We start from the raw sequence: 72,089 nt of genomic DNA on the forward strand, positions 1-72,089 counted from the left end.
CTGTAAGTACTTTTTCTTCTCCAGACAGCTATTTCTGTATAATAAAGCTTGCCAGAAGACAGACAAGTATGAATTATAATGAATTGCAGTGGTTTATTTTTAATTTTCATTGTATTACATTTCCTTCCAAGGAAACAGTCAAAGATTTCTGCCTCTTTTACTTTACAAAGAAAGTTTGTATGAGAAAATTAATTCACCAAAAAAACTATTTATATGAATATGGATTAACTTTTGATATTAAAAAGGATGAAATATGCTAATTTTCATTAGCTTTTTGTTTTTTTTTCTCTGAACAACATGCTCCTCAGACAAAAACTGCTGTCTCCAAATCTTATAAAAGATCTTAGCTGTTTTAGCATGCAGTTTGTAAGTAAAAATATTACCTAAATGATAAATTTCTAGTGCTGTCTCTCATGAAACTGATGGATAAATGCAGAGACAAGAAATTATTATTTCCTAGATTTAAATAATTCAAGGTGCCACACAGTATAATTGACTCAAAACTGTGTTCTTCATAGGTCTGCTGATAACTGCTAACCTTGATATTTTGCCTGCACATCTCTTCCACAAGTTTTACTGTCCTTTCAAATGTCTTCCTTACAACTGCAAAATCCATTCCAGGCCAATATTTTTCCCTTGACCCAGATTTTATTCCCTTTTAACCATCTGGAACCACTGACTTGTCAGAAACCAGGTTACCTATATTTGTTCTATTTTGGGGAGTCAGGAGACAGGGTAGCATAACTAACAAGGCTTTTGAATTTATTTGGTATTTACTGACTGTAATATCCTTGAACATGTGCTATGTTTTCCTCTGTATCTGGGTAACATTCAATAAGCTTTGCTTCTTGGCAAGGTATAGTTGGTAAAATATACAAATAAAATGCAATCTAATGTAATAAAGTGAAAGATAAAAAATATATAAAGCTGGCATACTCATTTGTTTTCTGTGAAAAGAACTGAAGAGATTGCTAGAGGAAGTAACAAGTACATGGTGATTCTGTATTTTTCCCAACACACAAATGCATTTTCAAAAAGTAGCAGAGAGATACTATTTCTTCCACTTTCAAGCAAAAGAGTTAATACTGTGTTGTTTAAAAATCCACTGTAGAAAACATATGACAGCTTGGTGACCTTGGAAGTGATAGTGATGTTTTTAAGCAGTGGGAAATAGGGAACTGTAGATAGGGAATACAAGGCACAGAGCTCTCCCTGTTTGCATCAAAACAGGGTTTTAAAAAATATAACCTCATTCTTTTGTGCATTTTTCTAGAGCCAAATCACCTTAAGAAATCGCTATTTGATCAGGAAGTCCACAGCTAAGTATAAGCTCACCTCATTCAAGAGATCTGGATCCTCTTAGCTACAAAGAATAGCAAATAATAAGTTTATGGAATTCTGGTTTCTAATTTAAATAGCATATAGTGACAACACTACTATTTAGCAGAGAAGTGTTTGGAGGTATGCTAATGACCACAAGAAAATTTCAAACCTCCATAATGTGCTTTAATCACCAGCTGGAGATCAAAAGCCACCATGTGATTTTATACAGCATGGGCAGCTTCCAGAACTGCCTTACATGGAAAGAGATCAATGGTAAAATTGGTAGATACAGCAGAGCTTTGCAATAAAAGCGTTTTATGTATCTTGTTCAAAGTATTTAAGTGCCTTTTAGATCACTGATTGAACCATAGACATTATAAAGTGGAACCTTTTAATACCAAAATAAATTTGCAGAGTAAAATTCCATTACAGGAAAAAGCATTGCACTGCAGCAGGACAGATAATAATTCTTTCACATGTAATGGAATATATGAAATGTTTGATGATAAACAGAAGTTCTTTGCATCGTTACAGTTGGATCCTATGCACTGCTGTTTGTGTGCATGTATCTACAGTGTAGGATATACACTGCCCCCAGATAAATTGCATTTGTACCTATAAATATCACTCTAACTGGGATGGGGGGAGACACTTCACAGTCAAGACAATTCAGTCATTTAAGTAGAGGAAAACTGCCTATGCATATGAGTTTGGACCTTGACCAAAGGAAACATAGAAATGCTTTAGAAACTCATAAAAGTCCTTTAATTTGGATTAATTTAATGCACTTCAAACAGCTCTCATCTTAGAAGCTTCAACTTATTTAAAATTATTTCCCTTAAAATCATGTGTCTGTTAGCATCACAAAACTGCCAGGAAAAAAGTGAAACTTCCAATGGATCTCACTGAGTAGCTTTTCTTTCACAGTGTTTTCATTAAGTCTTCTAATACTTCATCTCCTTTCCATTGAATTATTGGGTACTGTTTAGACTGGATCTCTTCTACCCCATATTCCATTCCTCTTTTACAAATTAACTACTTGGGGAATGAATACAGATGATATTTTAAGAGCTGCAAGATTTAAAAGTATTTTTCCTGCCTCAGCACCTTCATTTTGAATTTAAAATGTTTTGAAAAGTATAATTAATAATGTCTTTTTAATTCATAATAGAGAATTAAGAGTAAAGTAAACCAGGTCCTACTTTGAGATTTGTTAAAAATTTCCTTTATCACTTCAAGCTAAGCAAACTTTACCTAGCATCTCTATGTCTGATTCTTCATTTGTAATAAGGGGTAAGTATTTATTTTGCTGCAGTGATTCTTTGTTAAGTTCTTTAGGAAGTTGACCCTAACAAAAGTCAATATTGTACCTTTATTTGGTGAGGAACACTTAGATGATGGTCTTATCTCATGGGGAACATTTTAGACAGATGTGTAGTAATTTCACTGAGTAAACAGATAGTCTCATCAAATTGATAAAGTATTCAAACAGTTTCTTATTCACTGCATTCTGAAGGAATTAATAAACAAAAATTTATATTCCTTTCCAAAAATACAAAAGTTAGTAGAATTTTTAAAGACACCTGGAGAGATTGGCAAAACCAGTTTTGTTCCTATCTACCCTTTAACAGCACTCAGACACAATCAGATGTTGTACTGGTCTCCTAAAATACACACAAGCTCTGAGGTTACTGGGTAGATCACTTTAAATTCTCTTGAAATGCATATTAATGGATAAACAAGACAACTCTGGAGTGCCACACTGATATTCTTAGAGAATAGTGATTACTCTTTTAAAGGTTAATAAAAGCACATTAGATGAAAAAAGGCACAGCCTTAATTTAATTTATATAACCTCTTTCCTCTGAGGAAAATAGTGTGAAATGTGCATGGGAGGACAAAAAGTGAGTTTGCAGTGAACACATTTTTCCCTTAGTGTCAGTATATTCCCACTCAGGGTAACAAGGGGGTGTGATGGGAAGTATAATTCCTTCTACATCAGAGTAGGTGCACAGTGGGTGCATGGCAACAAAAGGTTCTGAATCAAAAACTTGCTCCTTGGAAAGTGATCATACTACAGCTCTTTTTCAGACTGTTTATGGACTCTGGCCACAAGGTTTTTAAGAAAATCTTCTGTGGTCTAGCCATTCATGAGATCTGCAATTTGAAGAAAATACTGTGATTATTTTTGATACAGTAATGTCTACTCCCATCTGCGGTCCTCAATCCCCAGTTAGGACAGCTGAGTGCAGTGCATGTGTACTCTTTTATCAAGTATCTGGGGTGGCACAGTCTCCCCATTCATTTGGGAATCGTCTACTAATTTTTTTAAATTATTTTTTATGGTTTTAATGCGCTGTGTGTAGTATGACATGGTGCTTGAGCAATGTATATGCATTTTTCTTCTCATGTTGCAAAGCAGAAAAATAAGATTGCAGAAAGAGAACACATACTGGAATTATAAGACATTAAATTCTATAAATTTTGGAAGAATGGAAATGTGAAGAACATTTACTTTAGAACTCGAGTACTACATTCTATTAAATAAAAATATGATTCACATGTGATCCACAGAAGTGGAATATTTATTAAATTTCTCATTCAATTTTCTCTATCAGCATCTTAAAATGGTTTCATGATCCCAATAATTCAATACTAAAGAGGATGGTACTGCAAGTGAAATGCTATCGTGTCTGGTAGTGTGTCACCATGATATTTTCTGAAAAATCCCTTTGCCAGGACTTCTCTCCTGAGAAGCCTCAGAGGAAAAGAAAAACAATAATTATCTGCTGCTGTGGAATGCAACAGGTGCATCTTTGATTGGTCTCATGTGGTTGTTTTTAATTAATGGCCAATCAAAGTCCAGCTGTCTCAGACTCTCTGGTCAGTCACAGGATTTTATTTTCATTCCATTCCTTTCAATTCCTTGCTAGTCTTCTGATGAAATCTTTTCTTCTATTCTTTTAGTGTAGTTTTAATGTATAATTTTCTTTTAATATAATATATATAAAATAATAAATCAGCCTTCTGAAACATGGAGTCAAGATTCTCGTCCCTTCCCTCGTCCTGGGACCCCTGCAAACACCACCATATTCGTGTTCTTCACTCAGTCCAAACAAACTTTTGGTCTTTCCTGTGAATAGTAATACCCTAGAACGTACAGAACAGTTCAGATTCTTGAACATCTCTAGTAGCACCTAATATTTAAAAAATAAATTTCTAGTATTCTTAATGTGGACCAGGTGGTCAAGGAAATCTATGTATTCTCATGATGAACATACCACAGAATGATACTTCTTTGTTTGAACAAAGATAATACTTTGGTACTATTTAGTACCTCTAAAACTGCAGTATGTCAGGACAGTGGCCATGAAATCATAATGCATTTTAAGAGTTTGAAACACCCAGTAAAATAACAAAACGATTGTCCTGTTATTTTCCTGCCTCATCCCCTAAATTCCCTGGCTTGCTCCTCTCTCCCTTCCCAGCTGGGCAGAATCAGGGGTGGATGTGCGGACATTTGTACCCGACAGAGGAAGGAGGAGGAATCACCGTCCCTGGAAGTGTTTAAGGAAGGGCTGGGCTCAGTGCCCTGCTCTCGTTCCCCTGGTGGTGTTCGCTCTGGACTCGATGATCTTTTCTAACCTTATTGATCCTGTGGTACCAGCTTGAAAATGGCCTTCCCAAACTCGTTGCACCATAAGAAACCAACCCTTCTCATAACTCTCAAAATTGTTTCACTGAAAGGAGCTGTGAAGCACTAGAACAGGCTGCCAAGGGCAGTAGTGGAGTCACCACCCCTGGAAATGTTCCACAAACTTGAAGATGTGGCACTTAGGCACGGTTTTGCGGTGAACAGGGGTTTTAAGGGTCTTCTCCAACCCAAACGACCCCATGACCGCAAAAGACTTCAGCTCTTGGCCCATCTCGGGCCGCGGTGCCTGTTGGGAACTGTAGTCCATGTCGGGCCCTCCTGCGGCCACTTGCTGCGGCTGTGGACTACATTTCCCAGTAGGCATCGCGACCAGGGCTGGACGGAGGCGGAGGGCCGCGCTCGGCGGCCCAATGGGCGCGGGCGATGCTGGGAGGTGGCGCCGGGGCGGGCGGGCCGCCGGGGCCGCGGGCAGTGCGGGAATTTCGGACCGGGAGGAAGGAGCGGCGCCGGGCCCGCTCACCCAGAGGTACTTGGAGCCAGCGGCTGCCTCTGGGCCGCAGACGTTTGGGGTTTTTTTTGGAGGCGAGTTCTGGGGCACTATTTCTCATCCGTTTCGCCGTGCCGAGCATCCCCGGCCTTTCTGGCGGCTTGCGGGCGGTTTTCCCCGCTTCCCTCGCGGAGGAGGCCGGTGGGACCGCGGGGCCCGCCCAAGCCTTGCTCCTCCGCAAGGGCAGGGAAGGTCCCTTCCCTTCCCTTCCCTTCCCTTCCCTTCCCTTCCCTTCCCTTCCCTTCCCTTCCCTTCCCTTCCCTTCCCTTCCCTTCCCTTCCTTTCCCTTCCCTTCCCTTCCCTTCCCTTCCCTCTCCCGGCCCAACCCGCAGCGCTCGCTCAGTTCCACCCGTGGGCTTTGGGCCCCGCCTTTGCCGGCTGTGGGCTCTAAAGCTCCTTCGGTGGCCGCGGCCTGAGTTGTTTTGCTTCCTGTGTTTTGTTTTTTTAGCACTAAAGGTAGGCGGAGGAGGCTGAGTAAAAGCTCTGCTCTGTGCCACTTCAGAGGTTCGTCACCTTCGGGATTGTCTCGCTGTGGCATCACCTTGGCTGGGAGGCATTCCTGAGTTTTGCTTTAAAGTAAACTTTTTTTTTTTAAACACAGGCCTACAAATCACAAAAATCTGCGATTTTAGGATCAGGGAAGGCCTGGTGTGTAAGAATTGGGTTAAGCTGGTTTCTATCATTGGTTGTGGTTTTTCTTCAGTTCCTATTTCTTTTTGACTTCCTTGTTCGAGACTTCAGCAGTTGCACACAGGGCGAACTCTATTGTTCTCTTTAGTTTTCAATTTATGCTTAAGCACTCTAAGAACTGTAGGCTTTTATTAATTTGTAGGGAATCCATGGACCCTTTTTATGGCTAAGAAAAATACAAGAGCTGTTGTGAAGCTTCCTGTAACTTACTGTGTCAAAGGTCTTGTGCCCTCATCTGTAGGAACAAGCTGCCCACTAAATTCTTGGGGAAAATCCCTAAGTGAGGTAGGATTGCAGGATTCCTGGTGAATTTCAGAGCTGATGATTTTTATACAGTGTGCTAAATTATCAAAAAGCCTTTAAGTGTCTCACTCACATTTTGCAGTTGGTATAGAGGTGAGGCGATTTGGAGTGACATGATTTGGTACCTTAAAATACTGGTTTTTATTGCAGCAAATGAGTGATGATTAAAATTTTCAGAAGAGCCTTAAATAACCTTAGAAGAAACTTTAAAAAAAGTAATGTATTCTTGAGAAAGCAATTTAAAATTAGTAGCACAGTAATTCCACTTGTAAATGACTATTTCCTACCTCTGAACAATCTGCATTCTGAAATATTAAGTCATCTTGGTTTGTTTAGCAAAAAAGGAAAAAAGGCATTTCCTTGGTCAACTGTGCTGCTGTTGTGATTACATATTTCTCAGTAATTGTGGTCCACAATTGTGGTATTTATTGATTTTGTCAAAAAAGATTTTTTAAAAAAAATTTTTGAGAGAGAACTGCAGTGCCCTTCTTGTGTGAGTGCCATTAACTGTCCAGTATCTTAATCAGGAACTTTGATTGGAGAGGTTTTCACAGACAGGGATCAGCCAGTCACAAAATGTCTGAATTTATGCAAGAAAATCTTTGTTCACTGGTGTGACAAGTCACTGACACATCAGTTATTTTTTGTGTTTATCCTCCCATGAATCAGGAGTCTTTAAGTGTCATGTTCTTTCTTCCCAATTCCTTGAGCAAAAACTTAGTTTTGTTTTCTCCTTGTCTTAATTTTTTTTTTTCAGGCGGACATGGATTTCTTGCTTTGACTAATGAGCAGTTTTAATGATACATAGATTTCAGGTCTTGCTGGAACTACCTGCTCCTCTAGGAGCACAGGTCACCAGCTCCATCAGGGTTGACAATGAAAATACATCCTCCTAAGATAAACAACTGTAAAACTTACAATTTCCAGAAAATAAAAGAGGAAGATCAGGAAATAACCAGTATGACTTGACACACAGCAGAAATTCATTCAAAATAAATTTGTTTTGTATTCATTTCAGAGTTTTGTTGATAATGAATGGCAACAAGAATTGAGAAGTGGCTATTCATATTTATTCCAAGAGTTCAAGTATCGCTTAAGTAGCAATTGTGGCAGGCAACATTTGTAAAGATAACACCACTGATATGCAGGCAGTGGTGCTATCTCAAGTACAGTGCATTCTGTTTCTTCCAAGGTGTTTTATTAGGTGGAAGCCTTTGTAGTACTTACTAAGAGGCTTCTGGAGAGAGTTTAGACAAATAGACTTCTGTTACTCATACTTGTTAGTAGGAAAATCTTTGTTTTGAGCACATTGTAGCAACATAAAATGCTGCTGTTTACAATCATGCACCTTGAATATTGTTCTTGTCAGGCACCTTAGCTAAGTAGGGTCAGGTCTGACACTTGAATGATAGTACAGTACTTGACATCCATGGCACTGTTTCCAAGGACTTCAGCATGATTGCAGGAACTAATGAATTTAACTTCACAATACCTGTGGATAGAAAATATTTCCTTTGTTGATGGAAAGAAGTATTGAGAGGAAAGTTTATGATTTTTTTTTCTTTTCTTTTTGAAGGGATGGTGGTGGTGAATTTTTAGAAGTGATTTTAGGGAGAAGTAGATGGCTTTATTCCAGTTCTGGAGTGTACAGTAGACAGCTCTATGTCATGTTTGTTGGTGCATAAGTTTCTTCACAAACCCCTTGTGTTTACTGTATTATGATTTGAAAAGCATATAGAATGATAGAATTTGCACTCAATTTAAGTTGTCTGTAATTTTTTTTATTGTGGTTTTTTTCTAGTTCTATCTTTTCATGTAGAGAATTTCTGCTGTGTCCAGGTGTCTTTGGTGTCAGTCAATAGAAGACATTTGAATGGATTTATCCAAATACATGTGAAAGCATGTGCAGCCGTTGCTTAAATATTTCCTTGGGTAACAGCTTTTTTGCAAGAGCTTGAGTGCTCAGCATTGTGCATGCTGCCCATTGCAAGCGATCAGTGTTTGGCACCTATGGCCTGCTGATAGTTTGACCAACTTGTAAGTAGGCACAGTGCCATGTTAACAGATGGGTATGAATACAGACAGCCAAGAAACCATGTATGTGTATCTAGTGTATTTGTTAAGGGCAGGGTTCCCAGCTGGGGACGTTCAAACTTATGTCCATTTTGAATTTTTGCTTTTATGGATAAAGGAAAGTTGTCATTAACTATTTTTTTAAAAAAAATAAATACCGCCAGGCATACAATTATTGACCATGTTAAACAAAATAAGCGGGGGTGTGGAAGAAGAGGGAAGCACCAGCTCTTCCTTTGATACTCTTGAGGAGCTATTTTAAGTAAATTTAATTCCTTTTTAAGCAAGGCTGCTATCAAGAGTCTCGCTGTGAATGTCAAAGATGTGGAGTGTATCAATAGCTTTGTTTCACAGGCTTGCTAGCCTTATTGTAAGAGAGGCCACAAATTTTTCTTTTACTGACAACAATCTGTCCAGCATTTAAGCACCTAAGTGCATCTGTCCAAGTCTTGCCCAAATTATTTGTAATAACTCAGAGATCAAGGGGCTGCAATCCTTCAAGCCCTCTGCATGGCTCTTATATTGACAATAAGTTATTTCTTAGCCTGAGGATGAGTGTGCTCATTTTGGATATGTTTTGGTATCCTTTAGATGACAGCCTGTGTAATCTTGTCCCACATCTGAGTCACTGGGCAATGCTGCTGATTTTTGCAGCATTTTTTGTTGCCTTATCTGAGTCAGCTTTGGGGCTCCAGGCTTCTGGTTTATTTCATTAGCGCTTCTAATAATTTCAGTCTGCCCTTTGTTTTAATCCATTTCCTGATTTAGATGTCCTGTGAAGCTGCCTAAAGGTCTGCAGTGATCTTTCTGGCCTGCTCTTGTAAGTGATATGTAGGCTTTTCTACTGCTCTGTTCTTTCTGACACTTTGACACCATTGCTTTCTCATTGGTATGTCTTATCTGAGCTGGCTGGAATTGTCGTTGGTGCTTGAAAGTCTCATTTTTCTCCTGTAGAAAATCTGGATGAAAGATCTTTCTCCAAGACAGTAAACTATGTATCACCTTGAAGAATAAAAAAAAAAAGACAAAGGGATGTAGAGAGGAGTTTCTTGAAGAGACTGTGGATAATGATGTGGGTATAGCTAGTCTTTAAATTTATGTGTAAGGTGTGTCTTGATAGCAGGGAAGAATGTTACTGTATGGAAGTGGAAATACGGAAAAGTAATGCAGAATCAAAACATCCTGTTTTGTGATAATGATGAAGCTTATGCAATGTAGGTATTGATAAATACCAATATCTGTCTGTGATGTGAGTATTTGATAAAAGTTTCTCATTTAGATATAAGTAATGTATTCACTCTTCTCAAATTACCAAGGACCCTAAAAAAGAAGAACTTTGGCCTGGAATGATGCACCTTCTTTTCTGTTTTTATGCATATATTGAGTGACTCTGATGTCTCCAGACTTGCTGCCAGAGTCCATTATTCTCTGACTAGGCTCTTTTAGATGTTTTATTTATAAAGGATATAATATTTGAAATCAAATTTACTTCTTTGAAGATAATTGATGCTATGTGAGATTTCTGAATTAGGAGAGTGATATAAAATATATAAATGAAAACAATACAACTGGTAAGTTTCACTTGGCAAAATAAGCAATTGCAATGCACAGTTCAGTCATGGTACTGATGCAATTCTCATTCCTGGTCTCTGTAGTATGTGTTTCTTTACAGCTAAGAGGAATTCCTCATATTACCACTGAAGACTTGCAGTTTTTCAGTATGCAAGTTTAACTTGGGAAAACTGATGAGCTTTATTTCATAAATTTACTTTTTTCTAAGTTTAGACCTGTGAGTTTTGTGATTGATTGAGTGTGATAGATTCTGAGATCTTTTTAGCATGTATTATACAAGGTCTTGTAATAAGTTTCTCTTGTGAAGATTTTTGCTGTCAAATTTTTTTGTGATGCCTGGAAAAAGTAGTTGTTTCTCACTTTTAATTCATGCTGATGAAACTGCTTATTGCATTTCTTTTCAAGTATCTTTGTAGTAACAAATCAGTGCTTAAACAACCCATTCTTTTTTGTATTTCTAACAGATTTCTATGTAAAATAAGTTGGATCAACATGTAACCTTTTTTAAAATTTTTTTTTCAATTTTCACTCTCTCTAGGGAAAATGCCCAAGAAGAAAACAGCTGGAAAAGCCCCTTCCAAAACGAAACTTGCTGAATTGTTTAGTCTGGGGGAGGTTCTAGCAGACACAGCAAAAAAAGAATGGAAATTAGGTGTCCCTGTAGGGGAGGGAGGCTTTGGACGCCTATACCTTGGTAAGTGCAGCTACCTTTGATAATTCTTTAAAATGGAGAGTAGATGTTTTTCCCCATTCAAAACAATGAAAAGTTGACCCCAAGTTAGAAATATGGATATAGAATGGTATCTTCACATGAACTTTTCTGCTAGAACCTTAGCTTGGGTCATGGTGTTGGAAAAAAAAGATGGAAATAGACAAATGGTTGCTTTAAGCACTAGTTTTGTGAGTTTTCAGTGGTAGTTCATTCTTTTTAAAAATCAAAATCTTTATTACTTTTTAGCCATGGAAAGGATAGTTTAGTATTTATTTCAATTTGAATTTTGGTCTGTCTGAAAGACTGGATTTTTGCATGATTGTCTTTATAATGATGAATTCTGAACTGAAACTATCAGTGCATATATCTGGAGGCTACTGGTCAGCCAATACTTGGACTGGTTTTGACTTTGGTATTGCTTTTATTTTTTCATTGCCTTCTGAACTTCTAGCATGCCATATACTTTTTTTTTTTAATGTAATCAGTGCTAAAAACAAATTGAAGTGTTGAACTTTACAGTTCAGAGCCTCAGTTCAGGTCTTGTTTTGCAATTCTGTTGCAAGGAAAACTTCTAAAAGTGAAATAGTGTTCCATACTTAGTAGCTCTTTCACTTGGACAGATGAACAGATAAGAGAGGTCTTGAGACTTTTCTGCTTAATTTACTCTAGTCATTTTTCAAACATTTCTGAAGGGATGAAAGTTAATATGGTCATTATAATATAGTCTTCCTCATCTTGGGCAAAAGGTTGTGCTGGATTCATACTGAGTTGGAAAACAGGAAAAAATCTGTCCTGCTTTTAAAATGAACAGACTGCAGCATAAGTGGGTTAAGGAGAAAAAAACAGGACCAGTGGGTGGCTTTTTGCCAAAGAAGCTTTCAACTTCTTACTCAGCCTCACTCAATGAGCTACTAAATTTACTAGAGTTCCAACTCGAATTCCTGCTTTGTTCAAGCCAAAGCTTGCTCTGCTTCCCCATTATTTGCACAAAGCTGTGACCCTGACTGTTCCTGTACTTTGTACTTGCCTAACTTGATGTTCTTCATGTCTGTATCTTCTGTCATAAATACCAACAACTTAGTAGCAACAGAAGGTCACTTTTGGATATGTGACCTGGCAGCATGGAATTTATTTTTCTTCTTTATGTTCACAAATTTGTATGTTTATAATAGTCCTAGAAAGCAAAAGAATCACTGTTGAATAGGAAAAAGTTACTGGATTAAAAAACAAAAAAGCCTTCATTTAATAAACAGCCTGTACTCCTCAAAAAGAAGGAAGAATGGAAGAATGCAATATCTGTAGACAGTAGCATTCACATATACTGTGATTGTCTTACCAAAGGCTAAGGTACTGCTCTGTGTTCATGTCAGCACTAGTTACTTTGTTGTGTGTTTGTCCATCCTGCATAACAAGTGAGTGTATGCTGTCCTCTCCTACTACTAATAAAAGCTTCCTTTTTAACAGCTGATGTTAATTCTTCAAAGTCGGTTGGCAGCGATGCCCCTTATGTTGCAAAAGTGGTAAGAGCATTTGAATCTTTACTTCTCAACTTGAAAATATTTGTTCTAGAATGGAATGTGTAATTTAAAACATCTTCTGAAAATGATGCAATTGCAAAGTGCTGTTTGAAATAAAAGTGTGGGGATACAGAGGAATGCTGCTGAGAATTGGGACTCCTGTGTATGAGGAACATCATGATAGCACATCAGTGGAGTTGAAAAGGATCCATGAAATGGATCAGATTCTGTTTCATTTGCTTCCTATAAACAACACAGATATCACCAAATGAATGAAATCTGTCTAGCTTTTGGAGAATTTCTGTGATTCACCAGTGAGTCTCTGTGAACTGTTGCTCACCACTGGATGTTGATAAACTGACAGATGGCTCACGACAAGAAAGAAAGAAACAGCAAAACTTTAATTCCTGAGGTCTCCAAAAAGTTTTCTCATAAAAATGTTTTTTCATAAACCACATACATCTTCTAATTTGTATTGAACCAAAATAACATTGACATAATTTTTAACCCTAATGATTACAGAGAAGAAAAAGCACTGTTGATTGTTTATTTTTATCCCATTGTAGCAAATAATCAAAATCTTTTTATTACTTGAAATTTTCTTATGGTTTTAGGCAAAAAAAAAAAGAGAATTATTTATTTGGATTTGGCTATTGCTCTTCCTAAGGTATTAAGTATTTTTTCTTAAATTTTGCCAGAGTGCCTAGATATGGTAAGATCTTAGACAGTCTTAGTAAAAAACAAGGACTATGGCAATAGTCATAGTAGATCCAGAATCCTTCGTTTTCTTGGTGGTGATTCTGTTCCTGCAATAAAAGTAAATACCAGAGAACTGTACAAGAACCTCACAGCGTAGAAGATTAGTTTTTCAGTGCAGTTCAGAACTGCACTGTTTTAACGTTTTATTTATTAAGCTATGTGATGATTCTGAAATACCTTGCTACAGTAGCCAACCACTTTGTGTACATGTTAGTGCTTTTAACATTTGTTCCTGAAACTATAAGGTTAGGTTAAATTAGAGTAAAATACATTTTGGTTAGTATGTGCCTTTAATCTTGGTATTTACATCTGCTGACTAAAGGGAAATAGTAGAATACTGCTTTTGCTCTGTTCAGGCAGATCAAAGGTACAGTTTGTGATGACCCTCCCTCAGAAATGTTTTCCTTTGCTGAAAAAAGCAGTGCTTGCTAAGCAAATGTCAGACTGCCACACTTTCAACATTGATCTGCTGCTGCTGGTGCTGCCTTAGGTGTTTGTGGGCAGGAATTGCAGACAGAGCAGGAGCCCCAGCCTGCAGTGCTGTGGTGGCCAGCCTGTCCTCTTGAGGGTGGGGGTGTCCATTGTGCATCTGTTCTAGAGGCAGATAACAGCAGTGGCTTGCCTGGGAGAGGCAGTGGCTTCTAATTACTGGCTCCTGCTGAGTCTGGACTGATCAGGAAGCAGGGCACTGTCTCATTCCCATGGAAGAATCTGGTTTGACTTGCTGGGAAAACCATCAGATATGCATTACTTTATGCTGTGTGTAATTGCTGTTACCCTCTTTTCCTGAGTTTGAAGCCCATCCATCTTCTTCTCTTTGGGCTCTTAAAATAAGAGTTGCCCCAACTTTTGGGTTGCTCCTGTGCTAGATTCACTTTGTTGCAGCATTTTGTAAATACCTCCATTGCTAATATCCCCGACGACTACTCAATTTTAATTTGACTTTCATAATTTTGTCTTTATGGCAATAAAGAGTAGCCCCAGTCTTTATGCTAGCCTCACAAATGACCCATAACATATTATGCCTCTACAGTCTGGTATAACACAACTTCAGATAAGAGCCCATTTTCTGATGCCTGGGTGGATTCTGGTTTTTCCATCAGCTGAAGCAATGTGCTTAACACCTTTGAACAATTACTAGTGTTTAACAAAATATGTGCTTCTATAGTAACGTTCTTCAAATTAAGCTATTAGAGCAGGATGGAAATTGTCTTAGTCTTTGACATATCCTCATAGTATTGATGTCTGAGCCGTATGAAATGAATCACAGTTTTTATTAAAAAAGAAATGCTTTTTAACATGTGGACTTTTCAGATGTCATTGTTCAGGAGTGGATGCAGGGTTTAATTACACTTCATTACATTGCTGACTGAAAAAGATCAGAATTCTTAAAACACTACTTGAAAATTGTTAGGTTTTGACACGTACTCCTTAGTCTTTCATTTTGTTATCTTTTTGAATAAGACTTTAATTTCAGTTTTATAAGTCATGTATTTAGAATGACCCTGGGCATAAAGCTGTAGAAATTTGTGTTTGCACTCCTTCTGAGCTATTATGGCAAATACTGGATGCTGTGTAAGCTTTTTTTTAGCATCATATATGCATTTCTTTATCTGTAGGTAGAATTAATGGTATTGTGGGAAAACACCTTCATGGTCAACATAAAGATCTGGTCTATGGTTGAATCATGTATCCATTCTCCAAGCATGAAAAGATGGCAGATTTTTCTTTTTGACCAGAGAAAGATATAAATTTTCAGCACTGAGGCATAATTTTTTTGGGAATAATTTATTTATGGATAAATAATGTAAGGACTTTTAACACCTACTTTTTTTTTCTGTATTTTAGTAGGAAAGCAACATTGTTGAAATCCATGTAAATTAAGTGAAAATTATATATGAGAATTCATATTGTAATAAGTTAGGGTATTGATAGATAATGTTACACAGAATCAAGTACAAAAAAATAAATAGAAGAATCTATTTTACCCTTCTTCTCTGCATATATAATCTCTGTATTACTAATTTGTTATCCATTGTGGATAAATATACTAACTGTGAAAGTAAATTTGCAGGTAGCAAAGTTTGTGTGTGTTGATCACACAAACTGTCTGGTCTTTGGTTTTGGGTTTTTTCTGGTTCTTCCTCACAAGGAGAGGCCAGAAAGCTGTCTTGGCTCCATTGTTTATCAGTGCAGTGCTGCTGGAGAAAGGGAGGTGGAGACAGGCAGTAGCTTTGTAATCGAGTGTCCAGGCCTAGGAGTGGTGCCCAGGCTTGGGGGTATCTGCTCCCAGTGTGTCCCGTGTCCCAGCTGGGGGTATCTGCTCCCAGTGTGTCCTCCTGTGTCCCAGCTGGGGGTATCTGCTCCCAGTGTGTCCCATGTCCCAGCTGGGGTATCTGCTCCCAGTGTGTCCCATGTCCCAGCTGGGGTATCTGCTCCCAGTGTGTCCTGTGTCCCAGCTGGGGTTATCTGCTCCCAGTGTGTCCCATGTTCCAGCTGAGGGTATCTGCTCCCAGTGTGTCCTGTGTCCCAGCTGGGGGTATCTGCTCCCAGCGTGTCCCAGCTGGGGGTATCTGCTCCCAGTGTGTCCCATGTCCCAGCTGGGGGTATCTGCTCCCAGTGTGTCCCATGTCCCAGCTGGGGGTATCTGCTCCCAGTGTGTCCTGTGTCCCAGCTGGGGGTATCTGCTCCCAGTGTGTCCCATGTTCCAGCTGGGGGTATCTGCTCCCAGTGTGTCCTCCTGTGTTCCAGCTGAGGGTGTCTGCTCCCAGCGTGTCCTCCCAAGGTCCAGCTGGGGGTGTCTGCTCCCAGAGTATCCCATGTTCCAGAGCCCATGGTCAGGGCACTTTGAGCTCTGCATTGCTCCAGTGCCACTGGACAGCAGTGAGCCTCTCTTAGCTCCATGTTACACTCTGGCCCGTAGCAATTGGCTGGATCACATCTGCATTTAAAAGTTAAAATTAAACCCATGTAAGATTGGTGTGTATCTAAGGTCATGTGATTGTATTATTCTTGAGTTTCTTTGCCAGTAATTGCATATGTTTTATTTTTTAAGTGTAGGATATTCCAAAACAGCTATTTTCACAGAGATATAATGAATTTGAGTATCTATGAGTAACTAGACAAAAATTAATTGCTTAAGCTCATCTCAAAATAAGTTACTCAAAAATTACAAGAATTGAGATAAGTCTTTTTTACTTTTTTCTTTACTATGTTCTGGAAGTGTAGAATCAAGATACTTGCCCATCCGCTGTTCTTGCAGTATTTAAAATCTTTGGTGTTTTCATAGGAATTTCTCTCTTGAACTTTACTTGTAATACATGGTTCCTGTAGTTTTGTCCCTTAAAAATGGAACTGAAATGTACTAAATACAAGGTATTTCTGAAATCAAAATAGGTGTAGTTCTTATAATTGAGAGAAATTTTGAAATCCTCTGTTATTTTTATCTTGGTAAACTAATGTATGAAGGGAACAAAATGCCTTATGTTCAATAAGAGTTTAACTTTTGTTAAGATTTTTTTCATTAAATGATTTCAGGTGTTATTTTAAAATCACTAAAGGCTACTACAACTGATGCAATCCAGCTGTAATCTGGAGAATCTGAGATAACGTTGTTTAACGTTCTCTGCTAAACTTCTGCCAATAATTGTTAATATTTCTATACATTTCAGTTAATTTCTTTAGTCTTTTGCTGTGGGACAGTATTTTTTGATACCCTTAATGTTAAGCCAGTTATAATAAAAACAGCTTTTGGAGCTAAATTTCTTTTATAATAAGAAGATATTCTAGTGAGTTTATCAGCATCAGGTAGAGCATTTGAGGAAGAGTATGTTTTTATAGGGTGAATGCTTCAGCTTTTAATAATTATTAGGCATTAACACAGCAGTCTTTAATGAATTTTTAATTGTCTTAAAGGAACCCAGCGAGAGTGGACCTCTTTTTACTGAGTTAAGGTTCTACATGCGAGCTGCTAAGCCAAATGAAAGTAAGCAGTCTGTTAAAATGTTTTTAATGACCTACAGCCGTATATGAAAATAGAGCCTGTAAAAGTAAGGTTAAACTTTGAGTATACTTTTAGGTAATTTTAAGATAATTTTTAAATTATTGAAATTGAATTCAGATATAGAGTAAATTAGAGGGTTTTGATAAAAAGTTCTTTGTAATTCTGTTGGTAGTATTGTCTAAATTTAAACTTGAGTTGCATCTCTATCCTTACAATGGATATGTGATTTACTTTCCTGCATACTTTTCATATACATTTCCATTAAATAAGCAGCTCACAGGTATGCAGAAACTGTAAGTGATGTGACTACTCCCTTTTTATGTAAGTCTTTACTCATGCAAATTCATGAACTTAACTTTATTTGTATTTTCAGTTCAGAAGTGGACTAAGTCCCATAAACTGAAATATTTAGGTGTACCAAGATATTGGGGTTCTGGCTTGCATGAAAGAGATGGAAACAGGTGAATATATCTTTTGTTGACATATATTGGAATTTATTTCATCCACAAACATTATCTCTTTCAGCCTAAGTTATTTTACAAGGTCTATTTTCTGCTTATCTTCATGTTGTTAACTTCTGCTACAAATTTTCATGTGCATGGCAAGGGTGTGTTTAGGGACTATATAAATAGGTATATTTTGTTTGTATTCTGTTTGTAACTCATATTTGTGTTTGTTACAGTGTTTATAATTGAGATTTCATTTGTTGTGAACACTGCTGTAAAATAATGATGGTCTTTATGTATATGTGGATTAGAACCTTTTTATATTGTAATTAAAAGAAAGTGAATTTCTAATGTACAAGTCCTGGAATAATATGACTAAAGTTCTTCTTGTTGTGTGCACTTACAGTGTATTTTCACTCACAGATATTAAGGACTTAATACTCTCTCAAATCTCTTCTATTTTCCATAGGGATGGAGCTTTTTCTGGCTTAATCTATGAGCTGGAATAACTGCTAGTCTCATGTTAAATATGTTTTAAGTCTAAGGATAGTTTTTAGTATTGTTCCATGCCAGGAAAGGTTTTTGTTACTTGGCTTTTGATGCTAATGCTTGCTTATGTAATAGTCCTTGTTCCTGGTGGCCCTTCTTTAAACAGCTGTGCTGCAGAGGAGCTTTCGTAGTTCTCTGGCAGCTTACACTAGGTCAGGCTGCTTTGTGTGGCTCACTGCATAAAGCAGTCAGTGTCAGAAATACCAGTTTCAGTAGATCCTCAATTGTAAAACTAACCTAATGTAAAAACAAAATTCATTTTGATAGCAAAAGTAAATGTAGCATTTTTTTAATCCTGCAAATAAAAGTGACTTTGCATTCAGTGTTTAGTGCATGAATTTCTTTAATATAATCACTATGAACTCTCCTAGTTCTAGAACCAGTTTGGCTATAGCAATGAATATCAGAACACCTCTGGCAAGTGAGATGTTTTTTTCTTAACAGTAGGTCAAAAAAAGTTTGCAACAGATTTCAGTAAAGGAACATTATACATGAACATGTTAAATCACTTAGCTATTTAAAAATCTAAGAAATGTATTTTTTTAAGTAGATGATGCTTGGTTTTGCCTACAGTGAGTTACAGTAGGGATGCTTTCCTCTGTGAGCACTTGTTATTTTGTTGCATAACTAGAATATAGAGCAGTTCTTTTGATGGATGAACATTTGAGTAGCTGATGTGAAAAAGGTAAGAATTGATGTACAGTGTTAAAAAAAATGCTGTATTTCAAGTATTCCCCACAGTTTCTTTTGAGAGAGACATATTCAATCACTGGTTAGTACAGGTAACACAGAAATAAAAATTGCTGTTTTTTTGGCTTTGATTTTTTTTTTCCTCCTTGAATTTAGCTATCGATTTATGATAATGGACCGATTTGGCAGAGATCTTCAGAAGATGTATGAAGAGAATGCAAAACAATTTCCCCATAAAACTGTACTACAATTAGGCCTGAGAGTAGTAAGTTTAAAAAATGCATTTTGTTTTCTCCATCTATCTTCCCTGTTTAAATGTCTCTGTTCATTCCCACTTTTGTGCCGAGTCCAGGTCCTCTGGTGGGCAGACCTGGGTACTGCATTTAAATGACTTTTGTTTTGTTAGCTTGATATTCTGGAATATGTCCATGAGCATGAATATGTGCATGCAGACATCAAGGCCTCAAACCTCCTTCTGAGTTACAAGAACCCTAATCAGGTATTTATAATGAATTTTACTCCTCATGTTTTAAACCTTCTATTTGACAACAATGAAAGTGTTTTGAACCTGTGAAATCTAGCAGAAGCTCATTTTTAAGAATGTATATGGTAACATTGTTTCTGCTTGACATTTATATCTAGTTAATATTCTATGATTTTTTAATGCATTTTTCTGGACAGTTATCAGTTGACTATTTGGCCTAACTAGTATTCCAGAGAAATTCTTGAGATTAAAAAATTGACTCACAAATAGGTATTTGCAGGTGGAAGCCTAAAATTATGTAGCACACTGGTAAATTATGCTTGCCTGTCTGCATTGTTACCTCTGCTTTGTTCAAGAAATCCATCAGATAAGTGTTCTGTTACTTGGAAAAATTGGTCTTTACAGTGTTGATTGTTCCACTTGATTTATGGAAGTCTTTCATTTTTCTGCATTTTTAAATCTCTTTACTATTCAAACAATGCATATTAGAGTTTCAAATTATGGATTTGTTCTTGCTCAAATGTTTTAGCTTGTGAAAGATGTAAAATAGTAATTTCAGTTCTCCTAAAGTAACTGTGTTGTTATTGAGAAGTAGTAGTATGCAGTATTATTCAAATGGGTCAGCTGACTTTAAAGAGGGTAGCACAGTGAATGTGTTTATAACTCTATGGACATGACTTTTTTTTTTGCTTGTTACTTGGGTTTGTTTTTCTTTTCTAAAATCTCATTTTACTGGTAATAACTACTGTACTGTACTTGCCTTCTGTAGCAAGCAAGAAATGACTTCCAGATCAGACTGCTTTGTGGAAAACAATGAAACCTAACTGACACATTGTTTTCAAATCATATGTGTTAAGTTTAATAAAGTACTGAGAATTATTCACAGTTGAACAACTTGCCATTCTTAATACTTTCAAAGAAGTTGTGAGAATGGTTGGGAGTTGTGTTTGTTATTTGTGTATTTTTTGTTTTTATGGTTCTTTAACCTTCTAATGCTTTGTGGGAATTGCTAGGTGTACCTGGTGGATTATGGACTTGCCCACCGGTACTGTCCTGAAGGAGTTCACAAAGTATATAAAGAAAATCCTAAAAGATGCCATGATGGAACTGTGGAATATACCAGTATTGATGCACACAAGGGTGTGGGTAAGGATGTAAAACTCTGTAATAGGCATTTGCATATCCCTTTTTATAAAGAAAGGACTTATAAAACTCAGTGCAGCAAATTAACAAACCAGGTTTGTGATTCTAAAAAACATGCTTTTCCTTTTTTTAAATTTTTGTTCTTTATGTGCTATGCTGGCATTTTTCTTTTTTTCTATTTACTAAATTTTACTAATTGTATTTTAATGTTAACTTTGTTAAGAGCTCCTTAATTTATAAAGATAAGAGGTTCAGCATGTTGCTTTTTATTAACCAAGTATAAATGGAATAGTGCTTGGTAGATCTTGATAGAAAAATAGGTCCTGCTTTTAGGAGAAAAATAGTTGCTGTTATCGATGGGAAAGTATTTTTTATTTTAACTCAAAAAAATGTCATTTAATTAATTACTTATGCCCATAGTCACTGAACATCAAAAAGCAAGAAGTGAGAAAAGGTTGAATATGTAAAGGACAGGTTTATGTCTGATTAATCACTGAGGATTTATTGTAAAAATCAATTTCATTTTCTTACTTCTTAAATTTTGCTTTATTAGCATAAGAGTGTTTTCTACAAAAATAACAGTTGTTGAAAATTACTATATACTTGAGGATACTTAAAGCTGAACATAACCAAAGACAACTTGATCTGCTGATTTATATTTCTAGTGTAGTCTGTGGTCACTGTGTATGTCAATTGTTTTGGTGTTTTTTTTTTTTGTGGTTGTTTATTTTCAGGTGGGTTTTTTTGTGAAGGCTTTGGGATCTGATCTCATACAGTCCTTTGTTCAGTTTTCAGGCCACATAAAATAATTCAGCATTGTAGAATATTTTTTGGGGGAGGTGGGGGTTTCAGCACTTTCACCTTTTTATAGATGAAGGGAAGTAAAAACTATTTTGAACTGAAAGTCAATCACTTCACTAACTTGTTCTATTTTTTCCACAACCTGAGCACTTAAAAAGCTTCCCAAATTTGGATAACTGCAGCATGTCATGTCTTTGAATAGGAGAGGTTGATAAAGGGCTTGAAAAAGAAGTGATCCTTCCAGATGTAGGAACAATATTTTTTTCTTTCCTAGCTTTCATGCTAAAATAAAGACATAAGTAACAGATAAAGTAGTGTTAGCATTGTCTTAACATAAAAATGTATAAATTTTTACTGTTGTTAAACTGTGTGTGCTTTATTAACTAATGTTATGGTTGTTTTTTTGTATGTGCATCTATATTTAGCACCATCGAGACGTGGTGATCTGGAGATCTTGGGTTACTGTATGATTCATTGGCTTAGTGGCCATCTACCATGGGAAGATAATTTGAAAGATCCAAATTTTGTCAGGGACTCAAAAATCAGGTGAGAAGCTGTTTGTTTTCATTCTCTTTTGAAAATGAAAATGTCTTTCTGTAGAAATGCTTTGTACTTTGAGTATGTTCCCTTTTGGTAAGCTGCTCTTATTGTATATACCTCCAATTTTCCTTTTCTGTCTCATGTATCCTTGACATGTAATTAAATGTCACTTGTACTGTTCTGCTGGCTTCTTTTGCGTGTCTGAGATGTTTATTTTTCCACTGCAGTATTGGCACTTTAGAATTGCCATGGTGAAGCCAAAGGCACTCTTAGCAGGATGCAGGTAACCATCAGTTGTGCTTTACAGGAAGAGAAGTGTGGAGTGTGAGTCTCTAACCCCATGCTCTCATGCATGTGGCAGAAGTGAAGGCTAAAGGGGAGTCTTCAACGTCTTTGAGCATCATTCCAGCTAGAGCACTACTGTTATGGGATTTTAAAAATATTTTTCATTTTGTTCTTCAGCCTCAATGTCAACGTACCTTCATCTTCCCCTCAGCCCAGATCAGCCTTCTCTTGTCACATATTTAATATGAAGAGAGCTGTTCCAGTGCAGCAGTTTCTGTCTCATTAACAAATATTTGTTATTTGGCTTCCTTAGCATCAGTATGTGAAGGTTGAAAATGGACCAGTTCTTTTTTTTCAGTCTTCTACTTGCTTTTGAGAATCAAAAGCTGTTTCAGATGGCACATCTGGCATTCATCAGGTTCTGAAATGTGCTGCACACCTACAAATGGCTGTGCTAAGTCATAACAGAGGCTTATGAAACAGTAGTGTTTCTTGTGTCTGACAGTGGCCCAAACTGGGTAGTTAAATAGTTTATCAGAACAGGACAAGATTGAAAATTCAAAAGAAACAGTAGTTTTGACTAATTTTGTTTTTCAGATGTAGAGATAATATTTCCATTTTGATGGACAAATGCTTTCCTGGGAAAAATAAACCAGGTAAGAGGAGCTATTTTAAAATACTTGTTTACTGAACTTTTTACCTATTTTAATTACTCCTTTCAATCAGGAACAACAAAGTGGCATGAATTAGATTGTTGCTTAAGAGAAGTCTAGACTTCATTTTGGCTGCAGTTTTGTACACTACAGACACTGTGTTGTTTCTGGTGTAGCCCAGTATTCATTTCAAACATGAGATGTGCAAATTGATTTTTCACCACTGAATTTTAGATATGGAAATGTAAGAAGCAGTGCAGCCTTGAAGTATACATTGTTCCTATTTGGCACAGGTGATTTGCTGAGTACATTATTTATTATTTTTAAACTGACTCTATTAGAAATACACTTTCCTGGGATCTTACTATTTAGTTATTTTTAGCCACTCCTGGTGATCAGAAGAGTTGTCTCATTCAAGTGTGACTTGTTTGTTTTTCAGGGGTCTAATGTTTCATGTATTATTTAGTATATGTTTCAGTCTTGAACTGATGAAGTTCTGAGATAACATTGAATTTCCTTTTCCACATTTTTAAATATAGACATAAGAAATACTATGTAAATAACCATTCATTGGTGAAAATTGGCCTATTAGGGTTTTTTACGACTGACTGTTTTCTTCAGTGCAATAAACATGTAAAAAACAGTGATGCTGTCATCACTGGGTAATGAACCTTGGTATAATTTTTTTCTAAAATGTGTAGTAAAGACATAATTATTATGAGTTTATAAATAACCATTTCAAGAATAGCATAAGTAGTGCATGCATAATTTCTGTCTCTTTTGTAGTAAAAGTGAATGATTAAAATGTCTTCAAATAGAAATTAATTGGAGGTGCCATTTCTTTAGATGAAATAGCCAAATACATGGAAAAGGTGAAGGTACTCAGCTATGAAGAGAAACCTGTTTATCAGCATTTCCGAGAAATACTTCTGCAAGGTCTCAAGGCCATTGGACAAAAAGATGATGGTTTGCTTGACTTTGGCTTGGCAGAGAATGGAGACTTTGACAGAAATCCCGCACAAAAGGTTTTACTCTCAAAATTCATGTCATCTTTTATTGCATTTGGTTGAGTAAGAGTTAGTGATGTTGGAAGTAGGTGTCATAACTTAATCCAGTAGCAAATAATTAAATAGTGAAATGTTTAAGTCCTAGTTGCACACATTATTTTTCTAATTAAACTTAACTAATTGTTAATAAAACTTTATACAGAGTGATGTTTATAGAGGTACTTTTATAGTAGATAGTACCTTGGATAACAAAATTTGTATACTTAGATATAATGATGTTTGAACATTATTTTGGTTAATTTACTTACTTCTTTAAATTGGTAAAACTCCTGATGATTCAAAGTATATGTAAGATTAGTCTAGTTTTTGTTTTGTATTAATTTCCTTTCCTTGACTAGTTCAAAGCTTAGTTTTAAGTATACATTTTTATGCCAAGTATTCGATTCTGGAATTCACATATTGATTTCACTAATCTAATATGTTATTTTTGAGTCTTAACTGTATTGGTAGGCTAGGGGTGTTTTCTTCCTTGTATTTAAGAAACCTTAAACTCTAGACTTGAATTCCAATTTGAATATGTCATTAAGGACTTTTTAAGCTTTAGGGAAAGTGTATATTTAAACACCTTATACCCATAAAAAAGTGGTCACATAATGGGACAGTAATTATCATCTTCTACTTCAAACTGCATTTATTACTTCTTTATTTACATTTGTTAATAGCAGGTTGGCAGTTTGCTGATTCCTTTAGCATGAAGCAGGGAACTGAGAATTATTATACAGGATAATAGTACAAGTATGTTGCATTGCTTACTGGCATGATCAACAGTGTATTAAAGATAGGGGAAAAGCAGGAAATAAAAAACCTGTAGGATTCTAAAGTCTTCTGAAGATACATGTTCAGCATTTCTTAGATTTTTTTGCCCAGTAATTATTTTGGCTAAAATCATACAGCTGTGATCTGTATACTAATATTTCCTACTGAACTGAGTGTAAAGGTCCCTCCAAAAGGAGAGTTTGACAGCATAAGTTCTGTTCCCCTTGTGGTTTGATGTGGCTTGTGACCTGTATTTTGGGGAAAAAATAATCTGTCTTTAATGGTTGGCTGGTTTCTTTGCTGAGTAAGTTGGCCTGCTGCAGAGCCAACATCTGTGACCTTTAATGTCCTTGTCCAGCAGAGATGTCTGGTGCACATTTGCAATAGAATAAAAACTTCAAAAATCTTGGTTTTTTAGCCTGTATCAGTCAAAACCATTTCCAAAGGGTGGGATAACCCTTTTCCATACGTTCTTACCTCCAAGCAAAAAGAAGTAAGCCTTTTCATTGGGTTTCTCCTGTTTTTATATAGTTTGAGAACCATGTGCATGGTCAGCTTACTCAATTGTCACAAATATGAAGCACTTAGATAAAACAGGGAGTGCTACTGGCTCACTTGAGTAAGTGTTTTCAGCTGTCAGCTTCATATTTCAGTGGACTTGATGCTACTTCATGCCAGTTACTGCTGGTGTCTGGACAGAATAAGATTGGTGGGCATCATAACATTCTTGCTTTTGACCAAACACCAGAACAGATGACTCTTCCTTCTGTGTGGAGTTTTGTAGGCCTTGTGACAGCTGCAGTATAGGCTATGGTAGAAGATGACTTAGTGTTTTAAAAATAAGCTCCAAATTCCAAACTTCATTAAAAACTATTCTCCATAAATATATTTGCCATTGATCAGTAGCATTTTGCCTCTGAAAGCCAGAATCTTCTATCACATGCTGAATTTTGTTTGAGGTACTTAATGCCTAATTTGAAAAAGAAAAATGCAGTCTGGCATCCACCCTTGAGAATATTGTGACCTCTAACACAAAATATTTATGACATTTTGGTTCTACTATCTTTTAATCACAGCAGGTCCTAACACACTTATTCTTCATTGCTTTTGGGGCAATCTACCATAATATTTTCTTAAAACAGTGTTATTTGACATTCTTAAGTTATGGTGTTCCATAGTTAGGAGATAATATTTCTAGCATCTGTGTAAATACCCTCTTAGACTGTAGGATTCTCCTGTGCTATCAGCTAATTGAGCCATGGTGGGCATTTACATGTTACATATAAACATGGTTGTTCTGGAATCTGTCATTCTCCAGTATTGGTATCTGGGTAAAAGTCACAGATGTCTGCTGTATTAAAAGTTAGCATTTTATTTTCTATATCATGTCTCAAGTTTCCCCAGATGTATGAGTAAATGAAACATAGTCCACAGATGTGCTTGAGGTTTTTCCCTTTTTTTTTTCTTTTCTTTTTTTCTTTATAGTAAGCATACTAGTTTGTGAGTGTGGAATTCTCTAGTAGTTCTAGACAAACAAGAAGCTAGCAGTACCATTTATTGAAGGAAGTATTTCAAGCTCTCTACTAAATAATTTAGAGCAAGACCACATTTTACTGTTGTTCAGTGCCGAAGAGTGTCTGGGAAATATTGGGAGTGAAGTAGCTTGGAAAAATACAGATCTTAGTGATTTGTAGTTCCTTCTAATGTTCAGGTTCAGATGTGCAGGTGTTGCTTTTGTCAGATGAATGCTGCCTGATTTCTACTGCTATGTAATTCACCTGCATCAAGATTAAGAAACCGCTTTTTATTAAATAAGCTTGGAAACAAGATAAATGTATTTCGCTTTTCTGTAATATGTATTGAATATCTGTTTTTCTGATGAGCATTTTAAATGTTTCCTAGTACAATTGGGAGGAATGCATTATCTCTCATATAAAAGCAGTACAGTGCTGAAATAGTCCTCCTTAATTTTGGTCAGAATGAACAAAAGTGTCTGTGTTTATTCCTGCCTAATGCATCACAAATCTGCTGACATGCTAACCTTGGAGTCTTGGCTGGCGGTAATCAGGCCTGTGCACCGGCAGGAAAGATGTACCTAATGCACTCCATCAGTGCAGTTTGCATATGGAAGTTCTCACAGGGGAGCTGCCCTGTGCCAGCTGAGGGTTACCTGCCCACTGCAGTTATTGTATGTAATTATCGAACCAATCTGTTCAGCCCAGCAGGGTTTAGATGGTAATCATGAAGCAACACTTTGGAAAGGAAAGATGTAATGCACTCTCCCCTTCTCCTGTGAGCTGTGTGAAGTTGTAGCCACTTTTAAAGCTGTATTAGTAAAGCTCTAGTCGCACACAATTAAAAAATAAATAAATTAAGAAGAAGGAAAAGTAAAACTCCTTCAGTGTTCAATGCTTTTCATGTATGCTCAATGCAGGTCACTTCATCTTTTGCAAAAATCATGGTTTTAAAGCAATGATTTTCCATAACTAGTTCAGGAATACTTGCAATAGTAAGATTAATTGTAATACACAGATAATAAGAGTTCTATCCATTTAGGGGTTTTAAGATAATGTACCTTGAATAGAGTTCAGATTTTCCAAATACCTCTCTTTGGAACAGAACCCATGGTTGGTATTTTAAAACAAAAGTACTGTCAGTGAGTATTAGCTGCTTTTGAGCTGTGCAAAGAAAGCCTTGAAAAGCAAGGATCCAAACAAACTTGGCTTTAATGTGGTGTAATTTCTTTAGAAAATCCAATTAATAAGAACTTGAGATAAAATGTTAAGTGTTCTTTTAAGTTTTTCAGATTGTTCCTTTTGTAACATTTATTCAGTGTAAGATTAAAAAAACCCAGGTTATGATCACAACACCTCGTGTTTTCTTAAATCAAAATTTCAACTGTTAAAGTGATCTGCAGACTGGGGAACTGTTGTTTCAAATTGTGTATAGATTAGTACTAGTATTCTTGTGTTAGTACAGGAATACATCTTTTCTATGACTGAAGACATTTTAGAATATATAATATAAAATAAGGGAATACCTTGTGAGGATATTGTCTGCTTTACATGATCTTTCTTGCTCTTGAGTTCAACTGCTAATTTTTGGTGGGTTTTTTTTTTTTTTTTTTTTACAGAAAAGAAGAAAGGCAGTGGCAGCAGCTGCAGCGAGTGAGAGCACTGAGGCAAAAATGGAAGAGACAGAAAGTCCAAAGAAGAAGAAAGCTGCTATTTCAAGTAAGTCAAAAGATTGTTCTGACAGTCACATGTACTCGTGTGGCAGGATACCTTGGTTAAAGTCCAGACCCTCACAGAGCACTTGCTCCCCTTCCCAGTGGAGAAAATAGGATGAGAAAACCCATTAATTAAAACAAAGATGAAGAAATCTTCTACTGTTTACTGTTTTGGGCAAACCAGACTCAACTTGGGAAAAATAAATGTAATATATTGCAAATTTAAAATAAATTTGGGTAGTGATAAACTCTAAAACAACACCTTTCCTTCCCCTTCCTCCAAGCTCAACCTATTTCACCCTGAACTCTACCACTCTTCTTGTTTAGTGCAGGGGTCCTGAAGGGGAAGTGTGCTGTGGTCTCTGTTGCTCCTTCATCCTTACATTTTCCCCTTGCTCCAGTGTGGGCTCTCTCTTTTGGGTTGCAGTCTTTCAGGGGTAAAAAAAAGGTGGTCCAATTTTTTCAGGGAATATCCATTTTTTCCAGGTTGGGCTCTCACATGAGTTGCAGGGGAGATAGCCTCCATTCTGGGTCCTTCCTGAGCTACAGGAAATATGTGCTCTGAGGAATTGGAATACCACTTCCACCTGTAACTTTGGTGATCTGTCTGCTGTTTCCCACTCTTCTCCCTGCACTGCTACTCCCTTTCTACCTGTTCAGTGATTTTTTTTTTTTTATCCTTTCTTAAATCTTTCCACAGAGGTGCCACAAACAAGTGTGGCTCAGCTTTGGCCTACAATGGGCTTATTTTGAGGCTTTGGCCTGCAGTGGGTTTGTACTGGAGCCAGCTGGAAAGGGCTGTGTCAGGCACAGAAGAGCAGCTGGCCTCTCCCCACAGAGGCTAGCTCTGAAGCTGACCTCAGCTTACCAAAACCCAGCCACATAAAATACCCAATAGAACCTTTAGCAGTTCAAGTGCTTTTGATATTTTGCAATTTCTTTTTAGATTAACTTTGTTAAGTAAAGTTAAAATATTTCAACTTTCTATGTAAGAAAGGACTATGCTCCAGTTAAGTAGTGCCCAAAGCTGGTGGAATTGCTGGTGATAAAAATTGGTAGGTGAACAAATTTTTTTCATTTTGCCATCGTTCATTCTCTGCTCATTCTCATTTTTGTCCTCCTGTCTTGTCCAGTTCACTGTTAGAACATGCTGACTCCTCAGGATTCCTCTGCACAGAGTGTTAAAGCCAAGGGCTAACAGCAGCAGCTTCCAAAAGCAAGCGTGTTTAAAGTCAAGGAAAGGATTATCTATAAGGATAGAAAATGCTGAAGCTATTATTTCAACATAATTTGGCATAGTTTCAGTGCAGTATGGAAAAAGTCATGGACAGATAAAGTAGGATTATTGAAAATCCAATGTGAGAAATCTTCGATAGATTTGTATAGGGAAAGCTGGTGGTGAGTGTCCAGTTAAACTGCTTTATGTGAACTGAATAGCAAAGATGTTTTTCCTAAAGAATTTTTGATGTATAATTTTAAGTAAAATACCAGATGTTGTCTGTGGTCAAATAGTCTAAAAATAAAGCAGTAGGACTGAAGTCTACCCCAAAACAAATGTCCTTGTTTAAAAATGGTTTGATGGGGTATTGCATGATCGGAAACTGTAAGCTTTCAAAGCCAGTAATCATATTGGTGAGTTCTGGATTTACCCTGGTATACTTACTCAAACTGTATGGAACAAAGTACAAGGAATGAAGCTAATGTTATTCCAGGAGGTGACTCTGCTTTGGTCATTTTCAGCTGTTCATATTATAGAATTTTAATCATTAAGGCCAGTGATTATTTCTGGTTTTTGAATGTGTATTTACTTATTGATTTCAATTTATTAGAAATTCTCTAGTCTGTCAGTGGCTGAAAAAGTATTAATTGGATTATGCTTTCTTTCAAAGCAATAGAATGATGCTGACAGTTTTAGCTTTTATGCTTATATGATGCTGACACAGTTTCAGCATTTTAGATATAATTTAAGACTTTTTAACGAAATACTTAAAACATTTGACTATTTTCTGGTTGTGGTTTGATACACATGTGCAGAACATACTTTCTTTTCTTATACTATACTAGTTTTTCCTGGGATTGTAGATTGAAATTCTTATAGAAGGAGATGGAAAAGAACTTGAAGAATTGCAATCCAGGTGGTAACTTCAGCTTTTTGTAAACAATGAGGTTTTTTGACACTAAGTAAAGGTATTTGGGAGGCTGTATAGATTTTCAACATAAGCTTAAATGAGAAAAACTTGCTAGTTCAATAAAGTTACAGATGAAATGGCTCTAATTTCACCTTTTTACACTACTCAATTTAATGAATACCAAGTAGAGGGAGTATATAAAATGCTTTCAGGTGAAATGTGATACATGTACTTACTCATTTGATTCTCTCCAAATTTGGCATTAAAAACTTTAGCAACTATTACATGATTCATAAACCTGTGTTGAAGGAAAGAGCAACTGTTTCATAATAGTTTCTGATCCTGATGCTTTTATAGTTTGAAAAGGTCTGATTATTATAGAAATACTTAAAACTGTGTTTCCAAATCTGACTAGTTTTGTGTTACCATGGACTTGTTTCTCCATTAAATGGTTTTTCCTGTAGCTTAAAAAAAAAAAACCCCGAAGTTCAGTAAAATGGATATTTTCTTGATGCCTCTTAGTTGCACAATTTGAGGTTGAGTCATACAGCAATGCTTTAAAAGTTGTTGAAATTCTGTATTATTTGTTTCTAAGGGGCATAAATATCGTGGAATGGTGGTCGCTCTTCAGGTATTCAAACAACATCTCATAAACGCTTCAACAGAAAGCAGTGGCAAGAGCTTGGCAGCCTCTTCTCTTGCTGTTCAGCTCATCAGCATTAACCACATCTGACTGTGCAGTTTGTCTTGTCCTGTCCAAAAGATCCTGATCAGCTCTGTGGCATTTTGAGTACCCAAAGGTGCTCAGTGGCCATAGGAAGTCTGCCAGTATTGAAGTCTGCTGGGGCTGGGGAGCCCTCAGGCTTGTAGGAGGAGGAAGAATTTTTTTAGGATCTTCAAAAGCTATTTAACTTAGAAAAGGTGTGGTAGGAGGTGCTTTTAATGTTAAAGAATTTTAAATACTGTAGATAGGGAGGTTAAAATAGATTTGGTTTACATTTAATTTCTTTGTGGTTCTTCATGAATTGTAGGGTATTTTTCTGCTATTTGCAAGTGACAAATTCAGTGAGAATTGCTTTGAAAATGTGTCACTAATCATAATAAAGAGAAAAATTAGTGTCCAACATATAAAATATTGGAGTGTTATTGTGTACTTCTGTGTGTGCTTGGAACACAGTTCTTTATTAAAATCCACCTTTATATTTTAAGCTTGTTTCTGTACAATATTTTCAGATCATTTCTAGCACTTAAACACATATAAAATGTAAGTAATTTATGTTCCCTTTTTACATTTAATGGGACTTTCTTGTGTTTGCTGCTAATAAGAAGTATTAAAACAAAACATCAAAAAATGAAAATTTTCCATATGTAAGGTTTCTTATAATGACTTTACATGTAGAACTAAATAATTTAAGAAAAAAAGTTTTGTCTGCTTTTTTGGTTGTTTTTCTGTGACCTGAAGATGAATTGCAGTATGTTGAACAAGTATTGCAATTCAAACTCAGATATAAAATTTGCAAGTGAAATTTTTCTACAGGAAAGAAAAATCATACTGCAGTGAGTCAGATTTTTACAGGGAACTAACCTTTTGCAAGATTGCAAGTAATGTTTTGAATTAAACTGCCTTCCTCCTGCAAATTGCTGTGTGGCAAAGAGGAAGGTTAATTTCAGACACATGCTGCATGGGACAAATGATTTCTGTTTATGTACAATTGTGTTTTGAAATATCTTCAGTGAAGCAATTTTTGCAAATAGAAGTAAACCAGTTTCAGTTTCATTTGGAACAATTTTATATGAAAATTTTTTAAAGAACACTCATATATTTGATGTTATCTGTAAGAAATACAGAGGCCTAAAGTCATAAATAATAGATTCTTGCGTTCTGATGTTTTTCCTTATGAGAATATGAAAAGTATTTGCTTTATTTGTTGCAGGAAAGGGAGTACTTGGCAGAACAGAGTAGCTAAAGCTAAGCTCCATCCCACAATTTCACTGACTTTTCTCTCTCATCCCCACCCCACAGTCATGTATTTACTGGAATTCAAGTCCATGTTTGCATTCTTCTGGCTTCTTTTTTTTTCTGAGTTGTATTTCTGAATTCTTGTAGAAAAAGAGCTGCTATGAAAACAGAAAAAGCCAACTAACCACAACTACTATTTTTTGCCCTTGTAATTTCTTCAGCAGCTTCAGAGCACTGAAGAATGCTGGTCTGAGAAGTGTTATTCACCAGGTGTTTTCAGTTCCGCAGGGGTTCCCTGGCTGAACTGGGAAAGAGCTTGTCAGAGGACTCTTCCTTAAAGGAAGGAGGAGTTTTCTTAAAAGAAGACTTCATCTTCTTACAGTCTTCTTAAAAGAAGATTTTGTCTTTTATCTTCTTTAAAAGAAAAGTATCTCTTCATTGGCTCCATATTCAAACTGCCCAAAGTGATTAGAGAATGTTGGTGTTTAACTCATTAAATGCTGCCTCCTGGCCTAAGTTCCCATTTGATGTTTGCTCTGTTTTCAGATATTCTAACCTGTGATGTAACGTAGAAGTCACCTAAATCCTACCTGATTTTATCTGCTCAGTTGCGGTGTTTTCATGTTTCCTAATCTCACACTGTCCTCCTTTTCATCAAAGGAGACAATTTATACAGGAAAGTAGTGGTTTTGTTTTTACCAAAGGAACTTCTGTAATTTTATAAAAATTTTAATTTTTTTACTTGAGCACAGTTTTATTTCTTAGTTGTAAGCCTTGTGTGGTTCTAAAACAGTGTACGTAGAATTGGCAGATGAGAAGGGACATCAAGAAGAGATCTGCTCTATGCACGAGTCTAATCAATTTATGTTTGTATTAATCCTGATAGATGCTAATGCTGTATGATTATTCTAAAACTTCCCTGGTCAACACCACTTGTAATACTTAACTGTCCTTACTATTACAATGGATTTAATAAGGGGGAGTATTTTAATATTTTTATTACCTAATATGAATTTCCTTTAAGCTTAGTAGTTGTTCTAGCCACTGTGGGCATGAAAATCACATTCATGCAGCAACCTTTTGCACATCATATGTCTCCCATTTTTATTTTTTTACTTTCTTCAGATAAACTAGTTAAATTCAATGTTTTCTTCTTGTTTTTGTTAGAGAATGGGAAACCACTTTTTCTCCCTATTGTTCTCAGACCTCTTGTAGGACAGAGCCTAGAACTACACATAGTACTGCTGGGTTTCTTTTGTAAAACTTTGTTTTGCATTGTTCTCTGCCTCCTTGATTCACCCAAATTTACTGATTGAGCTTCAATGATCAGTGACTGCTCAAAGGCTGTTGTCTTAAGCAAGCAGCTTCTTTCTTCAGGTCTTCCATGAAATTCAGTTTTGCTTTTCTTTACCTGTACACTTGACATGGATTGTGGAATTATAGATAGTTTTGCAAGCAAGAACTGAAGTAGTTAGGCATGCTGTCTTCAAGGAGGAATTTAGGATTAAGAAGAAAAAAAAAAATCATTACATGACTAGGAGATAAAAAATACTTCATTGTTACTGTACATGCAAAAAGGTAGAAATTTTTATTGTGTGTAATATTTTTTTGTCAATGTGACTACAGTTGAATGTGATTCACAGAAATGAGCAGTGATGTTTTTTTCCTTCCTTTTCCCTGGCAGTAGGCAGGCATGAATCAAAGTGCAGGGAGGTTTTTATTATTGCTTTTAGGTATGGTCTCTTTGAACAACCTGCCTGCCTGTTTTACTAGGAATCTTATTTAGGTGGGATTATTCCTTACCTTTGTTAATAAAATATTGTCAAGTGATGGCTTCAGTCTGTAGGCACAGTTGCACTGGTAGCTGAGTTGATTTAACAGCTGACATGGCCAAATAGAAATCTTCCTTTCTTTTTCACCTCTTTTTCTTCTACTTCGCCTTGTATGAGCTCCATTCAGAATGCTCTAAGATGCTGCATTTCACTAAACTGTGAGAATACCAGACCAAATTTTATTGCTAAGTGTCCTAGTTTCAGCTGGGATAGAGTTAGTTGTCTTTGTAATAGCTGGTGCAGTGCTGTGTTTTGGATTCAGTATGAGAATAACACAGATGTTTTGGCTGTTGCTGAGCAGTGCTTGCCCTAAGTCAAGGAGTTTCCAGTTCCCTGTGCTCTGCCAGTGAGAAGAAGCACAAGAAGCCAGGAGGGAGCACAGCCAGGCCAGCTGATCCAGACTGGCCAGAGGGATATTCCATACCATGGAGTGTTATTCCCAGTATATAAAGTGGGGGAGTTGGCTGCAGGGGCCAGTTACTGCTGTTACTGCTGGGGTTCAGCTGGGCATCAGTCAGTGAGTGATGAGCTCTGGTATTGTGCATCACTTGGGGGTTGGGCTTTTTTACATGTGTGATAATTAATCTCTTTACTTTTTTATTATTACATATTACTTTATTGTAATTATTAAACTGTTCCTATTTCAATCTATGGGATTTTTCTCCTTTTTCCAATTCTCTTCCACTTTCCACTGGGAAGGGAGGGGGAGTGAGTGAATGAACTCTGCATGATGGGTAGTTACTGTCTGGGGTTAAATTGTGATCCCAGAGCTGAATGAGCTTAGCACAAGGTCCAAAAAATAACTTAGTACTGGAAAGCATTATAAAAGTTGGCACATGGGGAGGAAGGAGGGGTCTAGATTTTGCAGAGGATCTAATTCTTTTGGTGAAGATGAGCTAAAAAAAAGTCTCAACTCCATGTGATGATACTCTTGGAGAAGTTGAGCCGAACAACATGTTTTTTAGGAGAGGGTCAGTGTCCAGAAATAGTTGAAGATTTCTCCTCTGTCCGTGGCATGTTCCCATCCCCACTTAAAGCCCAATAAATTATTTGATTTGACCTATACTTTTAAAGACTAAAGTTTTTTTCTTGTGATCTGTTTTTGTTATTTTATTTTTGTTATTTTATTTAACACACAGTTTTTGTTTGAATTGCAGATGCAATTGCTGCCAGAACCGAGAAGATGACCTCACCAAAGAAAAGCACAGCAACCAGAAAGAGAGTCAAGAAGTAAATAATATATGGAGCAACAAATTAAGTTGCTCTGTGGCTCATTTCTGAATTTTTTTTGTTGTTGTTGGTAGCACTGGAATCTTTTTCTTTCCTTTTGAAATGATGAGTTCTGTAAAAACATGGACTGCTGTTTGTACCTGTTTTTGAAGAATAAATGTTTTATTAAAATATTTGCATAATTTATATACATGTAAATACTAATGCAAAATTTTACCAACTTGTGAAGTGGGGATGCATTTTTATTCTTTATATACATGAATTCATGTCTTTAAGGCAAACTAAAAAAGAGTGTTTTTTCCCTGCTTTGTAATGTAGAGATGAAGCCTTTTTTACTAGTTTCATTATGGATACTGTATAAGAAACAGCAGTGTTGCATCTGATTTCTCACAGTTCTGAGTAAAGTCATATTGGTGGTCACTTAAATGCACACTGAGATGAAATCTGAAAAAGCATAAATAACTTTTAAATATGTTACAAGTGTTTGAATTAAAAACAGACCATAAGGCAAAAATCAAGTCCTTCCATTGTAGTTTATATAAAATGCATTTAATTCTTTGGAAGACAGGTACTGAATTATAGCCATTTTTTGCATAGTATTTGTGTTTCTATCACTTTTCCAATTATTCACAGTTTCTCTGGAAAGAAAGAGACCAGAATTTCAGACAAAGGGCCCAGGGCAAAGAAAAGAACCAACTAAAAAACAATGCCTATTCTCAACTACCCCTCAGGTTTTCTTTTTATATTAGGTAAAAGACTAGAATATAATTGTGAGTAACTTTGTGCAGGATCTAGTTCCCATGAAATATTGTCTCACGTCTGCTTCTCTCAGCAGTAATGGTTTACCTTTACTTGAGGAGCATTTAATCTTCCAAATCCTTTTATACATGTACTTCCTTGGTTAGCTTTGAGTCCTCTCTTCAGAGTTGTTAGTTAAAAATTAGTGTTGGATTCCAGTGTGAAACACTGCTACTTTTCATATATATACTGCAACATAAACATGATAAGGCATGAACATCATTCTTATCAGGCCAACCGAAAGTTTGGCAAACCAAAAGGAATCCATATGAGCCAGTGAGAGTGTATTCGTGTGGATGTCCAGCTTGCTTGATTGTATAATGTCTGAATAGCTACTCATGAGATTAAATAAATATGTTGTAGCATGAAGTGTTGAATGAATGAATGATGAAGTTATTTTTTGAAACAAGGGAATCTGTTTTTTTGAAATAAAACTGGAATAGCATATTTAAGAGGTGCTTTCTCATTTCTGTTGACTGTTAGGCTTGTCTTCCTGGGTGTTAGCAAAGTGTGGCTGACAACTTTAAGTGTAGCATTCTCTTCATTTCAGATGTAAAAATAGGTTTGCTAAAGCCTCTCTCATGTTTAAAACTCCTCAAATCAAACTCCCATTTTAATGACTTCGTTTAATCATTTTGTTCAGAAAGTGTGTTACACTGTTCTGAATAGCTATTGTCAGGAAGGCATACTGTATTCTCTTCCTTGTTACATACTCAAAGTTAATGTCATTCTTTTGTATTTCAGTTGTCTGACATTTTGGTTTTTTTAGTAACTTATTTACCAGTAAACTTCCTTTGATTACTTTCCAAGTTTTCAAGCAGTGTGTTTTGACACCACCAAAGCCAAATGGAACAAACAGTTATTTCCATATATTTGAAAAGAATGTTTTGAGGTACGAATTTCATAAGCCACCCTTACCTCCTCCCACCCCAAAGATGTCCCGGGAAAAGATGTCCTGGCAGGTGTTCTGTGAAGGAAAAGGGTGCTTTTTTTATTCAAGGTGAATGTTGTTTCAGGGCTTGTCTCTGCTCACCAGGCACTGCAAAGCGCCAGGCTCCAGCTGGCTGTAACTGCAGTGGTGTTTAAGGCGTGGGACGGGCAGGAGGAGCGCAGGAAGGCTGTGATCATACCCGCAGCGCTGCCGTATGGATCACATACAGTGCTGCTTGCACACACGTGTTCCCTCTGCTTTGCAGAGCGCTGATGGGGAAATGCAGCACTCCACGAGAGGCGGAGGGTGCAGTTGGATTTTGTTGACATCCCCGTTTGAAAGTAAAGCCCCTAACACAAAAGAAGCACGCTGCCTTTAGACTGCATTTACTGCTCTTGATGACTCCAGTTGTGTGTAAATATTAGAAAACAGCAGGGTCCTGCATTCCAAGAATCACTTGAGCAGTGCCATGAAGACAAGTGTCCTTACTAGTATTGTAGTCATACTCCCAAGCTCTCCTGCTGTTTCTAATCTGTGCGTGCAGCCGTGAAAAAACTGGACTGACATTTACAGGCACAGCAGGGAGACGCTTGAGAAAGGAATGTTAAAGACTCCGCTACCTATGTTTCAAAGTGGCCACCATACATGATAAATCTTCACAGGAGAACTAGTCAGCACTTCAGCTGATGGTGTAATGAGGATATTGATAATGAAGCACAGAATGCTTCTTTTAGTGCTTGAAGGTTTTGCAGACAGATTGTTTATATTTTCCCCTAATATATCTGGAGAGACAGTCAAATTCAGGATGAATATAACATATTTTTTAGATGGTGATTGTTTGATAATTTTTACAGGATTATTTTCCAATAAGTTAATATAAAATAATAACTCCCAATATTTGCTGCAGCTAGCATTAAGAAGGGGGTCAGTTGCTTTCCTGAGTAGTTTGACAGACTTTTCTCACTGTTTTGTCCCAGTGAGCTGCCAGATTTGGGATGCCATAATACCAGTAATGCAATTAGGTTTTCTGCACGTTGTCTGGTTGACTTCTCAGTTAAGAGTTTCTTTCCCTTTGGGAATAAGACTAGACAGACTGTCATTTGCTATTACTAATTCTGCTTAGCATTATCACTGGAGCTTTTTTGTAATTAGCTATCTTAGTTGGCTCTTAAATTTTAATAGCCAATTGAAGCTACATTTTAGCCAAGTTCCATATCTAAATTGCATTCAGTCCATTAACAAAGTTGGTTAAAAGGCTATTAAAACAAAAGCCAATATATGGTGGTTAGCACTTAGATCTTTGCAGCAGTAGCAGTACCAGCCTCCAATGAATATTCTCAAGAAATGGCGCTTCCTTCTAGAAAGGAAGTGCACGAAGAATGACCAGAGTTTGTTTTGGCAACAAAGGCTGATGTGCAGAATACTTGTAGGAAAAGTAAATAAATTGAAGTGTGTCCTTACTGGAAGAAGGTGGGAAAGATGACAGGGGGAGATATAGAAGAGGGCAATTAATGGTTCTGCTCAGATTTGACCGGTTCTGGAAAAGCCAAATAAATGAAATTATGTTTTTCTCCATTTCAGCTGATCAAAATTATTAGCAAAACCATCTGAAGCACCTTCTGGTGGAATTGTCATCTTGCTGAGTTTAGTTTGTAAAACGTCCTGCCAGACATTAAAAAAATCTGTGAGCATGCCAGCACATAGGCTCAGAGCACCACTTCTCTAATTGATAGACCCTATAATTTTCTTTTTTACTGAAGATCATGGCTGGATACCTCAGTCTCCTATGTAATTTAATGTAGCATCAGTCTGATTTTTTTTATCCCTAGTAGCATTTGTCTAAATTAACTTTTTCTCTTCTTTTCTTTCTTAAGGTGTAGACAGGATATTAACTGGTTCATCCTGTGACTAATAATGCCTTTCTCAGACTTTTCTTGAAAAAAAAATCTTTACTTTTGGGAAGACATCAGATATTAATGCTGCTATGGCTTTAACAGAGAGTCTACCAGTTGCTGATGAGCTGTTTCAGGGATGGTTTGCAGTGCCCTGTATAGGTGATGATAGGTGAGTATCAGCAGCTTCATTGTAGGAGGTGTGAGGCAGACTCCAGATTGTGTCTTAATAACTAGTATATATCTGCTTTTGCCAGCATATGTAGTGGGACATCTCAATTAGAGTTTCCAAGTTTTACCAGTTCTGCTGTAGAACAGAACACAGAGCTGGTGCTCTTTGAGCAAGAGTCAAATCCCATTGCCTATAGTGGCACTGCAACATCAAACTGACTGGGAAAGCTCTGTGGGAGTAAATATCAATTCCTTTACCTCCCATGTTGTTTTTGGGGCTGCTGGGCTCTTTACAATGATGAGTTACTCAGAGGGAGAAGGAATCTGTTCTTTGTGAGAAGTGATTTTTATTATGTCCCTTCTCAAAGGCAGAGAGAAAGCAGATGTGGTGGGATCGACTTTTTTGAAAAGTTGAAGTCCTAGTTGGGACCTCAGATAGCTTTATGCAACTGCATGCTAACTCATAGGCATTGCAGTTTTATTCACTCATATTATCAAGATTCAGCAGCTGAAGATTTAGAAAGTTGATTCCATAAATTTGATGCTTCTTTTGATGCTAAGTTCTTTATCTCTGTGGAATGGTACCTCTATAGCATCAGTTTGGGATTTAGAAACATGCAAGAGCTCTAAACTGGCTGCTACAATTCAACTATTTTTCTCTACATGGATGTGCCATGTTTTTAAATATGAAATCACAAACAGTATTGCACTGGTACTTCATTCTGGAGTCTGTGTTTCATCTTATCCTACCAAAACCTGTCTTCTCTCAGACTGTTGCATATCTTGCCCATGTAGTCTTCCATGCCAGATTTTAATGCCCTTGCATTTGTTCTGCATACAAATACCTGAAATTGTGAAATGGCCCTCAAGTTTCACAGCTTCCTAAGCTGCTATATGTGAAGCTTTTTCTCCCCCATTGAGAATGCTGCAACAAGTCAAAATTGAGGTTTTGCATTTTCTCAGGAGTACCCCTAAGAGTAACAGAGCTGTGGATGAGCTGTCATTTGATAGCAGAAAGATTGGCTCCCATATTTCTACCCCTTGTTGTGGAAGGTCAGCTTTCCAACCCTGCAGACCTCAGCTGCTGTGATGGGTTTTCATAAGTATTCTCAAAAGAAAAGTGATGAGAACACAGTGAGACAGCTGTGAAGTACAGTAAGAGTAAAAAGAAAAAAATACATTTTTATGAACTTTCCTGAACTAATTCCTTTTGCCAGACCACTCCAGACAGGAAGAAGTTGGCACAGTGGGAATCTGCATCTGCAGCTTCTGAGAGAAGAAAAATTCTTCCTTGGCAAATGGAGCTAGAAACCCAGGAAATTAAGGATTAATATGTTCATTTATACAGAAGCAGTGAGAACACAATAACATGAAATACAACCAAGGAGGATGCATTTAAAAGACAAAAGAGCCCTGGCAGGGACGGTACTTAGCTTTGTTCAGAATGCAAACTCTAACATGCAGTTCTGGGAATTGGTGAATTGCACAGCTTAATGTTAAAAGAAATTACTTCGTACCACAACTAATACATGATCTGTGCCTTGAAAACCTGAAGGTACTTTCTCTTTCTGCCAGGAGAGGAATGGAACATTGGATCTACTTGAAAGTAAGTAACCCTCCAGCTAATTTTGTCTATCTGCTGCTAAACCTGAACAAAAACACTGTAAGTAATAAATTGAATTCCTTTCTGAAAAGAGATATATCTATAAAAAAATAATAATGCCTTCATTCTTACATTCTCACTAATCTCTCATTGTGGAGCTGTTTCCTTTGGATTGGTGAGAGTGGATCTGCAGTAGCAAATGTGCAGTCCCTGACTCACTTCTAACAATACTTGGTGATAGCCACAGCAAAAAATATACAGCAAAGAGCACCACATTTAGAAGACAATATAGTGCTGAAAACATCTGGGTGTGATGTAACAACTGGTTTCCTCTGTCACTGAGAGAGCTGATCATCAGTAATTTGTAGGCTTTGGGCTTTTTAATTGGTGTGGTCAAATGTGGAAGGAGGCAGAATTTGAAAATATCTCTTATCTAGACGAGGTATCACCTGATAAATCTCTTTGGAGATTGACAACAGTTTTTGCCTTTATTATTCTCATATGTGAGATGGTTTCTGTGTGGCAATGGGTTGTGTCACTGATTACTTGTTTCCCTCCCTCACGGCAAAACCCTCTTAAAAACAATTTTGAAATTTGTCATCCATTTCTGGTGAAAGCACTGCCCAAGATTTTCTCTAAATCTGACCAGAAGACTTTTCTTTCAGTGCATGGAAACTATTCTGTTTTGGGAGTGAATTCCAGCTGTTTATATTAAAAGCTTTCAGAGGTAGTAGTGCCCAAAATATTATTGGAAGCCAGTAAGAGCTGCAGGTAACTACTATCACTGAAAATCAAGTTTATATTCCTCTCAAAGTATATCCTTTGCCTGCTAGGAAGATAATGACATTTTTGGCTGTCAAGCACACTGCTGAATTATCTATAAGATTAGGGGTAGGGGCAAAATTGCAAGAGAGACCCTAACAAGGAATGAGTAATTCAGAAGTGAAATTGCATACTGCAAACCAGTAACTTGAACTGAACCACAGAAATTGTGCTTGAACTTGACATTCCTTGATTAACTACAGGTACTGTGTCCAAGGTAATGAGGAGCCGGAGGAGTGAGAAAAAAAGTATTTAAATGTGTATTTTTTTTGCTGCATTCTTCACAGGTTTTTCCCATAATGTCTCTTATAAGATCTTTCAAGATGTGGTTGTCTTCTTACCCCTCTGCATACCTGCTGCACTAGAATGTGAGAAGTTGAGTGTCTGTGATAAAATAAATTTCCTTTATTAGCTATTTTGTTTATTTCATGGCAATATGCTTCTTCCTTCTGCCTTTCAAGGGAGTATTCTGATTATTCAACAAGTATGTTAGCTTTATTAGACTAATTATTTAGCCTCATTAGATTAATTATTAGCCCTAATGAAATTCATGTTGCCCTGAAGAGTACAGAAAATGAGGGGAGATGCGGAAGACCTGGGGCACTGGTAGGCATTGGAGTAGGCCAGAGCACAACATTGTGTTTAAAGCTGAGGAAATGGAATTGCTGCTCTGGACAGGCTCTCTTGCCCCAGGCTGATGAGTCAAGATGTGGGCTTTGCTTACAAGCGTGGCTGCCTTGCTGCTTCTCCCTCATCACATCTGCCTGGAAAAAGCAGGACAGAACCATCTGCCTTGGGTCTTTCTTTCAGCTGTCTCTTTCAATCTTATGCCTCTGATTTCTTCCCCATTTCAGCACAGACAATGCCATCTGCTGCACTGTTCTAATCAATCACTCTTGCAGTGTTCAGAGCCCTGGGACCAGAAGTCTGAGCCCTGCACAGCTACTAGGGAACCCACTAGATCACTGTGGGTCACCTGAGTTTCACAGCTTGGCAGGGGCTCTAAACACTCTCCTTTTATTTCTTTTCTTCACTTTAATGTCTTCTCAGATCTTTATAAGTTCTACAGATGTTGTTCTCTCCCTTCCATCCATTTTCACTCTACTCTCCTACAGAAACATCTGATGACTCGTCAGAGAAGCCTACACTCACTGCATTTCCACATGATCATTTTACCTTTGACAATCCTATTAGTTTTTCTGAAAGACCATCAAACTGGGAATGAAATGTACCAGGGAAGTAATTTCTTCTAGAAAACAGTTTTATCCAATTGTATGACGTTCAGCCTCCAGAGTATTCCTTTACTCGTTTTCTGTGTACATGTCTCAGGTAGGTATGGCTTCTCAGGAGTGCTTGAATTTCTTAAGATATTAATAGTCCCCAAGGGAAAGACCCTACTTATCTCTTGAAGTCTCAAGTATCTAGAATGAAAGATGGACAAAGAATTTTGTAACTCATATCACATTCCACTGGGAGTTTTTTCCCCTGAGGAAACCTGCCTGAATGTATGGATAGTCCATATAGGTCAGCAGCAAGCAATGCAGTGTCCAGCTAAAAATTGCAAGTTACATTACTACTGCAGGGTTTCTTCAGAGAAGTGCCAGGGGATATTATGTGCCCAACAGCTGACCATTCTAGTAGAACACCAGTCGAACAGTGATCCAAACCTCTGGTGGCAAAGGGCATGACATAATTTTCTGTCTTAGGAATGGCTGCCTGTTCAAAAAGTGGAACTTTAACAGGAACAGCATTCATTAAATAAATATCCATAATTTAAAAAATTCATGTCTACTAAGACATTTTCATTCTTTTATTTCCTTTGTTGCAACCTAAAGACGATATCTTTGTCTGAACTGGTAAATTTCAAACCCTGCCCCAGTAGCTGCATTCCAGTAATGGGCAAGAACACACCTGCTCTTGTATCACAAGCAGTGACACGTTTCTAGTGTATGATCTGCTGGCAAATTATTTAAGCCATCAGCCCACAAAAGACTATCAAACTTACATAACTACACACCTTATAACATAATTTGTGAGCATTGCCAGTTAACTGTGTTTGTACAAGCTATGGTGGAGGTGTGGTCTGTTCTTCCTCTCCTCCTGGTGACATCCATATATCTGGAGGAGACATTTGTCAAGAGAAAGGGTAGGGAACATCTGATGGATGGATGGGAAGGAGGAATTTTAGGAAACTGCTCCAGAGACACTTGTGTCCAGGAAATCATAAGTCCCAGTTCCATGTACACTTTAAAATCATCACTTCTGCCTTTAATACCATAGTGTATTACCCACTTTGCTGTCATTTATTGTCACAGGATGCTCTAGAAAGATTTTCCATTCTGTCATAAGTTCTTCCAGGTCTTCTTCCAGGATCTGGATTTTTTGCTTTGTGTTTCTATGAAGGAAACAATCAAGCATATGTGATGACTGCTGATTTTCTGCATTTAATTTTAGTGGTAGATTAATCTTGGCAATTAATGAAGCACTATCAAATATAGTAAGGGAGACTTTTATAAGCCCAATGAGAAGGTTGGAAAAGTTAGAAAAGAAGATTAGATAGAATTAGCGTCTCTCTGAATTGAGCATTTCCTTCCTTTTTGAAGGCCTGGGGTATTTTTTTGTATTTGTAGACTATCAGCCCAGTCTAAACACTGAAACAAGGTGGGTGAATAAAACTTCAACAGATCTTTGATCATTCAGACTCTGCAGAAATTCAGGGCAAGTCATTGCTGCCTAGTTCTGTTTTCAGAACAAAGGTTTTTAGAGCAGTCAAGTTCAGCAATTACTATTTTTGAAATTTTAACAGATCACTAAGATACATTAATCTTTTTTTTTTTGCTTCCTCCTCATCAAAGTATTTGATTACTATTTGATGGCTGGAGGACATCACAGTCAGAAACCCTTTGGCTCTCACTGCTGCATCCTTTGCAAATCAGCAGCTGAGTTCAAGACCTGCCCCAGTATTCATGCCTGGTTTCTACCTCCTTTTGAGAGGTTGAGTGGTGTTAAGAGTTGTACATAGCTTCCAGAGGGCATACACATAAGTGACACCAAATGGAATTGAACTATTTCTGAAATGTTGAGAAGTACCTCTGATGCAGAGCATGGTTCTTTTAAGAATTAGGGCATGTTATTCCTCCACAGTCCTTTGCTGTGCCAAAAGAAGACTAGTAAGTGGATTATTTATATAAAACTTGTATTAAGTTTTTCTTCATACTAATTATGAGGATAGCATGTGTAGAAATTTATTTTTACTTTCAAGATTTCTTACTGTTGGTCTATTTTACCAAGGTTAAGATTCAGACCATTCTCTGTTAGACTTTTTTGTCCTTATCAATGATCCTGACATTATATTGATGAGATAAAAATATAAAGGGGAAGAATCTACAAGCTCAAACTCAGAAAAAGAGCTTTTTTCCCCCCCTTAAGCTATTTTGTCCTTCCTACCCTGCAAAATATAAGCAAGCACTAGAAAAGGAAAATTAATCAACAGCAAACCAAATTATATAAAGAGATACATTATTTTTCACCTACCCTTTTTAGAAGGGTAATTGAAAGAGACAGAAGTCAACTAAATTTAGTACACTAAAACAATGTACAGTACTGTGAGTACTTCAACCTAATGGATCAAATATAGTTCTTTAAATCCTTCCCATAGCACATCCAAGGAGAGAGAATTAAAAGAGGCTTTCTTTTCAGAGTTTTTAGTCAGTTAACTGTAAAATAATTTCCAAAGATAAAACATGTCCTTAATGCTTTGTACTGTGTGGATTCAGGTTAGAACATTTTTGTTCTGCAACGTTCCCATCACCAGAATCTCTTTTCTTCTTGTACAGACATTTAAAATTCACATTCAGAACTGTTAAGTCTTACAGAATGAGACTCATTTAGTTCATTCCTGTCTTACATGTTTCTATAGATATGCTTGATATCAATCACAGAATAGATTCACATTTCAACTAAGCCAAGCCAGTGGGCACCTGTGGTCAGTAGCACAGTCCCATTTTCTTTTGCTGTTCCCTGATTATGTGTTCCTGCCCCCTTTGCAGTGCTAATATTGTTGCTTATTGCAGTGAACTACCTAAACCTGCTGGGGGTACAACCCTTTGTTAAAATAGGGCTTGGGACTTTTCTTCATTTGTTTTTAGAAGTAGAGTTTAAAGTCCCTTTTAAACTAAGAAATAATTCTATTTCCCTGCCTCATAATACTTTAATATCATCCATTACTGGGCTCAATGTAAATCATTCAGGTACTGGCCAAAAGTAGTTGTTGAACAGCTCTAAATACCTCTACTGTCCCAAGAGTTCCACACACCTTCCTGAGAAATTCCCTTTTACCTTCAAGCAGTGGAGAATTAGCTAAGTGTCCAATCAAGCTACATCACCATGCCTCATCACTGATATTTTCTTATTGGGAATAAGATATATATATATATATATATATATATATAAATTCTCATAGAATATATATATCATGCATTAAGTCACATTAAGTCACACATTATGTCACATGTCAAAGTCAATTATGAAAAACAAACTTTTGAATGCCAAAGAAGAAATGAAAAATCTACAATTACCTCTATTTTCCAACATTGCTTCTAGTAGTGGAGCCTCAGGCATCACCAGGCATTGTCACTCAGCCTGGTGCCTGCATCACATTTTGCTGTCTCATTGTCACCAATCTAGCAGGTCACAGGGTTAATTCTAGAATGTCCATTTCAAGCTATTAACTTTGTAATCACAATAAGTGTTGGTTTGGAACGTGATGAAATGGTTTAGAGTAATTTCCAGGGCTGTCAAGAGGCACATGCTAGCCCTGTGACTGCAGTGGAAGCTGAATGATTGGCAGGGACAAGCTGGAACCAGTTGCTGCCAGGCTATCCTGTATGGGTTGTTGCATTATCATAAAGCCATCCATATACAATAGGTGGATTTGATTTTTCACAAAATGGATTACCAGTAAGTCTATGAGGTGGTCATGACATTATATTTATGTAACATCGAGTGGAAACAAAACACACATCCTTTCTCCCAAAAGCAATGGCCCCCAGAAAGTCCCTTTGTATTAGAAGGATAATGAGAGCCTTCAAAATTTCAGGCACTCACCTGAAATGTGCATGTCTGAAGCTTTGTGTGGTGTAATTATAAAGGGAAGGCATTCTTCCCAGTAGTATATTACCTGTTTGAGAGAAAGAGAAATTACAAAGAACGTGGAGTGTAAAATGAGTCTTGATGTTTTAAATAGTATTGACTAGGGCCTCTAAAGAATTCCGTGGGCTGCTTGATAAAGCAGAAAGAGACAATAGAGAATTTTCTGCATGCTGGCTTTGCAGGAACATGTTCTATATTTGATTGTTTCATTGAGTGCAACAACAGAGTATGCTAAACATTTGGGATCAATAATGTTTTTGTACATCTTTTTTCCAAAGATGATAAGTTATTCTACAAAAACTGAGCATCAGCAGGAGAAGCTCATATCTAGGAACTAGGTAACCTCTTCCCTTTAAAGGGAAACAGGGGACCAGAACCACGGTTCAGCTTGCTCAGCATCACACTCTAAGTCAGGTACTAAATTGCATATAGAATTCCCAGACAGCCCATGTCACTTCATCTCCTGGTAGTTCATACAAGACCTGAAAAATGTTTGTTCTTGATTAATTGTCAAGCTAAATTATTTAGGTCCAATGTTAATGTCCTGTGGAGGCCTTGTGAAGTAAACCAGCCTCAGTCTATTCAGTCAAATTCAAGGAGCTATCTATCTGCAGAGGAAACTATACAAGTTCTTCTCTAAACTCCTTTATAAGTCACAACAAAGAGTAGTGTATGTTCTGGATTGTTTCTCTTGTCCGTTTGCTTTTAAATATGAAGGATAGCACTGAACCAATCATCTGGCCAGTCCTGGGCTGGGAATCACATTAATCACCTTAAGATGGCAAATGTATGTGCTGCACCTACCAACATTCATGTGACTGCCAATTTCCCAAAGCCCTTTAGCAGTTAAAACATAATTACCTATGTGGACATGAGATGGTTGACTGGATAGGTTATATCATCAACATAATTATAAAGTGTTGTGGAGGGCAGAAGTTAGCACATTTCTGCCTTTTTATCTGAGGGAAACTTCCTAATGCTTCCAGCAGGGAAGTCAACTTGCTGCTGGGTTCAGTGCCTGTCTCTGTTGCTGAGACTGGATTGGTCTTTGAGCCTTTCTCACCTCTCTTTAAGAAATAATAAAACTCATAGCCTGCTTCTGAGAAGTTCTTTGCATTTTATAAACAAAAAAAAAATCATATTCAAAAGCAAATTCTGATTGCTAGAGTATTTGCAACATGTTGTATGAACTCTCCCACTACTTTCCTGAAACCTTCCACTTCATACAAGTGGGCACACTGAACAAGCATAACTTTCTTTGCATTTTGAGGATCTGATCTTTTCAAAATGGTAGATACTATTTTTAAAGTAAGCTTCTAGTACATCATTAGTAAAAGAACAGGTATATTTTCCTTTTGAAATAATTATTTACAATTTCTCATTTTTGTAGTAATTCCATGATTGCAATCAGGTCACCATTTTGTAGGAAGAATTCTAAATATATATTCATAGAGGGTATTTTCTCAGAAAAGGAAATAACAACCTAGTGTATTAGAGCAGTAAAAGTCTTCCACTGTTTTTACAAGTTTGGGTTAAATGTAAGGTGTTTTGTAATGTTAGTAAAAATAGCTGTGCTTCACTTTCTGAGGATAATGAGGAGAGACAAAAGTGGTGCCCCTACCTTCTGAAATTTTGGGGGGGAAATTACTTTGTCAGTAGATGGTTTGAAACAGATGCTCAGGTAATGTAAGGAACCCACACAAGAGAGTCCAGCATTCCTAGATCCATTTTTGTTGAATACAGCCTCTCCAAGATGACATTCCATGCTTTTTTGTATTGAGTGTAATTGGGTCATTACAGAAATGTGTTCTGTCTTCCTCTTCTTAGTACTTGCTACAGCAGCCCAGAAGGAAGTTGACACTTCACATTACCTTGTGTTTTAATAGTTTTATATGCAAAATCTCCACTGCTTGTGGGGTAGCCTGCTGGAAGCCAGCTGTGGCCTACCATCAAAACCTGTGTATCAGGTTTCAAGGGCATGTCAGAGTGGGGTGGTAAAACCAGTGGAGCCACATATTACTCTGTGTGGTAGCCCATAGAAAGGAGCAATCACGCCAGGTGAGAATAATTTTTTTTCAGAAATTGGCATCTGAGATCCAGCTGCCAGGTACTCACAGATTGGGGCGTATCCCTGCCTATGGTTTTGCTCAAGGACAGAGCAAAGCTGGGAGCGGGAGGACTCATGAGGAGAAGCCCAGGGAAGTTTAAGGGGGTGGGATGTGGGGTGAAAGACTGAAACTAAGGATAAATTCTTCATCCAAAGGTAGTAGTGGACTTTCTGGTGTTCCGTTCTCAACTCCTCAGTGGGTTTTGGCACAATTCATGCACAGCAAGGCCAGAGTTAAGTGATGCCCTGGCTATCCTGCCTGGAAGAGGAAGACTATGGCCATGGCACACAAGGCATGCTGGAAGTTGGAGGGTGGGCCAAGCCTGCAGCTCAGGTTTGTCATCATGTGCAAGGCAGTGTGGGCTGCAGGAAGGCCAGGGGTTTGTGAGACCTGGGGTGGCACTCAGGGGTGACAGCCTGTGTGTGCAGTCAGACAGCTATGGGGCTCTGCAGGTCCCCAGGAGGAGTGCTCTTCTGGGATCTGGTGATTTGAATTATTATAGTGAAGCTCAGTCAGGAATTTGTGGCTGGAGGAAAACTTTGTTTTTAATACACAGAAGAAATCCTCTTCATGTGGGACCCAGCTTTGACTTACCTCCACCTGCAAGTCCATAAAGACGCTTGAAAGTTCCCAGCTCATGCTCCATAAACACACTAGACCTACACCACAGCTCTGGCTGACAGACTGCCAAAGCTTTTAAAACTTTATAAAGTAATAAACATATATAAACTATATATGTATGCTGGAAACAATCCAGATTCAAGAAGCATCTGAGAAGGCACGTGGTAAACACAAAGTCAGTAACTTTTATATAACATGGAAGCTACTGGTTTGCTTTAGAACTGCAGAGCTCTGACCACAGTGGATTTGGAAAGCTGGCTGGTGTGGCTTAAGGCAGACCTATTTCTGTGCTGGAGAAGTGATTTCCTAGGGATTTGAGGGAGAGGTAGTGTTCCCCTTTAGCTAAAAGCATCTCTGTGCCTCTGACTGCCTTATGGAGCCAACTACACTAAGTGCACAAAATATGCAGTTGTCATCTAGGGTACAACTGGATCTGAGCAGAGTCAATGGATTGTCATTTTCTCCTGCCATGCTAAATCTCTTCAATTTACATATTCTGTTTCCTTATACTTTCATGTTCTGCAGCTGCTTGTAAACCTGTGAGCTAAACCCAGCTCAAGCTGCCTTCTCCACAAAGAGCAGTCACAAAAATGTAGCTGTGGGCTTTTGTCCACATAAATACATTTCAGCTGTGGCTGCCTCTGCTGTTACTGAACTACTTACTGGCCTTTGAGCCTTCTGTGCCCCATTTTGGACAAGTAGTGTGTTTATTTAAAAAAATCTTAACACATATTCAGGTTTTACAGCCAGGACTTGCAGCCACTTAGAACTACAGGCATTTTCAGCCACTCTGTAGCAACAAAGAAGTAAGTAGGTGAAAAAGGAGCTAGAAACTATTTTCAAAAGAAAATTGTCCTTCAAGGAAGGGAGGTCTCACTGTTCCATCAGAAGAAGGAAGCTCAGTGCTGGGCTTGCCCAAGGCCTGGGCTTGGGCTGCAGTCCCCCTTTATGTCACTACAGGAACCTCTCACAGCCTTGTACTTGTCATTATTTGAAGGCTCGTTTTTGAAAGAATATTTATGCTCTCAGTCAGACTTCTCTGCTTCTTGCTTCTCTCTTGCATCACCTCTGAAAGAGTTAACATGAGAATGAGCTACAAAGCCAGGAGACCGATGAGAAAAAGGGACCTGAAGGCTGGGAAGGGCTGTGGTCCATTACAAGAGGCTGGATTGAGTGTGGGCATTGCCAGCTGGATCAGTCACAAGCGAATAGAGTTTCAGAGCCTGAAAGAGTAACAGGGGCTCATCACCCCTCCCGCTGTTGTCCTTGCGGTGGGGTCAGGCCTGCTGAGGCCTTTGAGGGGTGCGGGTTCAGCAGAGAGCGGCCGAGCAAGTGCCATGGGAGGGCAGCATTGCTCAGACACACGGCCCGGCGCCTTTCAGCCCTGTCCTGCACACATCCCTGCAAGGGCTTCTCCTCTGAGAGCCCTGCACACTCCCGGTGCCGTGGGACCTGCTGTCCCGGCCATCAGCCTGGGACCTGCTGTCCCATCAGAGACACTGCAGGAGCCCCGGCGCCAAGGCCGAGCCCGCGGTCAGCCTCAGCGCTCGCCCGTCCCTCGGCAAACTCTGCTGCTCTTGAGCTGGTTCGGCGAGGTTTTTCCTTTTGTCTTCGAATATCTTCAAAAGATAATTACATGGAGCTGGGGCCATTTGCTCAAGTTACTTTTAATTCCCTCGGTGGTTGTAATGAAGTGTGTACTGCACATCCATTTTACTAAAGTGGTGTATAAGGACACACTTGACTTGCTTTTCCTCTGCAGTTGAGAAAGGACAGATCATTAAGGAAGCAGGACCGCTCTGTTATTGGTGCCTCAAACAGATTCCCCGGCCTGGCTCCTTTGGAAGAGATGCAGACTGAGTCTGGGACAAACAGAGGCTTTGGTAAAGGGCTGTAAAATTCTTCCTCCCACCCAGGCTGGTGCTGTTCCCAGCATCATCGCAGGTGCTCTCTCAAAGCAGATAGGCTTGCTGGTGAACAGGAGAAGTGTCCATTAGAGGAAAGAAGGGACAAACACCCTGCACCAGTGAACAAAACCATTTCTGAAGATTTCCACTTTGCAGTGATGCTGGCAGGCGCTCTTCCCACGTGGTTCAGTGGGGGATTGGAGACTTGTGTGTTTAGGTGCTGGCTGGTCTGCCTCATGCTGAGTGCCCAAGGTGCTGTCAGAGGATGGATATTTTCACATCCAAATCCTCCTTTCCTAGTTCTTGACTTCACAGAAGTTGCAGAACATACACAGATGCACGTTCATTTATTATTTCCTGAAAAATTGTCTCCTTGGGGCTGCTCTCCATAGAAGCGCTATCCTGTAGTCTCTCACAGAGGAACTGATGACAGGGATTTAAATCAAGCCCTTCCTCCTGTATGTCAAAAGAGTACATAACTCCCCAGCCAGAGTGCATTTTGAAGCTGAGATTACATTGGAGCTTTCAAGCTAGATATATTTTATATAAAGTAATTGTACAGCCTTGTGTTTAAGATATGCACTCAAGTTTCTGTCTTTGATCTAAGAAATGCTTATTTCCCAAAGTGGAACAGTGTCAATAGGAAATATTCATACTTCAAATATTGCTTCGGGGCTGGGGTGCTGTCCTGGGAGACTGAAAATAGGGCTGTTCTGTTCCAAGTGATGTCCATAAACATGGAAATTTGTGAATAAAAGTCAGAGGTGAAAAAAGGAAAAGTGGACATCAGCAGCTTTGAAACGATTTAGATTTGCATTTTCTCTTAAAAAAAAAAACCCAAAAGCTACACAAATAATTATTTTCAATCCAAATAAAATACAAGGGTTTTATTTTTGTCACACAAAACACAAAAATATTTTTTGGCTGGATAAATTTTATTTTCTTCTTTTATTTTAGTGAGAAATATTCTTAAATATGCTTGTAGGGGTCTATGCAGATATTAATTGAGCAGAAACCTGTTCATACTTTTACAGTGCTTTGATCACTGGACTTGGCATTGTCTGTCAAAGCTTTGATTAACATGACAAGTTTATGAAGAATTTTTGTCCATGGTGAATAAGCCAACACCCTTTGCTAGTACGAAAGGGAATGATATTATTTTTTACATATCTACAGATGGATGCAGACACCAGGAAAGGATAGAGTTAAATTCCTAATACTTGTTAATAATTTGCCTTTGTATTATCCTGCCATCCTTCATTTCTTCCACCAAGTTTCCTAATGTCAGGACATACTGGAATGAAAGAATTATTTTAGAGGTAACTGGGACTGAAGCTCTTGCTTCTAGGAGCAGGGACATCACTTTAACATGAAAGTATCCCACCATTAATGAGGTTTTTTTCACTGTTCTGCAATTCAAGGGAACTTTGGGGTCCACCTATGCAAAGGACCAATGTAAACTCTGAACAACCACTAAAAATAAACCCATTTGCTATTTATTATTTTATAGCTGCATATGGTAGCTACTTAGAGTTGTGGAAAGAGAAGACATCTTAGTTGTCTGTGCAGAGCATTTGCAGACTAAGGAGTCAGCAAGCACTGGTAGGATATTTATAATCATGCAGTGCTCTGCTACATTTTCATAGTAAGGAAAATATATTCTCCTGTAGGAATTACTATGTTCAGTCCTTTGCCCTATGTTAAGCAGATAATCTTTCAGTCCTTCCTTTTAGGGTCCCTTGATCCCTTAAAGAATGTTACCTAAATCTACCACTCTTGAGTTAAAAAAATGCCATTGTTGTAGTAAAGCATTGGAGTATTTCACAAAAAAACTAAATCAAAACACCTTTTGAACTCTAGATTATGATGAAGAGATGATATAGAAAACAGCAAACCAGTTAATTTTGCAGTGAGAGTAAAACATATTCTTTGAACTCCCCAAGGCAGGTTTTCCTGTGGTGAGGCTTCAGGAGGAATAGTAAGCAGGAAATGATTCCTGTGATGTTTGGGCCTGTGGTTTGCTGCTTTACAATGTGACACATAAATTGATGGACTGAAATGTTTATTTTCTATTTGGTGTTGCTGATGAAGCATCCATACTTCTTTGAGAACTTAAAGTGAACTCCAATCCTGCACTGTTATGTTCAGGAGTCAGTGCTGATTTCTTCTCCACATTCCCCTGTGGCAGCCTTACATGCCTTTATTTTGCCATGATGCAAGATTGGTATCAGTCTATTTTCTTTCCTTTCTTACTGTATCTCAACTTGAATTGAGCTTTTGGTGGGCTCACCCCATGCTTCCCTTAGTATCACATTTAAGGCATCCAGATGGGGTGACAGAATGGAATAAGACACCAGCCCTCCATCTGTTAAAAAAAAAAAAAAGAAGAAAGAAAAAAAAAAGAAAGAAATTAAATACAAAGTTTTATTGTTCTTTAAGTAAGAACAGACACAGTCTGTATGTCAAGGCCAAACTATATGCTATTAATTCTATCCTTTGAAGTCTTCCATTGGGCTGACCAAGGACAGATGGCAAACTGTTATCAGTTGATATGGGATTAGGTCAAGTCGAAGTTCAAGGCTGAGGGTAACAGAGAGTGCCTCAGTTCAGTTGTGAAATGTATTAGTTTATTTAACGAATACCACATAGTCAGCATCTTTGCTACTGTTCTGCTAGTTTAAGAATTGGGAGATTTAGTCACCAAGGATCTCCACTCTCCTTAGAAGTTTAATATGGCAAATGTATCTGTTGTAATTTAGAAAGAATGAATAGGAATAAAATCTTTATTCTTTTGAAGGAGAAGAGTTCAGATTTAAGATGAACCAGACTAAAATATACTACAATTAATTTAAATTTTTTGTTTTATTTTTACCTGGCTCATATATTTGCATCATTTGCCTTTATGTTTCTATTTTCTTTGCATATGCACCAAGCCCAAAATATTCTCGTTGGAGAAACTGATTACTAGTATCAGATGTAGGGAAGCCTGTGGCAGCATTTCATTTCTTACACTTTATTTTCGCACCCGAATAATGAATGAAGACTATTGACCGTGAAGCTGAAATGCTGCATACATGTCAGGCTGTCTATTCTTCAAATTTGGCAGAGGAAATGAACTTGCCTTAAAAACAATCAAACCAAACATGTTTAGAAACAGCTTTTGCAGAGCTAGCTGATGTTTGCCATATGACACATGCAATGGACATTAGACATAATTTGGAAGCAAGCAAAGCAGCTAAGTGTGTGCCAATGAATGGGCTGAGACAAAATGAACTTTCAAGATCTGGTCATAATCTTACACAATAATTCTGTGTCAACCTCAGGGTTTAGTAAAGTGCAGGGTTTATATAAGTTAAAGACTGATGGGATGAGCCTTTGCTAGCAAAGCTAGAGCTAAAAATACTTAAAATAACTTCCTCAAGAACAGCTCTTCTTTATAACTCTACTTTTTTTTCATCCCCAAAACTCCTTTAGAAATTCAGTGAAAAGGAAACTCTTTTCTATAGGTATGTTCAGGCAGAAAAGAGGAGCAATAGTCATGGACTCTGACAGTGCAAAGTTCTCTACAGTCACAGGTGGAAAGGCTGATATTGCAGCATTGGAATTATTTTTCAGGTATATAAATCATGAAATTAAAACTATCTAAGGTTTTCCTAAAACTCTTCAGTATGAGTACACATTGACTTCTCCATATGACATTCGTTCTTTTATGTACTTATTACATATGTTAACGTGTCATGTGAATAAGTAAATATTGCCAGAAAAACAGGACTTTTGAAGTTGTGACACTTTGTGCTTCATCACTTGACATTCAACAGCTCTTCTTAATTTTTACAGTTGGGATGATGTGTAGCTGACTGTAGCGTTATACTGTGTTAGTAACACATCCAAACTGAAAAAAAGAGACAACCCTAGAACTGTTTCTGGTTCACTCTCAGCTCAAAGAGGTTTCTGTCCGAAGGCTCAGGACTGAATTCCCATTTAAACAAAATTTTAAGCTTGGCTGGAGGTGCTGGGAAAATCACTTCATCCCATTTTTCCTGTTCCCTGGACTTGACCTGGCTGAAACTACTGCTGTAACAGGGCTGTGGGCTTCCTCCTGTCTGTCACAAGGAATGCTGCAGCTCCCTGAGTACTGCTCAACTTCAGGGCTCAAATGTGGCACTGTCTGGTCTGCAGGATCCTTTGCTGTGCTCCTTTTTCCCCTCACTGTTTGCTTTTCTATGCTGAACTAGCAACCCCTGGGCAGAGCGACAGGCAGGTTCTGGTGGCAGTGGATGGACGAGGCACAGCACAGCCCCACAGGCCTCCTTCTTTAGACATCCACAGTGTTCTGCACTGCTGTAGTACAAAAGTTTTTTCTCTTCAAACTTCAGTTACAAGACTGGAAAAATCATTTATGCAGACAGGACTTTTCCTTACCCACTCTCCCAGGTAGCTGTACCCAATTCAGGGAACAGGGATGGAGTGAGTGTAGAAAATAGCCATTAGAAACTTTTTGAGCATTTCTGTGAGCCTTTTCTCACCTCAGTGTAAGCTTTACACAATTACCATAGACTACAGAAGTGGAAAACTCTAACACTAGGTGGAAAGAGTCTAGGATCTACTTTCCAGACATGTTTTAAAGTCACTCAGAAGAAGAAAACATTTTCATTTCAGAATCTTGGTCTTTTCCACTTTCTTTTTGATTAGCTATTTATAGCACCTACCTTAACTAAGACCCATGTCTGTACCTGCTGCTTGAAGAGGAAAAAGCCTTCATTATATTTGGCAACATGAAGGAATGTAAATAATCAAAACCAAACTTCACTTGCTCAGTATATTTTCATATCCAAATGTGTTCAAAATATGATAATCTATACATGGTTTAAGGTCCTACATAGAGGTTCCTGCTGTAATTTCATTTTCCCTCTTCTCCTCTGTTTTCCTCTCTGCTCATTCTCTTGAGAAGAGATTCACACCTTCCTTGGTTTCAAAATTCCCTGGCTACTGCAGCTTCATTTATTTAAGTCCAAATAGCTCCCTGAGGCTTTGGTTAATATTCTTGGGTTTTTTGAGGTAAATAGTGAGCAGATTGGACCTCAAGGAGCACTTGGCTTCCCACATCCAGTATTAATGTTTCCCTTTGAGGATCCACCAGGTCCCACACTTCTGAAACTGGAAAGTTCTTGGGAGATCCTTCTTTTCACTTCTGAACCCAAGCTGGGCATGTTTCCTATATCCACTCTGCCCACAACATTTCTCTTGGACCTTAATGTGTCTTCTCAAAGAATCTGGACAATTCCTAGAGCCTACTGTGCTTCTTATGGTGCAAAGAAAGATATTGCCCTTGTAGGGAGAGGAGTGTGCTGGTCAGAAAGGTGTAACACCCTAACACTTGAGTGAGTGTCTCTGGGGCATGTCCCCATTGTGCTCAACATGGATTGCTCCTTGTGTGTTTGCTCTGGAATGGGCCTCATGCAAACAACAATGTTCAATATATTAATGCAGATTAGAGTTCATGGGTGAAAATTGAAAATTAGGCTCGTTGTTGTCATTTTTCTCCATAAATAGCAGCAGCAATTACATTATTTTGTAAAAGGCTAGAATATAATAAGTATAAGAGGGTACACTTAAAAAAAATAAAAATCTGTTCTGCAATATCCAGGGGCCATGGCTGTCAAGGGCCAACACAGCCATCAAGAAAGTCTAAAATTAAAACAGACAAGTTGCCAATGCATAAAACTGCCATCATCATGTTCACTTCCCAGTTTGTTTCAATGACCATCCCATCTGTGAAACATATTTCTGTGGGACAGTTAAGGGTTGCAAGCATAAACCAGCTCATTCCAGGGAATGCTACAACCCAGGTGTCGCTCTTGTTTGACAAATGCCTGGGTGGCCCCACTGCCAAGGATATCACCACAGATAACACAATCCAGAAATCCCTTTCCAAAGCAGTGAGTAATTGAAATTTATGTACTTGCATAACTCATTTATTGCCGTGAGAGCAGCGAATCCAAGGTTGTGAGCTCCAGCCATAGGGGCTGTTCCCTGATCCAAGAGGCCTGTGACTTTATTGCTTGAATGGGAGAGCTGGGGCTGGTGGCTGGCACTGCTGTTTGGAGGCTGGAATGTATGGCTGGGGACATGCTGGATGAGAGGAAAGGGCACAAACTGGTCTCCTTGGCAGGAAGAAAAATACCTCAGCAGGAGTGATGTAAGTGGGTAGGGGTTTGAATCCAAGGCCTGAGGCCAATCTGATAGGCTCTGTTTTCTCAAATGGAAAATCTCTGATTTACCTCATTCCTAGCAGTGTGGTAGCACCCACAGATTCTTTTCTATTTCAAATCCAAAATAAAAGGCTTTCAAGGTCAGTTCTGGTTTCATGCATTATTGTGACTGAGATTTGGGAAGCAAGTTTGGGATACCAAGAAGAATTTCATGCTAGAAAAATTCCTTACATCTAGGAGATCTGTTTTGCCTCTTGCTGCTGTCTTGGATTGAGCTGAGGTCATACTACCCTAGAACTTGTGAAGAGGCATATCTGGTAGCAAAATGTAAAGAGTTTTTTCTGTGAAGGGTCTGTGAAGCTCTCAAGTGAGGGATATTATGGAAATACTATTACTGTGACTAAATTATTTGACAGAAAGGTTTGTTTTAACAAGGCTGTGCTCCTGTGTGAGGCATCAAAGCATGGACACAATCTCAGCATCTGGACTCTGGGGCTGACTTTGTTTTCTCTCTTCCAAAGCAGTCACCTTTTCTTCCATTTTACTGGCTGTCATGATAGCTTTTCCTTTCTTTCAGACAGATGAAGTTCTGTTTAGAATAAGATGCTCCTAATGTTGCATAGATTGGATACCATAAAAGGTACAACATACCATCAACAACTTGCTTACTTCAGTGGTAGAATCTGAGAGTAATACTTCAGTTTTGTAAATATTGAGACATCTGACATGTATTCACAAAGTTGCTTGTATATCTTCATTTTTTAAAATAAAATGAGACAACAGTATTTCAGGAGAGAATGGAATGAGACTTTGGTTTTCACATTTAGAAAAAAATTGGGTTTTTTTCTTCTTGAGTGGGAGAAAATCACTGACTGCTATTGCTTATGGTGACAAACTTCTCATAAATTAATACCAAGAGGTTTTGAAATCTGAATTGGGGCTATTCTTAGTTCCAAAAGCTCTGTGTGTTCTACAGATGGTGGAGAACTTAGATTTCATGGCAGCCTTTTTTAATCAAGGAAAATGGGTCATGGAAGGGTCAGTCAACCTGCTCTTGACAGTGGGGGAACCATAAGTGCTACACAATTCTTGTTATCTGACTTAATTTTTATTTTTCTGTACAAACAATGTCCTACATCTTGTCCTGAATCCTGGGTCAAACAGATCTATAGCGTGAGGATTGCAATAAACCCCATAAGGACATCTTCTCATCTTCCTTCTCTGGTGGTGAGAGACACAGACTGAGCTGAATATATGACTTCCTATGTCCTTTTAACCACAGGTCTGACCTTCTTCATAAAAGTTTCTATGTTATGATAATCTTGTCAGGATTTACTGGTTGTGCTTATTATTAATTAAGAGGTACTAAGTTTAAAAAGTCATTAGAAATCAAATCACAAAGGATAAGTTAAAAACCTTTCTGTGAACTTTGACATGCCCCTGTATTACATCTAAACCCACACCAACAAAAAGAGACATTAATAAAATCATTATATATTTGAAGAGCAACACCTAGCCCATGTGAAGTTTATGGCTACAAATGAATACGTGTCAGGGAGCACCATCAAGTCCATTAGGACAAAGATTTCACTGTTGCTATTCACTTAGAGGGGATGGAACTTGTGTGTTGCCATGATGGACAGTAACATTAAAAATTTAAAGGAAGGTAAAAAGGCCTTTTCTCCTTTTTCAACCTGGCCTTATAAACCATATACACTTCTTGGGAAGTATGAATAAAACCAAAACTGGCCGCCATGATTTACTCATTCATAAATATTTTTTTTTCTTTTAATCACTGGAAATCTATTCCAGTGCATGTAAAGTCTTAATGAGACCTAGCAACATGATGAGTGCTGGGAGCAATCGCCCTTCAGCCTCATGCCTGCAGATGCTCTCAAGGCATGCATATATCTCATTATGGCCGAACGCCCTGTCATGTGTTATTCCTTACTTAGTGACAATTTGTCATTGTCACCCTTGACATGTCACTCTGCTGCAGAAGGATTTGACTGCAGCGTAAAATGTGACAATCAGATGAGAGGATTTTGTAATCTAAACTGAAATATGGGGCTGAGAGAGACTAATTTTATTCAAAAACAATCCTAATATAACATAAATGGGAAGAAATGTTTTCATTTAAGGATTTTTGTTAAGGTTCCCTTCCTTTGCCTTTTCCCAGCCCCTGCTCCCCCACTTCAATTATTGCTTAGGATAATGCTTTTATTTTTGAAGGATGGAGCCTTATGTTTTAATACCATGCATTTTCAATTAAGTGCATTAAGATCTGTGGATATAACTATTACTTAAACTATAAGTAATGGTTACATGTAAAAATTAGGGAAACATATTGTGCTTTAGATAAATTACATTCAGATTACTTCTTATTATAAATGGGGTAGAAAATGGATTTTTAGCTCTGGCTGGCCAAAGAGCCAACATTTGTATCTACTTCATTTGTTTAAATATATTTCAAGCCAGATTGAAATCCATATTGCCTGACATTAATTGAGTACTGAAGCATCAGTGTACTCAAGTTTCATAAACCACTGATGAGTGAGTTTCTACAGGCTTGATTTAAAAATATACTGTCCCTTTTATATGAAAATTATATTCCATTTATAGTGTAATTCTTAAAGCCCAACATTAAATTGTATAAATCTTAATAAGATGAATGTAAATATGACATTTGTGCTGTTAGTTGACATCGTGTTTACAAAGAAAATTATATTCTTTACTTGGTATTTATTAACATCTTCTTCTGTGTGATATTGTAGGCAAACTGGTTTTTGGAAAAGCAGAAAGGAGATGAGAGCAGGGTGGGCTGTGAGATGGACTGCTCCTGAAGGTCACTTACACGGTTTTGCTTAGGCATCTCATCCTGGACAGGATATTCCATTCCTGGGCATCTTTTGACAATCAATCCTATCAGGTTGCCCAGTAATTTATTGGCTTTGTGGCACTAACAAATAGTCAATCATTCCAATGGTAGCCTATAGGAAGTCAGGTTTGAGCTCATGTTTCCAGAGGTGAAAGACTAGGGCAATTTAACCCATTTTTCACACTTGTAATTTTCAGAGAAGCAGACATTATTTGAACAAGATTCTGGATTCTGAATTTCACAAAGAAGGTGCAAGGCTATGATTTTTTCTTCAAGTTTCATCAGAATTTTCTGCATAAGATGAATGAATGAATAAGTTACTAACTAACTAACTAAAGATGCCTCATCAAGCAGCTTTTACTGGCTGAACCAAGTGTCCTATGGCCTTCATCAAGCTGCGCTCTCTCTGAGGTAGGGAATGACTGCTTTTAAGTGAGCGCATTATGAAGTGCCATCTGCAATGTGCCATCCTCCTGGATATTTTTATCAGGGCTAACATAGCTCTCAGGATGTCATGCAATGAATGTCGGATAATTTGTACACTTGATTTTTTTTTTTTTTTTCCCATAAAGCTCTTCCATACTATTATTATAATGATAAAGGCAGCTTTCTGCTTGAAGTGCTTTTGCTGCTTTCTCAATGTACTTAACTGAAGTTTTTTTCTTTAACATCTTTAACATTACAAATTTTGTTTAATAATACAAACATTGTGAAGGAACACAGTATGCCTTGAATAATCAAGGCTTCTGTGAGGGAGTGTGGTGAGTGTGGATTTTTGATGTAAGTTCTATTATTTATCTCCTTCATTTTTTGCCATCAGAACCAGGAGAAACTTGTTCTTATTTGTTAAAACCAGCAAATGTGGTGGATCTTTAGTTCACATTCCAGGAAGACCTGTATTGTTTCTTTTTTTGGGTACTCTGTTTCGATTCACCATCTGCAAGTCATGGGAAATCTTAGCTACTTCACAGAGAAGTTAATGAAATGCATTGAGGTGGCTGCAGGCATTCAGATAAGAGGTGGGTGAGCATGAAAGCACCAGGTGAATCTCTAAATCATGACTAGCCACTTGTGCTTTTTTTGTCACCTCTTTTTTTCATGCTGTGTACTCTAGTCCTCTCCCATGGACTAACATGACAATTATTCTTAATTTTGTTGTGCTAAGTCATCTCTTTATGCTAAGTAAAGCCATTTTTCTTCTCATTATTTGCCCCTTGTTGATTCATCAAATTAGTTGGCTTAGTGGGATCTCCTTTTGATGATGGTGAGGTATAATTTCACCAAAATTTTCACTGGAATTACCTTGGAGTCATTTCAGTTTTGTGTGTTGCAAGGTATATTTTCAGGGCATCTGAGCCAATGCATTAGATCATCATGGTCAAGGAGTGGAGCTTAACTCTCCTGTACCCTAACTCCTGGTCCGGCTCAGAACTGCGCATTTGTTCCTTGATTTGTGATGGGTTTGGCTCAGGTGTTTGGGTGTTTGACGTAGTCAATTTAGCTCAATCAAATTCAGAAACTAGGCCAGAAATTAAAACAACAATAACATCAACAACAAAAACAACAAACTAGGTATTTCTCTGCTGAGTTGGTGCTTCTCTGGACTCACTCCAACAGGTCCACCTCCTTCTTATGTTGGGGCTCCAGAGACAGATGCAGCACTTCAGATGGGGCCTCAAAGGAGGAGTAGAGGGGAAGAATCACCTGCCTGGACCTGCTGGTCATGCTCATGTTGCTGCAGCCCCGGGTACAATTGTCTTTCTGGGCTCCAAGCACACATTGCTGGGTCATGTCCAGCCTCTCATCCACCATGGAGTTGTTCTCCTTGGGACTGCTCTCAATCCACTGCTGCCCAGCCTGTGTTTGTGCTTGGGGTTGCCCTGACTCAGGTTCAAGATCTTGCACTCAGCCTTGTTGGACTTCATGAGGTTTGCACAGGCCCAGCTCTCCAGCCTGTCCAGGTCCCTCTGGCTGGAATCCCTTCTCTCCATTGTATCAATGGCACCACAGCTTGGTGTCATTGGTAAACTTGCTACAGGTGCATTTGATCCCACTGTCCATGTCACCAACAAAGATGTTAAATGGCACATCTCCTTGCCGGGTTGATTAATTAAATCAGCAAGCTGGAAACATATAGAAAAATGTTAGATGACTTGTAGCAGAAGGAGTGTCAAAAGAAAAAGAGGGCAGTGTTTGTGGTTTTGGGCTGTTTTTGTTTGGCTGGGCTTATTTTGAGCAGCTCTCAAAGAACAGTTAAGGAGCCAGAACAAAAGTGTTAAGAACCAGAGCAATGTATTCTTAAGATCTTGAAGATGTTGATAACCTTTACCTAGACTCCCCTTCTCATAAGGAGGCACTTTCCAGCCATCAGTGATGAGTAACATTCCATTCTGTATGGTCAGCCTCAATCTTTCCTTCTCTACAACAAATTGTACCTCTCTGTGCTCAGCTGGACCTTATTTATGGAGAAGGACCTCAAATTAGCCTTATCATTTATTATAGTTTTGGGATGATGAATCAGAACCTAAAAGCTATTGGCTGGAGGGAATTATTTAGTGGAACAAATTTCAGAGTTAATCTATTCATAGAAATGTAGCAAATCACAGCCCCAAACTAATGTAATTTCTGCTCCCTCTCACCCCTTCCAATATCTGCTTCCCTTAGCATATTCCTTTAAACTTATACTTTAGTAGCAGGAACTAAATTTAGATATTTAAGGAAATCAAAGTCTCTGATCTTCATGTTCTTCTAGTAGCTGGTGTTTTTGACATTGGGCTCACACAAAAAAACCTGTTGCTCTGAACTGGTATCTCCAGAGACTTAATACAGTGCTGAGGCCACTACGCCTGTCTCTCCCTGGCAGAGTACTTGGGAGTTGTTTTCCTTTTGCTAAAAGCTTTCTCTCTGGAAACAAATTACATTCTTACAGAATAATTTTCAAAGATTTTTGTTTTGTTTTGCTTCTTTGGCTTGTTTTTTATTAAACTTCCTGTTTTTAAAATTTTACTTTGATTTTTTGAAAGCGCAGGAGAAGTATTTCAGCAGCAGGTAGAGAGAAATCTCAGATGCTGCTGAATGATGGGACTGTAGATGAAGAATGGGCACACTGTTTGCTTTCATGTCTGTTTTTTTCTTTGTGGTTTTTTTTCCTTTCCCATAACTTTGCCAACATTGCTTTGCTTTTTTGCAGGAAACCAGATTTTTCTTCCCACCAGTATGGTTTTCCAGTTGAAATAGTGAATCAGTCAGCAAGGAAGGTATCCTAGAAGCATTCCAGGAGCATTCTAGGGACCTAAATCTCAGAAATTCAGGTAAGAAACAATGGAGAGTTTAATTTCCTGTCCTAGACATTGCAAATATATATCTGTTGCTGAGCCATTTACTTTGAGCCTGTGCAGACTTTATGTATTTTATCTCTACTTGCTTCAGTAAATTCAGAGGATCAGCAGCTAAATACACTTCTTTGTGGCTATGTCATCAGACCTTTTTGAAACTGAAGTTGGAGCAAGTGTATTAGAAAGCTTAGAAAACACATTTTTTGAGCATGTAAAAATAATAACAGCTTGAAAAGTTCACTTACTTAAAATCTACTTTTATTTGGGAAGCTGACTTTTTAACATAGTTGTCTGTGTATTTTTGTGGTTAAATAATTGGTTAAGTTTTGGCTTGTCACAGGTGTTTCAGAAAGTAGAATTAATTTTCTTGAAAAAGGAATAATTTCAGCTCTGTCTTTTCATTCACACTGTTGCTGAAATTAGTATATAATGCTGAATATATCACCTTCTTTCTAAAATCCACCCCCCTGATCTCTCAGAAAGAGCTGTTACACAGTTCTTGCAGTGGCTTAAACTTCATAGGAACTTGTGGCTACTCTCTAAACCTGCAGCTACTTTGAACTCTGAGATACAATCAAGGTTAATTTCAGTATCCTAATGCCCCGAAACTGATACTCATGGATACAGAAATCCCTTCTCCTGGTCACAACAGAGCACAAAGTCAAATATTAGTGTCACATGCAAGCTGGTCTTTGCATATGGACAGAATTGCATTAGGGGAAAATTAAATGCTATCAGTTTAGACCAGGGGCTTTGCACAGCAGATAGCCTTTAGAGCTATTGTGGTTTTAAACGCCAGGTTAATTGAGAACTGCTGTATATTTAATAGGGGGGCCTTTGGGATATGACTACAAGGACTCTTTGTTGTGCAGCAGTACATTAGGCAGAAACTGCACTTCTGAAATGGTCATAAAAATCCCAGGAGGCATAACCATTAATGGGACACTAAGCTCCAATTAAGGGCATGGCCCAAAAGACCAAGGTGAAAAACATGGTCCTTAGCATCTGTCTCAGAGGAACTCTGATCCAGCTGCTTGACTTCAGCTGCAGAAACATAACTGCAATTAACAAAATATTTACTCTGAAAAAAAACCCCATACTTCTTGTTGCCTGGAATGTAAATAGGAAAAACAAAAAGAGGGAAACCAAAGGGTCTTTTAAATTAAATTCTCCAAATTCCCTAAAACAAAACTAGAACTGCATATCACAGATGAGAGTTCTGATCCCTTTTATCTTCATAGGATTTCATAACAATTGTAGTCCAGCCCTCTAAACTTCATCTTACACATTTTTAATATTAAATTGAATACCTCCACAAGTTTATATTCAGAAACTGCAAAAGGCTTTCCTCTGTGACCCTGTTTAAGTTTTGTTTCTGTTTTGAGGGTTTTTTTTGGTTTGTTTGTTTGTTTTTAATTCTCTGAGTTCCATAAGACACAGGCACCCAGTTTAGTCAGTGTGCTGGTAACTTTAGAAATTAATTACTGGGTCTTATGGCCTTCTTCTGGTCAAAGACTGTGATTCTGCCTCAGATAGACATGGATTTTCTGGACTGTCATAAATAAACATTTTCAGAAAACACTGGGTCCTTAGAGTCCAGCTGAAAATGACTGGCATCTTCTAGAAATTTTAACCTTGATTGCTTCAATTACCTTAGCAATTACATTAGTAAATAAAAGATTTGTGCCTCTATGTGAATATCTTCCACTGTTTTATTCTGCTTATAATACAAACTTTTCACTGAAATTGCCCAGAGATAACCTAGTCATTTTCCATCTAGACAGACCATCTGAGTGGGATGTTAATTAATATGACACTGTGGAATTCAGTTTAGTGAAGTACCACAAAAAAGGAAATTAATTTCAATCATTGACAAACTTGTCAATTTAGTTGTATTGATTTTTTGATACCTCTACAGCACATGGCAAAGTTCATACATTGTAAAATACATCATTATTATTGGCTCACTCTGCTGGGTGTAAGTGGACTGTTATTATTATTTTTTTTCAATAAATTGACATTCTTTAAGCATATTAAAATGCAAAATTATGTAAGGGGCTTTTATTTTTACTTTACTATTTTTAATATAATATCAATTTACTATCTTTAATGGTGAACTCTCAGTCAGAGAATTATTTCCCAGTGCTTAAAGATATTTGGTCTCAAAGCAGCCTGAAAACCATTATTTCTTGGGCTGGCAAAGTTTAGCAGAAAAAACCCTTGATGAATCTGTTCATTAGTAGCTGTTGGCCATGAGTTTCCTGGTGGGAGCTGGTATTCTTCAGAGGCTCCAGGTCCTCCTGAGGCTGGAGTGGCTGTGAGCCCCTGGGATGAAATGTGTTGCTCAAGCAGAGTATAGATCCCTCTCCAGTTGTCTCTCCCAGGGTTGTGGTGTCAAAGCCCTCTCTAAAAGCAAAGATCAACTGCAGAGTGCTCAGCCTCTACAGTGTTTTAGAAGTCAGTGTCCAACAGTGTATTTTGCTTTTGTCAGTCTTCTGTGATGGAAAATCAAAAATGCAATTGTTGTTCTGCTGACTTCAGCTCCAGCAAAAATAAGTGGAAGGTGTTGTGATTAAGTTTCTGATTTTGGTGTGTCTCTTCAGAGCATATAAAACTGCAGAAAACCTATATTTGGCTTGTGCCTGTAAGTTTCCTGGATTTTAAATGCAATACTCTCATATTCCCACCTGAGGTCATTAGCCACAAGGTAGGTTAAAAAAAAAGTTTGAAGGATGGATGTAGCTGCATAGAAACCCAGGCAATCTGCACTCATATTTATGCTGATGCTTCTGAAATTCATCGTGTTACTCTGTTAAAACTCAGGTCTACAGAATGTAGTGCTTGTCTAAATTTTCAAATAGAATTTTTATTCTGAGGAGTGCCTGTAATAGAGGAGGGAAAGCATGCATTCCTGATGCAACGCTATTGCTTTGCATTTCAGCCTATGAGACAGATAGTGATACCTGAGGTTTGGTTTTGTTTTGGTGGGTGATTTTTTATTCCTTAGTGTCCCTAAACATAGTTTCAAAGTCAATAAAAGACACATGGACTTCTGAGACAGCAATAATATGTTGGGCAGGAAGGGGAAATAATTAAAAAAGCTAAATCCTAAACACTAGAGGTTGAAAAGATTTTTTCCAGCATTAAGTGTATAGTAATGGAACCAATCTTCCCTATAGGAGAATGCATTTAGTTATTGTCAAGAATTATTTGGTGAAATTTAGTCCTTCAGGCAACTGCAATCTTTCTCCACACAACACAATGATTCAAAAAAATCAGAATACACATTTCTGTGGACTTCAATTTCAGAACCTTCTCATTTGGCCAAAATTTTAATTTGTCGACATTTGCCACAAAAATATTAGAGCTTTTCCATTCATAAACTAGATATTTTTTTGGCTAAAAATATCAGCAAAGAAATAAACGCTGACAGAATCCCTAAATTAAAATCTGCTTATCTGAGCTGAAGTTATTTAGACCAGTTTTCACAGTAGTAAGTCTGAAGCATGATAGTGGAGTTTCCTTTTCCCGCAAACATTTATTGACTTCAAGGCTGGAATTCCCAAGCTGTTCTGTGTGATCAGCCAATCAATGTTCAGTCCACCAACTCAGGATGGGGTTGGACATTTATTTGATCATTTAAGTCCTATTTTAACAATTTCTTCAATAAAGAGAGAAACTGAGGCAGAAATGGGCAGTGATTGGTTTCATCTTCTTGCACATAATGAAAGTAACATATTACCTATTTTCAGTCTTGGGCTACAGTGTTTTTCCAAGATAATGTGCAATGCTATATTTTGTCCTTAATAAGGGAGAATATTTGCTGTCTCATTCCTTAGTAGGGGTGTTTAGACTTAGCTGTGACAGGAGCAGCAGTCATTTCTTGAGCTGGCACAGTTAAATTTGACAGGGATCATGAATCAGAGCCCTGGGGTGACGTAATTTTCCAAGAGGGAAGGACTGCTGGGTGAACACTTCTTTGCCACTGCATGACTCACTGCTTTTGTGTTAATACAATTAGGTGCCTACAATTAGTCAGTCTAAGGACTTAATCTATCTATTGACCCAGATAGCAGATTGGGCTGCAGGTCATCAGATGTTACTTCATTACAAGGCTCTAATTACCTCCTTTAGTTTTCCCTTCAGGACAATGCAGGTAGGGATACCTGTCAGGAATTTTGTGAGGAGTTTGCAAGGAGCCTTGAAGGCAATGCTGTGTGAGTTCATGGGCCTGGACTGCTGGTGTCTTTGATTCCCACTGAAATGGCTGCTGAGCACATGCACGTCCCTGGGGCTCTCAGCATTGGTGTTAGTGACCAGCTGAGGATGGAAAAAGAGGAGAATTGGTTCAACCTGCTTCTGTGGGTCTCTTATTTCAGACCTTCAGGTATGATGCAGCTTTCTGGAGAGGCTAGAAGACTAAGGTTTTGTTCCTTTTCTTCACGAGCAGCAGCAGAGGAAGGAGAGGACAGCCAGCTGAATTCTCTTCTGTGGTTGCTGATGTGAGACCAGGGCTGAGTTTGGCCTGGAGGATTTAGACAATACTTTTAGAATCTGCCCAGCAATCTCATTAGGTAGTTCTGGGGCCATTGTGCTGCAGTGGATTCAAGCCTGAGAAGGCACCCTGGCAAGATTTCCAGCTGAACTCCTCACTGCTGCATTAGGGACTCATGCAGAGCCAGGGTGAACTTTGTTGTCATGATCAGGGCCAAGACATTATTAAAAAAACAGGAAAAAAGAGTGTATGTAAGGGTACAATCAGCTGTTCATGACTGAGATGTGTTTCATGGTGTGAAGCTGTACTCAGTACTAAGGCATATTTAAAGTGAATGCCAGGTACTGCATTTGGCCTTCCAGCTATTAAACATCACCACAAAACAGTCAGCAGAGCAATGTCATCTAGATCACTTTGACACAATTGCAATCCACAATTAACAGGCAATGAAGGACTTCCTAAAAGCATATGTTTGACACCCTGCTTTGTCATGGGTTTTTGTACTGTTGCAGGGATTAAAAAAAATTAAATTAACTTTGTGCTAGTGCATATCATATTTGGACAAGGGACTAGATGAAATGATTAGAATAATAGCCTTAGAAAAGATCACATTTCCCTACTGTGCCAATGTATTTGACTGCATACAGCAACCCTTTTAGGCCACTGTTCACAGTGAATTGTAACAACTTCCTGCAAAGATCTAAGTTCTGCATCTTTTGAATGGCAAATTATTAGAACTAGGTCAGGTCTAAGAAGAAATAACCAGCTTTGTTAACCAGAAATAACCAGCTTTATTAATATGAACTTCACTTTTAGGGTAGTTCACATGAATAAAGCTCTGCTAATAAAAAAAATGCAAGATAACCTGATTTTAATTACCACCCCTCAACAAAGAAGGGATGCATCCTATATCATTGCTAAACACTACAGGTAAACTGTCACCTGGCTTAAGGAAGTCTCTGGGGCATTCTCTGTGAGGTTCATCATTAGTTCTCTACTTTTAAATCAACTGAGCAATGGAAAATAGAAAATCTTGAACAAAAGAACATTTACCAGTATTTACATATCAATTTTCCTAAAAAAGTATTTTGTAGAGTGAGAAGTACCTTTAGGAGATTGAGAAAAATGAAGCAGCCAGTAGTTTACAAAATGTTTAGCTACATTTGCTCACAAACGTCTTTGTTTGACTAAATTATACCTGTATCTCTCCAATGTTTTGTAATCTTCATAATAATAATATTTGCTGTATTTTGGGTCAGAGCTGTTTCATAGTGCAAGAGCTCTATATAACATTCACATCAGACCATGGAGGCCTATGGTCATCTTGTCCTTATTCCCTTTATTACCCCTTTTGCCCCAGAAAATCTTTTCTTTATCTTCCTTTTCATTTGAGCTCCCTGTATGTGCATGTCTTTGTTGAGGCTCTCGTGCCATTTTATTTCTGCTGTACAATTTCTGTTTCTGAGTGCCTTAATTCATTAAAACAGAATAAGTTTTTCAAAGGAACATGAGAAAAATTATAAATTTAGTTGTAGTTTTGTAGGATTAGACTTCCCTTAGACCCTGAAAATTTAGCCCCTATAAGAACTAAATTCAGATGGTGGGTATGTTCTCTCCTGAACTCAGATGACTCTGACAAGCCACCCATCACAGACTGACTCCTAGGTAGAACAATATTTTCTGGAATTACTCCTCACTGTTAATTACCTATGTGGTGCATTAGAAGCTCACAGCAGCTTCCCTTAGAAAGTTAAGTTAAAACACAGGGTACCTACATGGGGTGCTTTGGGAAGGTTGTATCATGTCATATTCTAAGATTCATCAAGCTAACCACTCCTGTTAAGGCTGGCCATTTCTCCAAGCTCTATGTTCAGAGCATTTGATCAAAGCATCTCTATAGATTATCTTTGAGATATTTTCCAACCTTAATGATTCTATGATTTTTTTTAAAGAAGTCAATTTGCACTAAATATCAACTGAAAGCAACAGAATGGTTAGGAAATACTGTTATATTTGTATAGAATTTCCAGACAAGGAGAATTTTGAGATTGTACTTGGGTCCAGTAAATGCACACACACTCACAGGCACACATAACAAAAAAGATTTTTGTTTCAAAATAATCTTCATTACATGAGGATTATCATAATTGTCATTTCAATTGACTGATTTTAGTCTTTAAAAGAAGGTATAATAGCATTCACTGTCTGAGACTAAATTACTGTCATTATGTTAAAGGTGCACTTTATCACTTAGCTTTTCTCCATTACAAATGCTCACAGACACACTCCACTTTCTGCTGCTACAAAATCTTCAAAACATAATATGACAAAGTTTTGTATCCAGACACTTTGTTACTAAAACTTCAGAACAAAGGGTTACCAAAGGCAATCTGCCATTGTTAGTACAACCACAGTACCAGAAGATAGAGAGGATATTTCAGCAATGGCAAGTTTCTGAATTCCTGCAGAAGAATGCAAACTGTTCATTGAGATAAAAAGGCATTTTGTGTATCTTTCACCACCAGGGAAGATGCAGAGTTGCTCTTCTGCTCAGAGCAAACTTATTAAGGTAAAATCAGATCAAGCAAATACCAGCCCAAATGAGAGAAATAGCCATGCCATACTGTCCCAGACTTGTCAAACTATTCCCGGTGATGTTTAGATGAATATCCAGACATTGCCACGATATTAACCTGCCAGCGTATAAATGACATTTATCATTTCTGCAATCTCTTTTCATCTGATTTCTTAAGATTCCTCATATGTAGAAGTTTTCAACACATTGCCCTGTCATCTTAATACATATGGGACATCTTTTACTTCTGCAGGCACAGAAGAACCAAGTCTGGATATGTCACTATGGCACAACTCTTGGGCAGAGCTCTGTTGAAGTAAATGTCACTATGCCTGGAGTGAGAGGCTATAGAGAGGCATGAAGGTATTAACATCAGATCTAGAGAGATCAAGGGGAAGAATTTGCCTGAGGAGCAAAGCTTTTTCTTTAGGGGAAGAAGGTAGCCTCAGTTCTGAGAGGCTCAAAAAGGGACAGTTTAAAGAACGTGATTTTCAGAGGCTGTGGTCAGCATAAGGCAAGCTAATTATACAGTGCTACTTGAACAAATAAGTCCCCCAAAATATTTTTGAAAGCTTGGGCTAAGTGCTAGAGCACGAAAGAATCTTGCAAATTTTCTTGTAAGTGGCAGCACTTCAGCAGTTCCTCTGACCTGCCCTGGACTGCACAACTCAGTGCTCTGTTTGCTTTATTCAGGCACCCAAGCTTTGGGAACTACATGCCTTTCTCCTGAAAATCAGAATACTGGGGGAGGTTTGAAACTTGTCACCCTAATCACTTCTGAACATTTCAGCCTACATTCTCTCACCCCTTTATGGGATTTTTTCCTGTTGTAATGTTTTCTTCCTCCTTCAAAGTGATTATTAACAGATTTTTCTGAAATGCCCAGAGCAGCATACTTAGGTCAGAAAACAGAAGCTAGAGTGTTTTTGTCTGCCAGCTTCCTCCCTTACTTATCTTATAACATTTCCCTTATGTATCCCCGGGTCATGCACAGGTCTGGTTCCAGCATTGCTTTGTGAGGCAATGAGTCCTTGCCTAGAAACAGATTTACAGTACAAAGGTTTGAGAGATAGATATTCCCTTATTTAATTTTTTATTTAATCAAAAGACCTTATATAGAAAAAATCATGGGCATTTGGAAATATCTATGTCATAAGAAGAGTTTGTGGTGGCATTATATGAAATGTTTATCTAGTGATTTTTTAAAATGTTCAATAATGGGACTATAAAATATCAACAACAATAAAAAATTAATACCCTAATTGTATTTAAGACACTTAGAGAAATAATACTGGAGTGGACTGAGGTGTTTTGTGCATAAGAAGTTATATTTTTTTAATTATATGAATGGAATGAACAAAAACAACAAAAAAGCTACCCTTACTTTGTCAAGGTGTTTTACTGTGTGTCACATTTAGTACAGCTAACCTGCTGGCTAAATGAACATTGCATGGTTAGGGGTTTTAATGCAGTCAGAGAAGTGTTCAGGTGTTGGCATGCTGAACCCCACTATGTTGTCTGAACCTGAAAATATGGGCTGGAAACCTTGCAAAAGGCTTTTCCCAGTGAATAATGCTGTTATAGACTTTTTTCACAACCTTTTCAGGTTGTGTGGGCTATTTTTTTTTTTTCTTTTTAATTG

General features: G+C 37.8%; 1 protein-coding gene across 2 annotated transcripts; it reads left to right on the forward strand.

Moving 5' to 3' along the window:
- The first annotated feature begins 5,418 nt into the window (after positions 1 to 5,418).
- VRK1 (VRK serine/threonine kinase 1) lies at positions 5,419 to 36,555 on the forward strand. Of its 2 annotated transcripts, none has more exons than XM_059474747.1 (13): positions 5,419 to 5,504; positions 10,702 to 10,857; positions 12,340 to 12,395; positions 17,067 to 17,136; positions 17,528 to 17,615; positions 18,996 to 19,104; positions 19,246 to 19,338; positions 20,337 to 20,469; positions 21,693 to 21,813; positions 22,690 to 22,748; positions 23,592 to 23,770; positions 27,702 to 27,801; positions 34,876 to 36,555. In XM_059474747.1, exons 2-13 carry the CDS (start codon positions 10,707 to 10,709, stop codon positions 34,950 to 34,952), a joined length of 1,236 nt encoding a protein of 411 aa, XP_059330730.1. In that variant the 5' UTR covers positions 5,419 to 5,504; positions 10,702 to 10,706; the 3' UTR covers positions 34,953 to 36,555. The 2 variants fall into 2 exon arrangements, with proteins under 2 accessions (XP_059330730.1, XP_059330731.1); XM_059474748.1 differs by lacking the exon at positions 5,419 to 5,504 and adding an exon at positions 5,990 to 6,101.
- The last annotated feature ends 35,534 nt before the right edge of the window (positions 36,556 to 72,089 follow it).

This window comes from Ammospiza nelsoni, chromosome 6, assembly GCF_027579445.1.
Source record: "Ammospiza nelsoni isolate bAmmNel1 chromosome 6, bAmmNel1.pri, whole genome shotgun sequence".
NCBI lineage: Eukaryota > Metazoa > Chordata > Aves > Passeriformes > Passerellidae > Ammospiza > Ammospiza nelsoni.

Coding starts and splice junctions, on each gene's coding strand:
- VRK1 (XM_059474747.1), top strand. CDS start 10,707: ATGCCCAAGAAGAAAACAGCTGGAAAAGCCCCTTCCAAAACGAAACTT. Junction 19,105..19,245: donor TACAATTAGGCCTGAGAGTA/GTAAGTTTAAAA, acceptor TTGTTTTGTTAG/CTTGATATTCTGGAATATGT. Junction 20,470..21,692: donor TGATGCACACAAGGGTGTGG/GTAAGGATGTAA, acceptor ATCTATATTTAG/CACCATCGAGACGTGGTGAT.